General features: G+C 44.9%; 4 protein-coding genes across 4 annotated transcripts; 3 read left to right on the top strand and 1 right to left on the bottom strand.

The window, feature by feature from the left end:
• The first annotated feature begins 19,015 nt into the window (after positions 1–19,015).
• Positions 19,016–20,822, top strand: LOC133895258 (uncharacterized). The gene is made up of 2 exons (XM_062335418.1): positions 19,016–20,299; positions 20,799–20,822. The coding sequence occupies exons 1-2, from the start codon at positions 19,016–19,018 to the stop codon at positions 20,820–20,822; spliced, it is 1,308 nt and encodes a 435-aa protein (XP_062191402.1).
• A 14,615-nt stretch (positions 20,823–35,437) lies between these two features.
• On the top strand, positions 35,438–37,857 carry LOC133894847 (AP2-like ethylene-responsive transcription factor At2g41710). The gene is made up of 6 exons (XM_062335023.1): positions 35,438–35,705; positions 35,799–35,899; positions 36,201–36,289; positions 36,403–36,527; positions 36,624–36,700; positions 37,146–37,857. Exons 1-6 carry the CDS (start codon positions 35,560–35,562, stop codon positions 37,817–37,819), a joined length of 1,212 nt encoding a protein of 403 aa, XP_062191007.1. The 5' UTR covers positions 35,438–35,559; the 3' UTR covers positions 37,820–37,857.
• Positions 37,858–40,891: 3,034 nt separating this feature from the next.
• Positions 40,892–49,938, top strand: LOC133896250 (histone-lysine N-methyltransferase ASHR3-like). The gene is made up of 10 exons (XM_062336824.1): positions 40,892–41,416; positions 43,791–43,916; positions 44,394–44,510; positions 46,362–46,479; positions 46,606–46,702; positions 46,975–47,068; positions 47,358–47,436; positions 48,736–48,907; positions 49,058–49,138; positions 49,778–49,938. The coding sequence occupies exons 1-10, from the start codon at positions 41,018–41,020 to the stop codon at positions 49,845–49,847; spliced, it is 1,353 nt and encodes a 450-aa protein (XP_062192808.1). The 5' UTR covers positions 40,892–41,017; the 3' UTR covers positions 49,848–49,938.
• An 8,052-nt stretch (positions 49,939–57,990) lies between these two features.
• LOC133896505 (probable LRR receptor-like serine/threonine-protein kinase At2g23950) lies at positions 57,991–63,670 on the bottom strand. The gene is made up of 11 exons (XM_062337136.1): positions 63,443–63,670; positions 63,183–63,315; positions 62,988–63,059; positions 62,699–62,842; positions 62,523–62,594; positions 62,334–62,393; positions 62,073–62,188; positions 61,598–61,756; positions 61,105–61,467; positions 59,194–59,585; positions 57,991–58,586 (listed from the first exon to the last, which is right to left on the bottom strand). The coding sequence occupies exons 1-11, from the start codon at positions 63,636–63,638 to the stop codon at positions 58,212–58,214; spliced, it is 2,082 nt and encodes a 693-aa protein (XP_062193120.1). The 5' UTR covers positions 63,639–63,670; the 3' UTR covers positions 57,991–58,211.
• Between the last annotated feature and the right edge of the window lie 7,375 nt (positions 63,671–71,045).

Here is a 71,045-nt window from a genome sequence, read left to right as displayed (position 1 = left end):
AAAATCGACAAATAGAATCTTCGTTTCCCTCTACTATGCCACAACGCATCAAGCCCTTTTGAAGCTCACCATAATAATCCTGCACAGATTTATCTCCCTGTTCTAAGCGCATCAATTTCTTACGCAGGTCTCTATGATAAGATGGGGGAACAAATCTATCACGCATAGTAACCTTAAGCTCTTCCCATGTATGAGGTGTGGCACCATCTGCAGCTAAACCAGTCCACCAAATAATAGCAAAATCTTTAAACTCACTAGTGGCTTGTCTAACTCTATGTTGTTCAGGTACTTGGTGGGAACTAAATTTTTGCTCTACTGTCATCTCCCAATCAAGATATCCCTCAGCATCATAATGTCCCGAAAAAGACGGTATAGTAAATTTAACCTTACCATAAGGATCTTCAGGAGCTCAATTATACATACCTCGATGGTGGTGGTGATGTGGAACGCCACCCATACCTGTGGTGTTAATGCGAAGACGACGCCGTAATCTGTTTTGCAATGTCGCCGTTGGATCAACATTAACATCGTCATCATACAACTCATCACCGGTGTTGCTTCCATTCACATCTTCGTTGTGCACAGGACGGTTTTCCAACGCATTTACCCTGTCGGTGAGCTCAGATAACCGTTTGTCCACCCGCTCAACCGCGTTTGCGAGTTTCATCTCAATTATCGCTTCAGTGACAGCCTTGATGACTGTCTCCTTCATCTCCTTCTGAGCATTGTCTACAACAGCTTGTAGCTGCTCTTAGCTGACACACTCCTTGAAGTCCTTTGGCGTTTTATCTCCTTCAACTGACATTGTGAAAAAAAAACAACAACAAACAGTGAAGGTTATCCCTAATAATCGTACTACAAAGGTGGAGTGGTGCCTCTCAATCAAGATCAGCAAAGGTAGACACCTTACCAAGCTCTTACCAGGGTTCTTACCAGCAAAGCAAAGGATACCTGGAAGGCGTGCGAGCGATTGCAGGGATGCAAACCAGTGCTGTTCAGAAGAATCTGTGGAGCTTGGAAGGCACACAAAGAGAACAAATATGTATATGTGGAACACAAATCAGAGACAGATAGTAATGCTGAATTATAGTCCCAAGTACTTGTTCTCGTTGCTGGCCTAAAGTGTTGCAAGTACCAAGTATGTGTGATAAACAAGGTGGAGAAACAAGTATGATGGATAGCAAGAGCAACAGAAACAAAGAACTAAACAGCACACGCTAACACAGCTCACTTTGCCCTTCTCTATGTGCTCCTCTAGATATTGTTCCTCTTTTGCCCCTCTCTTTTTTCTATTTTTTTGGACTGTCGTTGTTTTTTGGGAAAATTCGACTTTTTCTTTTTATTTTTTTGATATTTTTTTATCACTTAGGAGCACACAAGAGGGAACCACAGAAAATTTGAGCTTAAACAAGTGAAAGACGTGGCCTGTAGAATTTTCTGAAGTTCAGCCGGAAAATGAGAAAAATATTTGGAAATTGAAAACTCAAACTTCGGAGGCGAATTCGGGAATTCTGATTTCGCCGAACCCGGCAAAGCCGGGGACGAACGGATCCGAAACGCCGTTTCGATGCGAAAAACTATGTGACTTTTCTGAAAACGGAGTTCGTACGCGAAAGTTATGCCCGATTTAAGAAATGACTCCGAATTAGAGGACAAAACGGGAAGAAAGTGGGGAAAATATGCGACGGAGGCTAGGGTTTGATGGAAACGGTGGGGAAAAACACACGAACTGGACTCTAACACGACCTAACCAGCAACAAGACCTTGACCAGGACACAAACTCAACACGACGAACTCTGAAACTGAAATATGCAAAAGCTAAAGGCGCGGAAGGGTTGTAGGACAGGAAAAAAAAATGATATGGCAGTGGACTATGGAACGAAGGCGAAAACACTCGAAACTAAGGGTAGATATGAACCTGACGGTATACCTGAAGCTCTGAATACCACTTAATATGAACAAGGGTTCCCGATCTTCCGAAAGGTTCTGGTAACTCTTGATTTGGTGAAAACGAGACACAAGTCGATCCGGCTTCCGAACAACACGATCCGAAACCCCGCAATCGCAGCACCACGTCTCCTTTGGTTATCAACCGGCGTTGCATGGTTGACCTCGCCAAGAAGGCTAAAATCCTTGCCTGCGAATCGAAGAACACAAGCAAGAACAAGGAAGAATGCAACCAAATTGCAGATGAATGATTAATCTCACGAGTTGGGGTCTCACAAACCGACGAAACGGCGAAACTGTTCTTGACAGAATAATCTAAGCAAAACCCAACCCTAATTAGGGCGGCGGCTACTGTATATAAAGGATTAGGGTCGGCCAAGGACCCCTGGACGCGTCCCTAATGGACTCCAACACGATACATGGCCCAACGGACCAAAAACGGTGACGCAGCACCGGGACAGATTCTGGACGCTGACTTGTTTCGACGTTTTCCGTTGACTCAGAAGGAATTTGGACCTCAAACCAACGCCATTGGTTTCCTTATGAAATTATCTTTCCAACCATATGTGAATCGTCGAAAACGGAGTCCGGATGCGTCCTGGGCGTCCGTTTTACTGCTCGCTGGTCCTGGAGGTCGAGGCTGATTCGGACTCGAGTTGGACTGGACCTCCTGCTGTTGTTGGACGTCCTAGCTGCTCCTCCACGCCTCCAAGCCTTCCTCTATGTGTCTCCTTGTCCTCTCTATGATTCCTAAGCAACACATAATCATTAGGTAGTAATCTATTCTCAAAATTATATAAAGAGTTGCTTAGGAACGAGCTCACCTCTAAATTTAATTGTCGTGCGCGAGCCCTTGTGATTGGACCTTGAAAGTTCAATGGAGGATCATTGTATGTATCCGAGGGAGTGATGTCCTCATCAGGGCATGTCAAATTGCCAGGACTGCTGGAGCCACTATCCATTCCATCCCAAGCCTGGACCATGGTGAGTCTAGATTGCCTTGAAGCTTACCTAAAACTGGCAATTGCGATGTGATTCTGGTGGTTATTGACAGGTTCACTAAGTATGGGCATTTCATCCCTTTAGCCCATCCTTACATAGCACTTCAGGTAGCTCAACTTTATTTCAATGATGTCTACAAACTTCATGGGTTGCCTCAAGCTATCATCTCTGATCTTGATCAGGAATTCACTAGTGATCTATGGCAAGACTTGTTCAAGCTTACAGACACACAACTCCTAACGAGCTCTTCATACCATCCCTAAATGGATGGGCAAACCGAGCGTCTCAACCAGTGTCTCGGGGCTTTTCTGCGTTGTACGTTCCACTCCTATCCTCGCAGTTGGAGCAAATGGCTTCCATCGACAAAGTACTGGTATAATACTTTATACAATTCATCTCTTGGGCATGCACCCTTTGAAGTATTGTATGGGCATACACCTTATCATTTTGGCATCACCAATTCGCAAGGTTGTATCGTGCCGGATTTGGAAGCTTGGTTGAAAGAGCGCAATCTTCTCACTCGTCTGATTAAGCAACAATTGATGCAGACTCGGCAGCGCATGAAGCATCAGGCTGACACTAAGTGCACTGAGTGCGAATTCCATGAGGGGGTTCTCGTGCATCTGAAGTTTCAACCTCATGTTTAGAGCTCCGTGGCTACGCATAGCAATCACAAGCTATCCTTCCATTTCTATGGGCCTTTCACTGTTCTGAAGCATGTGGGTCGAGTGGCATACAAACTCGATCTTCCAGCGACCAGTCAGATTCATCCCATGGTACATGGCTCGTAGATCAAGCGTCATGTCCCTCCCCAAACACAGGTCAGCACCGATCTTTCATCTGTCTGTACTGATCCTTTGCAAGTGCTTCTTCTAGTTTGCATCGTGAGCAATGAGATGGTGTCGCGCGGTGGCACTACTGCTCGTCATGTTCTGACTCAGTGGAGCTCTCTGCCTCCTCACATGATGACTTGGGAGGACAAAGATGATTTGCGTCACCAATTTTCGGGTCCGCCGGCTTGGGGACAAGCCGCCTAATAAGGGGCGGGGAATGTCATAGACCGGGCGAAGGTTGGCGGCAAGCACGGGAGTTGGATTAGTGATTGAGATGTGTATGCGTGATGGGCTACTGAAGCCGTGTTTGAGTCGTGGGCTGTTGATCCGTGTTTGAGTTGTGTTTTTGTTGGCCCATGGGCACGCGTTGTGGGTTTATAACCTGGCGATGTAACGGAGACATCATCGATGAAATGAGATAGAACTGTCCCGTCCAGTTCTTCTTCATGTCTCCTCTTCACTCGCCTCTCCGACCACCTCTCTCTCTATTACGATCGCTCCGACGGCCAAGACAACCATTGGGAACATTACAATGTTGTGTTGGTTAATTTGTTCCAGAGAAAATACTGTAAACATGGGGGCCATTTTAGATAGATGTTGCAGTCATATTCTAAGCCATCATGCTTGTCACTCTGCCAGGCCTGTGATGCATACAATGCAAAATACAGCAATACTTAATTTATTATGCCAGGATGATTAATCACGATAACGACCTCCCTTGTGGATTCTCACATACATAAGCCAAAGCATTGAGTTGCATTTGTCCCTATGACTGCCAACCAGAGGAAACTTTGGTGACTCGTAAAATGGTAGATCTGTTCTGAGGAGAAAAATACACAAGTTTGTTCCAAGGAAAGCATGATGAAGGATGTGGCACATGCAATTGTGGTATATGTAATGGGGGTGTTCAAGCTACCCAAGTGGTGCTAGAAGATCTCACAAAGTTGATCCAAAATTTCTGGTGGGGCGTGGAGCACTCAAAACAAAAAATTCATTGGATTGTGTGGGATAAGCTAACTAGATCGAAGAACAAGGGAGGCATGAGCTTTAGAGATTAAGCTGTTCAACCAACCTTGTTAGCTCGTCAAGCGTGGCGGCTTATCCAAATGCGACACGGTCTTTGTGCACATGTGCTAAAGACATGATATTATTCAAAGTGTCCAACTATATTTCAGTCAAGTGAAAAAACGATTGGTTTTAGTCGACAACTCTCCACCGTCTGATCATGATCCAAGCGTTCAACCACCGAACCTCCCGATGCGCTCGATCTCTCTCACGCGCGATAGCTCGCTCCCTTGCCTACCCCCCCTTGCTCCCATCCCTGGCGCCGTCCCCACCACCGGGTCAGCCTCCGTCACCCCCGCCGCGCTAGCCGAGGTGAATGTGATGCCCCCGCCTCCTTCGTCTGGCCTGCCTACCTCCCCTGAACCCATTTCTAAGTCTAACAATCATGAATACCCGTTGGAAACCCCTCCTCCCCTAACCCTGACAGCCCTAACTTCATCGACTAAAATCTCTCTTGATTTTAGTCGATTGAGGTGGAGTAAATACATTATTCAAATGGTTGTTTGGGAAATATTGTAATGCCTCTTCATCCTGGCGTGCCATCGAATATGGTCTGGACCCTCTAAAACAAGGTTTGATTTGGAGTGTTGGAAATGGAAAATTGATTAGAATCTAAAGAAACCCTTGGGTACCAAGATGTACTTAACGCAGGGTCGTAAGCACACAAGGAAACTGCAGAGTTAAACATGCTTTAGCTCTCCCGGATGAGAATGACGCATGGGATGTGCAAAAACTTAATCGGATTCACTTGCCAATTGATGTTAAAGAAATTGTCAGTGAAGAAGCTAGAGCCACACCCATTTGCCAACCTCATATTCCTTGTCGTGGTGGTTGGCATCATAGTGGCGCTTTTGTGGTATTGCTGGGCTTGTTCCAAACAACCGTGAACGTCGGCGAAGAACTCGTCGCAGTCCGTAAGCAACCGATCCACCGCTAGAAGATGAGCAGCGCCGTCTCCATAAGAGCGAAGTGATGGTGGTGGCCGGCCATAGACAATCTCGAATGGTGTTATCTACATTGAGGTCTGATACGAGGTGTTGTAAGCAAAATCTACCCACGACAACCAGCGAAGCCATTCATGAGGACGGTCCCCAGTCAAGCACCTCAGATACATGGTGATTATTTTGTTCACCACTTCAGGCTAGCCATCAGTTTGCGGATGAAACGCGATGCTGAGATTTACCTTGACGTCAGCCAATCAAAAGAGCTTGCTCCAAAACCCACTAGTGAACACCGAGTCTCTGTCGTTGACGATGGAGACTGGCATTCCATGGAGAAGCACAATCCCGCCAAAGAACTCACACGCCACTGATTGAGCCGTGTAACGATGGTCGAGGGCTAGGAAGTGCGCCATCTTGGAGAACTTATCGATGACGGTGAGAATCACCGACCTGCGTGCACGTGCAGTAGCCTTCGACGAAGTCCATGGAGATATCGGACCACACCATCGTGGGCACGTCGAGCGGCTGAAGGAGTCCAACAGGGTGGAGTTGCTCGGTTTTGTTCTTTTGGCAAGTAGTGCAGGAGCGCACATAGTCTTGCACCACAGTGCGTGCATTGGGCACATGGAAGTCAGCGCGAAGGCGATGGAGCGTCTTTTGAACACCCTCGTGCCCCATGTTGTACTGCTTGCCTGCTTTGATGCGACCTGGATCGGTTGTAGCTCTGTTGTCGTCGACACCTCTTGGCGGAGGATGTCAAAGATCGTGAAGTGGGTGGCAGACAATGCCATGGAAGATGACTGATCCTCCGTGTCGTGCCGTGACAGCGCATCTGCTACCACGTTGCTGACACCCGGCTTGTACTCCACATGGAAGTCGAAGCCGAGGAGCTTGCTAACCCATTGATGATGCGGCACTATCGAAAGGCATTGATCAAGTAAAATTTTTAAACTGTAATGATCCGTTCATACCAAAAAATGTTGCCCCCCATAGATAAGGCCTCCAGTAGCTCACTGCCTGCACAAGGCCAATGAGCTCACGCTCATAGGCCGCAAGCTTGGCATGATGACTAGCAATTTGTCAACTGAAGAAGGCAATGGTGCTAGTGCCTTGGTGGAGGACGATGCCAAGACCGTGACCCGACGCGTCGCACTCCACGACGAACTCGGTGCTAAAGTTTGGGAGCTGTAACACATATGCAGATGTCAGTGCTGTCTTGAGGGTCTAGAATGCCTGTGTCGCGGCGCCGGTCCAAGCGAAAGCCTCCTTCTTGAGGAGTTTGGTCAGGGGTGTGGCAATCCCACCGAATCTGCGGTAATACCCCGCTAGCCAGAGGAAGGCACACACCGCGCACACCGAACAGAGCGTCAACCACTCTTGCACAGCTCCCACCTTTTCTGCATCCATGGACACATTGACTGCTGAAACGACATGGCCCAGGTAAGCCACTGTGTCCTCACCAAAGGAACACTTGCTGCACTTGAGGAAGAGACGGTGTTGGCAGAGTATTTGGAAGACGGTGCGCACGTTCTAGAGGTGCTTCGCCCAAGAGTTGTTGTACACCAGTATGTCATCAAAGAAGATGAGGACGAAACGTCGCAGGAACAGCCAGATGACCTCGTTCATTAGCGCCTGGAACGTGGTTGGCGCGTTAGAGAGGCTGAAGGGCGTGTGGTGTGATTGATGGCATCGTGTACCTGTTGATCGATGCTACTCTCGGTGGTGGTCGACATGGGCGTGGCGGGTGAGTATGGTGCATTGGATCCTGATACCAAAGATGTCATAGGCCCTATGCTAGCGGTAGAGAGGGAGCACAGGCAGTAGTCGTGGGAGATGGGAGGTTGTGGCCCTGGACCTCGTCGGCATGGCTATTGAGCCATGATCGGCTACCGAACTGGCGAGGCAAGAATAAGAGAAGAGGAGGGGGGAAACTAGGAGATTGATTATGGTTGCTTTATTCCAATAGTCGTACTCCTTTTATAGATGAAGGGAGGCACTAACAAACTTAACAAATTGTCTATCAAATCCAAATCCTAACAACAATGGATCAACCAAGCTTATCCCTTAAACAAAGTGCAAGCAGCTCAGTAGGTGTAATACCGGATTTTTTTTAGAGAGAAAAAAAGAGAGAGATTTGACCAAAAATTTGACTATTTGATCCGTTGCTCGTATGGACGATCGGAGACCGTGGTTGCGTTCATCTCGTCGAGATGAACCCATTTTGCTATTCATATGTCCGTTCTGGGCACTTTGAGACCCGTAGCGAACCCAATAAATTTAGACCGTTCGTTGTTTTAAAAATAAAAAATAAAAAAAGGGATAAGTATCGGATGGATCGGTCCTCAACCCGATCCATCTAGACACTTCGAGAGTGCTGTGTTTCTCTCTTTCTCTCTCGCGTCTCTCTCTCTCTCCCTTCGCCGAGCGCTGCTACCGCCGCCGGCCGCCATCGCTCCCGCCCCTGCTGTCACCGTGCTCTGCGACTGCGCGTCGTGCTGCTGCCACTCCCGGAGCCGTGCGCCGAGCCACCGCTGCCGCGCCTGCATGCCGCTGCCACGGCCACGCGCCGTCGTGCTGCCGTGCAGGCAAGCGAGCCGGCCGCCGTGCCTCTGTGCTAGCAGCTGAGAGAAAAAGCAAACAGAGCAGCGCGGGAGAGAAGCCAGGAAAGAGAAGGGGAAAAGGAGAAAAGAACAGAAAAGAAAAGGAAAGAGAAAAAAGAAAGAAGAAGAAAAAAGGGGAAAAAGAAGAAAAATGGAAAAGTTGGAAATTTCGTAATTTCGTCGGATTCATCGTCAATCCTTCGAAGGTGATTTCTCGATAATTTCTGGATATTTGTGGTTGGATTAAATCAAATCAATCAATTCCTGTCGTATTATTTCATGTGATCAATAGTCTGTTTCGTTTCGATAATTGTTATTGATTCGAAGATACGATATCCGAGTCGAAGTATTCTATTTGTTCATCGGAGCAAAGGCTAATTAGTGAGAGCTTTGGTTCGACTCTGAATTGGAAATAGTATATCATTTCATGTGATACAGTTTTCTGTATAGTTTTCCGAAATATAGGCGTACCGATGGCGTGGACGTTATTCTTTTTCGGTAATTGGCTTAGGTGCTTTTGGCGTATTAGCGTGTGTCCTCTTCTATTTCGTCGTTGTGGCATCTTTGTATTAATGGTGTGTTTGTTCAGGTGATGCGACCTCACGTCACGACTAGTGCCCGGCTTCATCGTCGGTAAAGGCAAGTGATTGTAGTGAATGGCTACGCTTTAACCTCTTATTGGATTGCCTACATTCCTTAATTACAATGCATTCATCTAATCTGAATAACTGATTATGAGATGGTTACTATGTTGTTTACGTTTCCAGAAGTTTACTCGATGATTGATTTATGAAGTGCAGTAAGCACGATATGCCATTATGCAGTTGTTCATTATTGTTTAATGCAATGTTTTATTTCAAAGTCTCAAGCATATTTTGGGAGTTATGATAGTATGCTTGAAGCACGTCATACATATACATCTCATGCATTGGAAGTTTGTCGTCGTCTTCTGGGCGCAACCGTACCGGTACAATACCGTATGTTACCCGAGGAGGGGTACGGTGCACACCCTTACGTTACCCGAGGAGGGGTAAGGGTGAGGAGAGCATGTCATGTGCATGGTTATGTCTTCTTATGAAATTCAATGGGTTATTCGCATCAAATCTTATTTCCTTTAGTTAGCTTGTATATAGATATATATGCGGCTCTGAAGGCTTATACCAACCAAATGTTAAAATGATTAATGTTATCGTTGGACTTGCTTAGTCATAATTGATTCTCCTAGTGTTGGCGGTCTGTTTCATTACTAGTTTCTATTTAGAATTGTTAGCACATTCATTTGTGGCTAAATAGCTTTTTGTAAAGTACCTTTCACTTGCTGAGATTTTCGAGTCTCACCCGTGTTTTCTTTCCAGGTTCCTTTTGAGGTGTCAATCGCTTGCGGGATGGGTAGCTACACGTCACCTGCACGTTCACCTTCTCTCTTGGGCTAAACTTGATGCCCCGTTAGATTTTATCTTTTGCCCTGTAATGTATATAGCGAGTTTGATGGTAGTTCAGTTGTTTGGTCGAGGCTTGTACCTCATTTGCTAGGATCTTTATCTTGCTAGTGTGATATTCTATATCTGTTCTGTTTGGTTTGCTGTTGCCTGTTATACCTCCACTTTCAGGGGAGGTGCTGCTGAATTTTTCCCTCGGCTTTCGGCAGATTTTGTAGGTTGGCCTAAGTGACCCTCCGGGCTTGTTTTGGTCCCCGGGGGGTTACAGTTGGTATCAGAGCCTAGGCTTTAGGTCCTAGGTAATTAAATTCTAAAACTGACACACATGCACCTGTAGGATGGGGTTGGTTATATTTTCATCGCTTGCGCCTGTTTATTTATGTTTGTATGCTGATTTGTTTCTTAAGTGTTGTTGTTGAATGCTGAGTTTTGGGTGTGGTTTGTAGATGCCGCCAAAGGTTCGTGGTCGTCGATCTGGTCGTGGAGGGCAGGGAGGACGTGGTCGCACTGCGGCGCCAGGGGGTGGCGATGCGCGGTCGGTGGCTGAGTTGTCCGTGCCAGAGGGAGGAGGTCAGGTGGACCTGGTTGCTGCCATTAGAGAGATGCAAGAGGTGGTGATGAGGACGCTTGAGCAAGGCCAGGGTCAGGCTGCGGGTGCTGGTCGCACCGCTATGGCGCCCAGGACTGCCGCTGCTAGACGTGGCAATGGCATGATGCTGCGAGACTGGGTCGGGTTGAAGCTTGACAGCTTCGATGGGTCTGGCAGTCCAATCCAGGCAGCGGATTGGTTGGCCTATATGGTGAAGCAAATTGAGGCTTTTGAGGTGGGGATGCAGGACAGTGTGCGTTTTGTGACTCAGCTGCTGAAGGGAGAGGCTCAGATTTGGTGGGATAGTGTGTTGGCTTTCAGGTCCGTGGTATTGGACAGTCCTTCTTGGGAGGAGTTTGCTCGCCAGTACGAGAGACGGTTCTACCCTACCGCTTTCCTCGACAAGATGCATATCAAGTTGGAACAGTTCACTCAGGACAGGAGGTCAGTGACAGAGTATGAGGTTGGCTTCAACCAGATTGTTCGGTTCGTGCCCCATGTGGCACACGATGAGGCGGAGAAGGCTCGACGCTTCCGGCAAGGGCTTCGCCCTGCCATTCGCCACACACTTGGTGCCTTCCCTATCACTGATTTTCGTTCGATGGTGGAGCAGGCACTTGGTGTAGAGTTGCAGTTTAGCTACATTGATGATCTCCGTAAGACTTCCAGTGGAGACCAGTACAGAGGCCCTATGGAGAAAGGGGGCCATTCTAGTGGCCCTATGCAGAGGAGGGGGAAAGGCCATCGTTACCAGCCCTACCGTGGCAGCTCTGGGCCGTCGCGTGCTCCAGGAGGGAGTGTGCCTCAAACCCGCCCCTTTGCCAAGCCTGGCATGGGCATGGTCTGTTTCCGTTGTGGTGATCCGCATCGTCGCAGCGAGTGCACTTGGTGTGGGAGGTGCTCTTTGTGTGGTCTGGAGAACCACAAGGACGTGGTGTGTAGGAAGAACCCCAACTCCAAGCTGCGTTGGGAGCCCGCATCGTCCTCAGCTGGAGGGCAGCGCTCTGGGGGCTCGGTCCAGATGCTAGCTGCACCTCCTACCCCGCAGTGTCTACCGGCGCCTTCTTCAACTCTGTCGTCTGCCCCTACACCTCCACACGGGGTTTACTGGGTACCCCAGTTTTTCCCACCACCGGGCCCGGTGCCACCGCAGTGGGGTTCCGCACCGACACGTTCGGGTGCGGGGACTTCTTCGTCACAGGCTGCTCCTGGGGTCTACGCTGCGCCCGTAGTTGGGGGTGTGGACCACGGTGACGTGGTGACAGGTATCATTTCAGTTGATTCTGTTGATGCTAGTGCTTTGTTCGACTCTGGCGCTAGTTTCTCGTTTGTCTCTGTGGGCTTTGCTGGTCGTGCTGGTCTTCTTGTGCAGGAAATTGATCAGGCCGTGGTGGTTAACTCACCGCGTGGCCTTATCTCTAGTTGCAAGGTCTATCCAGGCTGCTTGTATCCTTAGCTGATGAGGAGTTCGTTGTGAATCTGGTGGTGATTCCCTTGGAGCCATTCGATGTCATTCTTGGCATGGACTGGCTATCTCAGTACCGGGCAGTGATCGATTGTTCATGGAAGACCATCACCTTACAGACGCCATCTGGACGAGAGGTGATCTTTCAGGGGAGTGCTATCCAGCACACTCTCTCGTTCCTGTGCCAAATGTTTCCAGATCGTAAGATGTTAAAATCTGGGATTCTTTGGTCGTTCGTTGATGGTGCAGAAGCAGAGGTGCACTTGGAGAATATTCCAGTTGTTTGTCAGTACCCTGATATTTTTCCCAATGAACTTCCAGGATTGCCACCTGAGCGGGAAGCAATGTGTCGCATTGAGCTAGTCCCTAGTGCGAGGCCGATCTATAAGACCCCGTATCGGATGGCTCCAGTTGAGCAAGTGGAGTTGAAGAAGCAGCTAGATGAGCTCCTGGCTAAGGGCTTTGTTAGGCCGAGCACATCTCCTTGGGCTGCTCCGGTCTTGTTTGTGGAAAAGAAGGATGGCACCAAGAGGCTTTGTGTGGACTATCGGGCACTTAATCAAGTCACCATTAAGAACAAATATCATATGCCTCGCATTGAGGTTCTCTTTGATCAGTTGAAAGGTGCTAAGGTATTCTCGAAAATTGATCTGCAGTCGGGTTACCATCAATTGCGGATCAGAGAGGAGGATATTGAGAAGACGGCTTTCAGCACGAGGTATGGACATTTCGAGTTTGTAGTTATGTCCTTTGGACTAACGAATGCTCCTGCTGCTTTTATGGAGGCAATGAACAGGATGTTTCATGAGTACCTTGATGTCTTCGTGGTGGTTTTCATCGATGATATCCTTGTCTATTCGAAGACTAAGGAGGAGCACGCTGTGCATCTTGGCTTGGTATTAGATACTCTTCGGAAGAACCAGTTTTATGCAAAACTCAAGAAGTGTGCCTTTTGGTTATCCGAAGTGGGTTTCCTTGGGCATGTCATCAATGAGAATGGTATCACCGTTGACCCAAAGAATGTTGCATCAGTGGTCAAATGGCGGAGGCCGATCAATGTGACTGAGGTCAGAAGTTTCCTTGGTCTCGCAGGCTATTATCGGTGTTTCGTGCAAGATTTCTCCATCATTGCTAAGCCAATGACCAGGCTCACTCAGAAGGGGATCCCTTTTACTTGGACTGATGAGTGTGAGGCATGCTTCCAGATGTTAAAGAATAAGTTGGTTAATGCGCCTATTCTTTCTTTGCCCGTGAGTGGCAAGCGCTACACCGTGTACACAGATGCTTCCCGGATTGGTTTGGGTTGTGTGCTGATGCAGGAGGGCCGTGTCATCGCTTATGCTTCCAGGCAGTTGAAGTCCCATCAGCAGAATTATCCCACTCATGATCTTGAATTAGCTGCGGTTGTCTTTGCATTGAAAACTTGGAGGCACTACCTTTATGGGGAGTCGTGCGACATTTTTACCGATCATAAGAGTCTCAAGTACATCTTCACTCAGCGAGAGCTGAATTTGAGGCAACGTAGATGGCTAGAGTTGATAAAGGATTATGATTTGGCGATTCAGTACCATCCAGGCAAGGCTAATGTGGTGGCTGATGCTTTAAGCAGGACAGGTGTCCCTAGGACGGTGATGTCTTTGATCTCAGAGTTTGAGCGGATGCATATATCTTTTTGTTCTGTCGGTGTTGCGCAAGAGGAGACACAAATGATCATTCAGACTGCCATACCCGAGCATGTTCGTGAGGCTCACCAGCATGATCAGCTCCTTTCTAATGTAAAGAAGAGGATCTCCGAGGGCCGGTCCCGTGAATTCAGTTTAGACGAGGATGGTGTAGTTCGTTTCAGAGGCCGTCTTTGTGTGCCCCAGAAGTCCGAGGTGAAGGCAGATATCCTTCATGAGGCTCACCGTACGCCATACTCTGTGCATCCGGGTGAGACTAAGATGAACCGTGATCTGAAGCAGCTCTTTTGGTGGAAGCGTATGAGGGTTGACATTGCTAAGTATGTTGCTTCTTGTGGTGTGTGCCAGCAGGTGAAGGCTGAGCATAAGCGGCCTGCCGGTTTGTTGCAGCCTTTACCAGTTCCCGAGTGGAAATGGGAGTGTGTCGCAATGGACTTTGTGATTGGCTTGCCTCGCTCTCCTCGTGGTCGAGACGCTATATGGGTTGTTGTGGACAGGCTTACTAAGTCCGCACACTTTATTCCCATAAAGACGACTAACTCTGCGCAGGATTTGGCTCCCTTGTATATTAGGGAAGTGGTTAGATTGCATGGAGTGCTGAAGTCAATTGTTTCGGATCGGGACTCCAAGTTTGTATCTCACTTTTGGCAGAGCTTGCAGAGTGCTTTGGGCACGAAGCTCACTCTTAGCACAGCTTTCCACCCTCAGACGGACGGTCAGTCAGAGCGGACAATCCAGACACTAGAGGATATGTTGCGTGCCTGCGTTTTGTCTTGGAAGGGCAGTTGGGAGGACCATCTAGCTTTAGTTGAGTTTGCTTACAATAACAGCTTTCAAGCAAGTATCAAGATGGCTCTTTTCGAGGCTTTATATGGTCGAAAGTGTGTTTCTTCTCTTTGTTGGAATGCAGTGGGCGAGAAATCTTTGCTTGGTCCAGACTTTGTTCAGCAGACCTCAGAAAAGGTGCAGGAGATTCGCCAGAATCTGTTGGCTGCTCAGAGCCGACAGAAGAGCTATGCTGATATTAGACGTCGTGATCTGGAGTTTGCTGTTGGAGATCTCGTACTTCTCAGGGTATCGCCGACCAGGGGCATTGTTCGCTTTGGTACCACCGGGAAGCTCAACCCGCGGTACATTGGTCCATTTCCGATTGTGACTCGTGTTGGTAGTTTGGCCTATCGTCTGGAGTTGCCGAACTCGATGAGGGGAGTGCATAATGTGTTTCATGTTTCTATGCTACGAAAATATCTCCGTGACCCTGAGCATAAGATCGATTTGGAGTCTATCACGGTGGAACAGGATCTCACCGTGGAGTGTCATCCGGTGTGCATCTTGGACTCATCTGAGCGAGTCATGCAGAGGAGGACCATCAAGTATGTGAAGGTCCTTTGGTCTAATCAGACTAAACGTGAGGCAACATGGGAACTTGAGGATCAAGTACGAAAGAAGTATCCCGAGCTCTTCGGAGCTAGTGAGTATTGTTGCTTATCATCGTTTATGTTTTGTTGCCCTCTCTTATCGTAGAATCGGAGCGGTAGAATTCGGGGACGAATTCCTTTAAGGGGGGGAGAATGTAATACCGGATTTTTTTTTAGAGAGAAAAAAAGAGAGAGATTTGACCAAAAATTTGACTTTTTGATCCGTTGCTCGTATGGACGATCGGAAACCGTGGTTGCGTTCATCTCGTCGAGACGAACCCATTTTGCTATTCATATGTCCATTCCGGGCACTTTGAGACCCGTGGCGAACCCAATAAATTTAGATCGTTCGTTGTTTTAAAATAAAAAATAAAAAAAGGGATAAGTATCGGATGGATCGGTCCTCAACCCGATCCATCCAGACACTTCGAGAGTGCTGTGTTTCTCTCTTTCTCTCTCGCATCTCTCTCTCTCTCTCCCTTCGCCGAGCGCTGTTGCCGCCGCCGGTCGCCGTCGCTCCCACCCCTGCTGTCGCCGTGCTCTGCGGCTGCGCGTCGCGCTGCTGCCGCTCCCGGAGCAGTGTGCCGGGCCGCCGCTACCGCGCCTGCATGCCGCTGCCGCGGCCACGGGCCGTCGTGCTGCCGTGCAGGCAAGCGAGCCGGCCGCCGTGCCTCTGTGCTAGCAGCTGAGAGAAAAAGCAAACAGAGCAGCGCGGGAGAGAAGCCAGGAAAGAGAAGGGAAAAAGGAGAAAAGAAAAGAAAAGAAAAGGAAAGAGAAAAAAGAAAGAAGAAAAAAAAGGGGAAAAAGAAGAAAAATGGAAAAGTTGGAAATTTCGTAATTTCGTCGGATTCGTCGTCAATCCTTCGAAGGTGATTTCTCGATAATTTCTGGACATTTGTGGTTGGATTAAATCAAATCAATCAATTCCTGTCGTATTATTTCATGTGATCAATAGTCTGTTTCGTTTCGATAATTGTTATTGATTCGAAGATACGATATCCGAGTCGAAGTATTCTTTTCGTTCATCGGAGCAAAGTCTAATTAGTGAGAGCTTTGGTTCGACTCTGAATTGGAAATAGTATATCATTTCATGTGATACAGTTTTCTGTATAGTTTTCCGAAATATAGGCGTACCGATGGCGTGGACGTTATTCTTTTTCGGTAATTGGCTTAGGTGCTTTTGGCGTATTAGCGTGTGTCCTCTTCTATTTCGTCGTTGTGGCATCTTTGTATTAATGGTGTGTTTGTTCAGGTGATGCGACCTCACGTCACGACTAGTGCCCGGCTTCATCATCAGTAAAGGCAAGTGATTGTAGTGAATGGCTACGCTTTAACCTCTTATTGGATTGCCTACATTCCTTAATTACAATTCATTCAGCTAATCTGAATAACTGATTATGAGATGGTTACTATGTTGTTTACGTTTCCAGAAGTTTACTCGATGATTGATTTATGAAGTGCAGTAAGCACAATATGCCATTATGCAGTTGTTCATTATTGTTTAATGCAATGTTTTATTTCGACGTCTCAAGCATATTTCGGGAGTTATGATAGTATGCTTGAAGCACGTCATACATATACATCTCATGCATTGGAAGTTTGTCGTCGTCTTCTGGGCGCAACCGTACCGGTACAATACCGTATGTTACCCGAGGAGGGGTACGGTGCACACCCTTACGTTACCCGAGGAGGGGTAAGGGTGAGGAGAGCATGTCATGTGCATGGTTATGTCTTCTTATGAAATTCAATGGGTTATTCGCATCAAATCTTATTTCCTTTAGTTAGCTTGTATATAGATATATATGCGGCTCTGAAGGCTTATACCAACCAAATGTTAAAATGATTAATGTTATCGTTGGACTTGCTTAGTCATAATTGATTCTCCTAGTGTTGGCGGTCTGTTTCATTACTAGTTTCTATTTAGAATTGTTAGCACATTCATTTGTGGCTAAATAGCTTTTTGTAAAGTACCTTTCACTTGCTGAGATTTTTGAATCTCACCCGTGTTTTCTTCCCAGGTTCCTTTTGAGGTGTCAATCGCTTGCGGGATGGGTAGCTACACGTCGCCTGCACGTTCACCTTCTCTCTTGGGCTAAACTTGATGCCCCGTTAGATTTTATCTTTTGCCCTGCAATGTATATAGCGAGTTTGATGGTAGTTCAGTTGTTTGGTCGAGGCTTGTACCTCGTTTGCTAGGATCTTTATCTTGCTAGTGTGATATTCTATATTTGTTCTGTTTGGTTTGCTGTTACCTGTTATACCTCCACTTTCAGGGGAGGTGCTGCTGAATTTTTTCCTTGGCTTTCGGCAGATTTTGTAGGTTGGCCTAAGTGACCCCCCGGGCTTGTTTTGGTCCCCGGGGTGTTACAGTAGGCCCTGGCGTCTACTTCTGCTCAGCCATGACGCCGCCTAGGTTCGTCCCACCATGACACTCCGGTACACAATAAGACTGATAATAGTGGAGACAGATAGCACCAGAGTGATCCACCTGGCCACGGTTCGAGAAGAGGACAGATCAAACCTTGCCCATATAGTCAAGGAGGTAAAGCTTTTGCTCACCGGAGAAAGGATTTTGGAGTTCACAAAAGCAGATGGAAGTCAGAACAAAGGTTAGTCATGAGTTAGTGAGTCATGCTCAGATCCATGGTACTACTATTCTCTGGATAGGGCAGGTGACAACATTGTAACACGTCAAATTCATGACGATTGTATAACCTCTGATTTTGATTAATATATTCCTTTCTCCGAAAAAAAAAGATTCCAGGTAGAGATTGTCCTTCAGATAACCTCCAGTTCCACATCCCAAAAATAAATCACACCTTCCTGTCTTTCCCTCTCTAAAGAGGAGGCAGTCAATGTTTTCTCCTATAAATAGGTATTGTCCTGATCACCTCCAAGTTCTTACTCCCATGCAGGAAGGGATGGCAGAGCCATTGGAGCTTAGCTACGAAGCATCTTTGGCTCATTGATGTCAATCTTAGTGAGTTTTCTGTAACTAGTTTCAATTTGTTCGTGCCTTTTCCAAGTTACGCCCAATCATTAGAAATGTTGAGCAGATCTCAAACATTTGTACTTAATTGTTGTCAGAAAATCTCTTAACATCTGTTGTTCATGCCTTACTAATCAATGCTGACTGAAAATTTTCATACAGATTGGATGTGAATGTGTGCTCAGTTTAAGATATTTTGATTTACTGCTCCAATATGCTACATTATTTTGGCATTTACCTCTTCGCATCTAACCAAACTATCTCTTGTTTATGATATGCTCATTATGTTCTAAGATTATAAGCAGTCATAAAACGCATTTACCTCAATCGATAACCCTTTAATCTATTATCTTTGTTTTTAATGTTCCTCTGAACGACTGGATCTTTGTTCTTAGTAGCACCATATATCATTTCATTTCTTTCCTCTATATTTGCCTCCTTAAAAGATATTGATTGGGCGTTTGTAAATTATTGTTGGCACATTCATGGAACAGCAATTGGTTCCATGGCATAAGATTCTTTACCCCCATCTTATCTCAACCAGTTTCAGAGTCAATTCTAGATCTCACATTATATTTGTGCGTTGGTGTCCAGGCTAAAAGGATAGATGATTCTGTGAGAGAAGAAAACATAGGCCTATAGATTCTAATCCTTGTGGTAAGAAATTCTGCCTTCTCTATTTGTTGTTTCAACGTAATTAGCTGTTTTTTAATTCAATATAAAGATTTTATTTACTACATTTGAATGGAATATGAATATAACATGCTATAAACATCATCTCTTTGACTGCTTGTCATGGAAGCATAAAATTTAGAAAAAAGAAAATTCAAACTGGTTTCTAATCAGCACATTATTTTGTAAATTATGTGTATTACCGAAATACCTGCATGCAAAATACTAAGTGAAGTTTTATAGCTTGCTGGTGTACATCATTCAGAACACTAAGTGAAGTTTTGTTAAACAGCACTGGTTGAACAGATGAATTCAGACTTTCAATTTAAGGCAAATAACAAACTTTGAATACCAACCAGGGCCTACAACCAAGATGGCAGAAAATGACACTATTCAGTTGCATAGAGCAATATTTGCCCAGTATATTGTGATGAAGAAGTTATTCATGGAGCTAGAAGAGGAAAGAGAAGCTTCAGCAACCGCTGCAAGCGCGGCCATGTCAATGATTCAGAAGCTTCAGAAAGAGAAGGATGCAGAGAGGATGGAAGCATGGCAGTACAAGAGAATAGCTGAGGAAAAGATGAACCACACTGACAGAGCTCTGGAGATTATAAAGGAGGTGATGGAGCGGAAGGAATTGGAGATATCTTATCTGAGGAACCAGTTGCAGGTGTATAAACACAAGCTATTGGATGTTGGTATTAATGTTTGTGATATTGCAGATGAGACAATAGCTAGTAATATACCTTTGTCTGAAAACAAGACCGTGGAGAATCTGTCTCATAACATCAAAAGGAATTTCTCTTTGCCAACTTTACAGTTAAATAAACTATTTGCTGATATGGACATCAACAAAACAGACGGAGTGGTACAATCAGCAAGGAGCAGGCTAGATGGTCACATATACAATCTGAGTGATAATGTGTGGGAACAAGTTTCAAGAGACAGTAAGGCTTTAGAGCCCAAGAAAAGCTTGTCAACAGATATGAACAGTACAGAAAAGCGTGGAGAAGAACTGAATTCTCCAAGCAGTGGCACTTTACATCACTCACACCCATTGGATGAGTCCTCGTGCTGTTCCTCGTTCTCTATGGTGAGTCATCAGACAGATATAGGCAGTGAAAGAGTAGTACAGGTCCGGAAAGACGTGGAAGATACACTACATCATGATGAACTCAAGGATTTTTGTTTGGGTACTAAAATGGATGAAATAACAGTTCATCCTACAAGTGATGTTGACACACTCCAAATTCCAGAAAGAAGCAAGACGGAAACAGGTTCCTTATGCACTGAAAATGACATGATGACAGAGGAATCGGAATTGTCTCCCACAATGGTTCCTAAAGAGCGAGGGTCACATACTCTATCCAGGTTTTCTGCAACAAGAAAAGTTGGATCCATGAATAATGTTGACAGACATGCTCGTCTAAGCACTGGGAATTATACACCACGAGCTGGTGTTGAGAGAACTAGATCAAAGCTGAAGCGGGTGCAAAGCGAAAAAATGGTTGAGTTAATTGACCCTAGGACAAGCAAGGAACAGATCATAATGCTGAAGGAGGTATACGAGCAGCTCAGCATGGTAGAATCACATATGAGACCTTCTGATTCTCAGGAGAGCCCTCGAAATGACGCGTCGCTAGATTCTGTTATGGAGGTGCTTGCTTTTCTACCTTTTAAGTATACATTTATGGACCTTTTTGCTGAGCTTTTTGAGAAAACATTATATTACTCAATTGCAGTATCATAATTACAGTTTCTATCATTACATGAACCAAATGATTCATTATTGCTTGAATATCATAATCAGCAGTAAACATAACAATTGCCATGATTGTTTTGACGGTACGGTCTTGAATTATCTGCAGTGATCCCTGCCCTGCTCTGCACTACTTTCCACAAAGTGTAGACTTCCGCCCAAACTGCTGCTAATTTTTGCCCACACCATAGAAAGCCAAATGATTCTAGAGTATGTTAGTATCTGCTAAAAAGTACATGTTTATGTTGCGCAGTCGTTTTTTCATCTGTTTGCGCCCATGCAGAACAGGAAATCAAAGAAACACAGGAGAATTTTCTTTCTACGCACTGCCACCAACTGTTCTCTTTTTTCCCCGTACGGAGCTTACCTTTTCTGATAATGTAAAACTTTTCAACAGGCGGCTCTGTCCTTCTCCATTTAGCCCGGTCAGGCTTGTGCCACCCGAAGCATGTCTTGAGGCCACCTCCAGTAATTCAAGTGTTGTAAAATGGTAGCGCAAGGTCGCATACTTCACGTTTTCAAGGCAGTGCAAAACAAAGACAAGCCTCTTCGGTTTAGATATCTCCTGCATCAACGCAATACAGTGAAAACTGGGGAGTTTAGTGTGGGCTCGGTTCATATGGTTTGTAATCTAACGCTATCCGAAACGTGTTTACTCAACCAGCAGTCATTTGGTCTTGCACTCTAAGCATTTGTTGTAAGGTTATTGAGCGCAGACAGAGGCCTACTGGTCTGTTCACCGTGCTTGTTACGTATATACATGAAGCCAAGAAGATGAAGGCGGGGCCGACAAGCGCACAAGGAGGGTATTCTGCAAGCAACATTTGCTGTATTGAGTATTCATGCGCACAGCGGCATCCCTGGCTCGTATATGCAAGTCTTTCTTGACGACCAGGTGAATCTCAAGTCTTGACAAATCAGAGCATCTGTAGAGATGCCCAAAAAATTCTCCCAGATACTACCGTACATTACGATTTCATCCCGGCAGCATTTCCAAATGAACATGCTTGAACCTTCTATGTGCACTCATGGAATGTTGGGATCAGATTTGTTTGATCCAGAAGTTCTTTCAGCAGGTCTTGTGACCTTGTCACTGCCTGAAAGGCATCATCGATGCAATCCAAAAGCTCAATAATGGAGATAGCATTTTGAAGCATAAATCAGCAAGCTGGAATATTGCTACGAGCTTGGAAAAGTTTGTCTTCGACCATTTCAGTCCTCTTCTGGCCTGCTGCTGGATTTGCCTGCAACATCCAGCTGGCCCTTGAATTGTACAGGTACATTCCAAGATGCTCATTTCGATCGGTGATTCATGTGGTGACGTGGACATATGCAAATCTATTATTTTATTATTTAAGGGTTAACTAGCAGGGGTGCTCGTGCGTTGCCACGGTAAAAATCTAACAAAGCAGCAACCAGGAATCCTACGGCAAAACTCAATATTGCTACGAAACACTAAATGCATGTGTAAAATAGTCCGTGTAGCAGCGGAGTCACAGAAGAATTCAATTCAACTCCGAGCACTTCCATTCAATTTCATGAGTTGCTACCACATATTGGTCTAAAAAAGTGGCTACCACATTATACCAATGTGCCAGAATAGTAAAATATCATTTAACTGTGTTTGAGAAAAAAAAAGATAGGATTTGATTGTACTTTGATTATCTTTGCTTGCCATATGTTCTTGGAGATGATACGTAAAATTACTTGATTTCAACATTATACACATATCAAAGCTGCCACCAAGAATAATACGATAGGTAAAAAAAAAAGGTAAACCCATCGATCACTCAATGATTGAATTCTTGTTCAGGTATCTTCAAATCAATGCTTCTTCTACCTACTCGGGGAAACAAATATTTAACCTTAGCGGAATGCATGTGTGTTGCTACGGAATCTTGAATTTCGCATCAAATATTTTCATTGTTGGTGAATCATTCTAGTGTTTCATCCTTTGAGTTCTTTGTAGTTAAAAACCATAGGTAAAAAAGGAAGACCGAAACATATAAAATTAACAATTTCATCCTCGTTGGCTGGTATGCCAATTAGTTGGTGTTTGGTACTACTCTCGGCATAGCTATGCAAAGACGTCATCTTTGCAGCACAGTGGATTCACATTTGATCAAATAAAAGATGTGGCATTGAGTAAGACTATAAGATTACATGATAAATAACCATTGACTAGGATGGAATTTTGATGCAAATAGTAATCAAGTAAAGAAAAATCCAAAAGAGGTTTTAGTTGAAGTTGGGAGTTCCATAGTGGAAGCATACAAATACAACAGAAATCCTAATAAAACCATCCATTGTAAAATCAAAAGTTATACATTTATCATCCGAGTGTCCATAGACTGAGTCATCAGCTATTTCACTTCTGGCTCTAACTCACCCTTATTTGAGTGTGCTTGTGAAGCTACAACTTCATAAACATTACATCATAGCTTTTCTTCTCACACAATCATAAAAAAAATTGCAAAAGAAATTTTGACTTAAATTCAGATTTGTTTGCTCTAGTGTACACAGTGATGCATGGGCCCCACATAAGCATCTACGAGAAAATTATTTTCTCTACCCCAAGTCACTTTACCCCCCCCCCCATGCCCTCTAGCTCCCTTGTCCTCAGGAACTCCTCCCTTGTACCACCACCGCTGTCCAATCCACCACCTAAAATGGGTTGCCACCCAATTTGCCACCTAAAATGGGTTGATGGCCCCCCAAGTGGCGCCTATATCCGGTGGAGCAGCTCCCTATCATGGCGACAAGGAGCTTGATTATGGTGGCACAACTCCCTCTGCTAACGAGCCATCTGCCCTGCTGCTCACGCTCCACCTCCGCCACGGCCGAGTCGACGAGCGATTAGGGAAGAGGAGCGGCAAGGGAGAGCAGGTGGAGTGGAGAGGAGCATTACATTTCCAGGGTGAGCCACGCATGAGGGGATGGCGAGTAGATGAAGGGAGGTAGTCTCTGTGGTAACCGGGGTTTCATCTTTGGGAATGCTAGCGATGCTCATCCTGATCAAGGTCATTTGTTCTGGTCGCCTCAAGCACATAGGCTTGGAGTCCTTTATTTGTCGAGTAGGACGGCGGGAGGATAGAGAAATGGGGTGGGAACTAGGAAGCAGTGCTATGTGATATGTGGATGGGCCCACATGTCAGCATGAAAGGGGAGGGACGGACAACCATTATGACCACCAACTCGCGTTTTTAAAGTAGTGAAGAAATAACGCTTTAAAGAATGTTAATCAATTCACAAAATGGATGGTGTCACTTGTATTGTTCGTAACAAAATTCAAGGTCAAATTACTGAATACAAATTTCAACGAGCTAGTTACTTTTCCCGCAGCTGTTCTGTGTCCTTCCAAAGACACAGGAGTTGAGAGCAGATGAAGTGCATCGGCAAGTGTTTGAACAGCATCTGGGAATATATCAAGATGGAACAACTTGAAAGATTGAACGGCGGCTGATGGTTTGTTACTTGATAGATTTAGTCATCAATAAATAAACAACACAAAAGGTTGATAGGAAACTGCACACAAACTGAAAAAAAGAAGGTTCATTGCAAAGAAGATAACAGTTTATCCTGGGCATTTATAGTAATGCAAAAAGAAGTTGATAGATAATAGCATGCATACTGTTTATAAATGATGTGATGCAGAGAAACTACTTTGTCTGAATAAGCTTGATAACAAACACAATGCCTATGGTCAATTCATGATTTGCTAGAAGACCCTAACCCAACAGCTTAAAAAATAAGGTTGTTTGGGAGACTCTGAAATGATCATATGACCATGATTGTAAGCATTGCTTCGGACTTTAATATGCTAAATTTGGTTCCCAATAGAGATAAATCAAGATATATGATCACTAAAGGGACCAGCTGAACACCTAGCAATATGTACTGGTCCAGATCTTGCTACTAGTAGACTTGATGAGATCAAAAGGCTCAACAGAAAAGAATGATTAGTCGATTGCTATACTCAATTAGCAGCTACAACAGCCACATTATCAGCACCCACAACTCAATAATTTTTACTTCCACACAAGAAAAAAAGATTCCTAAGAGAAGCACCAGCAATCGCTTACCTTGGACGAGCAGATGTTCCAGCTGGCACATCTAGAGTAAAATGTCTGAGAACAGTATGAAACATGGTAGGATTAAGTGGTTTTGCGGCAACAATAGAAGCCTTCTCGTTTTTTTTATTGACTCATCAAGCACATCAAATTGCAAGATGAACTCAACAAATGCACTCAAAGTTGGGTAGCCAACCTAAAATGAAAGAACCTCTCAGAACAAAGGCAATGAAATAAGCACCGAAATTGCATCGAAATGACTTGGTTAAGTAGCAGTAAACATGGCCAAGTGGACTGGGCCAAATGGGTCGGCATGAGGCACGACCATTTTGGCCCGACCTAGGCACGGCACGGCACGACGGCTAACGGGCCAAGCCGGCATGGCACGATGACTTGGACCATGCCTGGGTCGAAGCCGCGGCACGACCCGTTTAACTGTTCATATTTTTAGTATTTTATATAATTTGTTTAGATCTAATACCATATAGGATATATGGTGCAATAGTAGTGTGTTTGACTCTCAAGTAGAAGGTCGGGTGTTCGATTCCGAGTGAAAGCAAGTTTTTGTGATTTTTTTCTAATTTTCCTCGGGCTGACGGGCCAAAAAAAAATCATCAGGCCTACCGTGCCGCAGGCCGGCATGGCACGGCCTGGTCTTAAATGGGCTGTGCCTAGGCTGGAGTCGCGGCACGTGGGCTGGCATAGCACGGCCCGTTTAGCTAACGGGCCGTGCCGGGCTAGGCCGCCTATTTGGCCATCTCTGAGTAGCAGTACCTTAGGTATACTTTGATTCCTCAGGTCTTGTAACAGGTAGATAAAAGGTGACCATGAAAGCAGTGCCTGCAAGGTTGCATTTAGGAAGCAAATATTTCCTATATTCTTCAAACCATGAGGAAGCAAGGGCATGTTTTTAGAGGCTTTCTTATTGAAGCTTATGGCTACTGAAATCTTATCTGCTAGCTGATCAACGGATTGGATTGAATTTGATTCCATAAAAATTAAAGGAAAGCGAGATCTTTGATTCCGGTGGTCAAATTCATCCTGGACGCGGTGGAGAAGGGGAGGCTGTAGTAGCTGAAAGCATCTCGGTGTTGATAGAGGTGAGGGAGTTCACCTTCACGATGAGGGACTCGCCAAGGTTGTACTTGTGCGGGTAGCTCCCTGGGAAGTAGAAGCCACAGGCACCTAGCGCGGAGAGGAGCGTGACTGCCGCGACGACAACGGTGATAAAGAGGAGTGCGCGGAGGCGGGCCATGGTTGGATCTAGATCAGGGGCTTCAACTTCTAGGTGGACGGGAGGGTAGAAGCCGCTGGCACCCAGCGTGAAGAAGAGCGCTGCCACCGCGACGATGACGACGACAAAGAGGAGAGCACCGAGGCAAGCCATGGTTGGATATGGATTGGGGCTTCAACTTCTAGGTGGATATGGGGGACGGTGGTGCTCGAGGTGGTGGCAGAGCTCCAGCAAGCTCCCCGCCGAAGAAGGGGGAGGGGGTGTTGGTGGCAGCGGAGTAGATCTGGGGGTGTCGGCACCGACAAGATCGAATGGGGAGCGGCGGAGTGGATTTATTGGTCGGCTAGAAAAATTGCAAGTGAGATTAGTAGCGTGAAGGAGGGTCAAACACAGACGTTCTCGTGTGAAACCGCAGCGTGCCCACGCATGGACCTGCTAGACGGTTGGGGCCATTGCCCATGAATGCTGTTGGATGGAAGTTGTGCAGCAGATCTAACGTCATTAAATTGATTTGGGTATATAATTGTTGGATGAGAAATAATTATGAGAAACTCGCGCTTTATATTAAGGGTTAAAAAGGAGCCACTGCTCTCAATGTCACAAAATTATCAGTTTAATCAGAAAAAAAATATCTAGACAACTCATTATTATGAACATCTCAATATTAAGATTAAACCAAAGAGCTCATGTCAAATACGATTAATAAATAGCTAAATTCGAAATTAAAAATTATAGAAAATTAGCAGTTCGATTTCCATACAACTTAGGAAGCAAATTATCTAAATAAAGAATACAAATAAAATAAAATAACTAATAATTGAAATTGGGGTTAGAATAAAAAAATAAGGATCCATATCAAATATAATCTTAGAAAAAAATCAAATTATTATAAAAACCAAATACCTAAATAAAGAGTCTATGTAAAGTACAATTAATCAAAAGTTATCGTGACAAAATATTGCAGCGAGTTTAGCCATACTATTAACCTGAGTCACTCGCTAGTTGCATTAAAAGAGAATTGGTTCATATTTTCCCTAAAAAAAGACGTTTTTGAAAAAAAGAAGAAGAAAAAAAGACAAGTGAAGTTGTTGGACTTGGATTAGTCACATGGTAATTTAATTGAGGCTGACGATCATATACATGGACTTTTCCTGATGAGATCACCTAAAAGCTTCCAGAAAAATTCCATCAGGTACTTGGCTCAAGTCAATTTGCGCAGTTCGCCTACTGGTGATGGAATTTGACTGCAGTGTTCTGTGTTGGGTGTTAGATATATAAGTTTAGCCTAATATGTTTTTTGAAAATTCTAAATAAATTTTAAAGACTCAACAAGGGAAGTTAACTGTATATCTTTTAGTCCCACCTTACTAAGTGGACGTGAATTAAAACCAACTTATAAAAAATTATCTCCTTCACCTACTTAGCATGTATGAATAAGAGGATAAGGAGAAACACACAAGCGCGCTCGCCTCGCCTCGCCTCGTCAGGCCAGGCCGTGGCGGTCATTGTCACAAAGCATATACATAATTAGGTTTTTGCCTATTTTCTCTTTGCTGCATCGTCGCGCATAGTCTATTTCATCCCGCTGCACCAGCGTGCATCGACGAACCGAGCGCTCAACGCGACTGCTCATGATCTACTTCATCTACGATATCATCGTCTGCTACATTATCATTATAGGGGCTTTTTTATCTCATACTGCTGTCAGGTACGTACACTATGATCTATTATATATTAGATACCTTATCAGAATTTTTCTCGGAAAGCTAGTCAAAGCTTATCGGAATCCTACCCGAGTCTAGTCGAGCTCATTGGAGCTAATTGGGAATCTAGTTGAAATTAGTTATTTGTATCCGTTCTTATTCTTGTTATATTAGAAATTAAATGTGAAAGTGCTACTTTTTCAACAACGGGTACAAAAGATGGTTATATACAACGCCTCATGTCACTGGCCGGTGACACGAGCAACCGCCAACTGCGAACTAGGAAGATCTTCTCCAGGTCAGCTGCCCATGGCATGCTGTATGGTCATAATCTTTCTGGGATATCAATTGCATCATGGTTGCAGAACGTAGGGATGTGTCTCCGTGCCATCAAGAATATAATGATTCGGGTGACGGGACTCATCTAGAGGCTTTTGCTAATGTGCTAAAATCAGGATCAATCTTACCAATTGCTTTAACCAAGCAACTGAACGACTAGATACTAAGATACATGTCTTTATGTTAGGCGTCGATAATAAGATAATTTGTATGCCTGTTTATGTAGTATTGTGGGAACTTTTAGGCCGCTCAAGGCGAAGCATATGCCTTTAATCTCACTGGTTGCTAAAACTATATCTAGATATTCCTTGTGTTAGAAAACCTTAATTGATCAAGTCAAACCCACAACATCTGATCACTTGTTGCGGTACATTACAAGTACGTTTGTGCTATCTGGTACCTGAAATTGGAACTGGTCCAGGAATGCATGTTTCGATGTCAAGATCTGTCGGCTAAACCGAATTACTCCAGCTATACAGTTGAGATCATTGCTTGCAGTTTCTGCAAACCTGATTGAATTTTGTTGGTGCAAGTTAGGGGTTACTGAATACAACTGATTATTACTTCTGACGGCAAAAATCTGTTGGGGGTTGATCGAACCTGTCCTAAAGTTGTGGCCATGCTGCTCTCAGAAGGAAAGGATAGCTGCATATTTATCATCTTATTCTTTGGAACATTATGGGGATTTTGGAAAAAGAATCTTTGTTCTTTCCCTCTCTTTTTTTTTTTTTTTTTTTTTTTTGCATTTCCAGCAAATGACTAAAGGTCTGAACTGTCTGAAGCAAGTAGAAGAATAAACTAAGAATGAATGAAGGTGAAAGATCTTGACCATGAGAAAGAGATGACTAAAAGGAGAAATAGACCGTCCAAACCTGAAACATGGCATTTCTTGTCTATTTCTGCCTTCCAGGTCCAGTGAGGCTGGCTATAGGTTAGTGATATCACTATTTTTCCGATGAGCCCTTGGTCAACTCCTGTTGAACAGCACTTTGAAAAAAGTTCGCCAAGCTCTCACGCAAAGATTGCCAAACTCTTTAAAAAAATGCTAGCAGCTATGGGGTTCGCTTGAGGAGGTCGGCTTGCGTTTGAGCCCGGGCAGGTGTGGTAATCAAATCAATGGCACCCTCTACCTAAAGTGCAAAGCGCTCGGTTACACACACTATTTTTTTTTTTTATCTTCATCACTTTTGTATCACCGAAAACAAAAGGTGCATGGCCCTTAAGGATGTGCAGGATTAACCAATGCAATTAGTCATCACATTCAGAAATGAGCTTCTTTCAGATAGCACGGGAAGTGACAAATATATTCTGTCAAAACAAAAAAGGTTGACAAATTTATGAACTCAGTCAGAAAACCGGTGCTAGAACTGGAACTGCTCACGTCGCTGGTGTGCGTGAAAAATGAGAATTCGGCGTGCAGTTATCTGCTTGACCCTGAGCAGTAATTGGTCTCGCTCTGTTGCTTGAGAAGTAACGTGTAGGATCGAGAGTGACGATTAAAGAGTAATAAATAGACGTCTCAATAAATTTCTTACGAAATTGATGGACTTCTCATATTCGATCATACAACGTACCTCTAAAAGAGAATCACAACAGAACGCAATATAAATATGCAGCGAAAAAATACACCTATCCAGAAAGTTCAGAGACTCTAAAGATGGGACCGAAGAGTCCGGAGATTGGACCGGAGTATCCGGAGATTTTCAGAAAGATCAAAAACCAAACTTGAAGATTCAGCAAAAGGTGGGTCTCATGGTTGGAATCGAATACTAAGTTCCTCAGCAAACCAATCTATAACTCATCCCTACATAAAGATTGAATCTTGAAAAGAGATCACTTAAGGATCAAGAGATCAACACGGGTAAAGATCTTCAAGATGATGATCTAAAGGTAAGAGAATTCAAGACCCTAAAGGAAAGGAAATTTAAGATCCTATTACATATACATGTGTATGTGAATTTTGTGTTTTTAGCATCAAGAAGAACAACCTCACAAGGTGTTAAAATTTTAGCTCAAAAAAAAAGGAAAATCAACACTGAAAAGAAAAAAACTTGCACACAAAGCTAGGGAACCAATAAAGAGAAACTAGAATGAGGAGAATTCAAATATATGTAACAAAATAAACTTCATTGCTCAAAGAGATCAACCCTATTTTTGACGGATTACAAATATTTTTCTCTTAAAACTCTCACCTATTATATAGGCTAAGCACTCATCCTTCTCTCCTCTAAAACACTAGCACAATACTCTTATATGAGTGGCACAAGAGGCTCAAATGGCTGGTTTAAGCTCTCTCTAGCCCTATCTCTCTATTTATAGGCCTAAAAAAATTGACTCCTAAGTTTCTTAGCTTTTTCCCAAAATACCCCTCTTATGTAGTACACTCCTACCTACCACCGAGGATATTTTAATCTATTTTTTCTCCATTCACAACTTAGCTTTGTCTCGATGCAAGCTTCACGATGATGTTACGTACTCCTACAGTCCTCCCATGGTTTTAAGGTCAAACCGTGAAACCCTCTGCATACTTCTTAAAGCGTGACACGCCACTTGCTTACACATCAAGCAAGCACTCTAATGTCAACGCGTGTACTCTGTATTGCGATCATAACCGCCGACAAGTCTCTCTCACTCCCGATTCCTCGGATCGCCTTGTCACTTGCATTGGCATCCCTTTTGTTTAACTTTGTCAATACGCCATCTCATCCATCTTTCAAGCCTTGCTTGACATTCTTCTTGTTCTTTGCTTATGATTCATCCTCCTCTGAGCTCTCCTCCTCACTGAAAGAGGTGTCGATATCTCTGATAGCTACCACGAATGCCCTAGAAGCCGTCTTAATCGCCTTCTTGGCCATCTTGTTATGCTTCTTCTTGAAAAATAGCTTCATGTTCTTCTTCTTGTGCTTGTTGTAGTCGTGTTCGCCGTCCTCCCTCTTCCTGAGCTTGGGGCAGTCCGCCTTAAAGTGGGTAGTGTCACCACACTCAAAGCAGGTACGAGAACCACCCCTCCTCTGGTCTCGGCGATTATTGCAGAAGCGGGTAAACTTCTTCACAATCAGCACAGGATCCTCATCATCCAGCGCATCCACTTGCTCCTCTATGACAAAAGCCAAGGAAGACAAAACAAATCCACTCGATAAAGTGTTAGCACAAGAAAAGCCAGCTATAAACTGATTGCCACCACAAGGTCCGAAAACCAACGTCATGTTCTAAGACAGGGCATTTCCAAGACCGATCAGAGTCGCCTTGGCTATCTCGGTAGACTTGAGCTTGTTGAAGAGCTCATCACAAATCAAAGTGTCTTAACTTAGAGACTCTTCAATGCTCAAGATATTCACTTCCCATATGCTACGGTCAAGAGCATAAAGATGCTTAATCACTCTCTCGTGGTCAGAATAGGGCAAAACATCAGTTGATTGAAAATTGCTAACAATCTCATCAAAATAAGCAAACATTGCATCTAAAGACTCACCGGGGCCTTAACACAAACATTTGTTATTCTTAGTTGTATGTGCTTTGGCGTCTGGCCTTAATATGATTAGTGCATTTATGAAAAACACTCAGAGTATTCTAGATCTCACAGGCAGTACGGAGGTGTTGGACCCTGTCAAACTCCTTCTAACTCAGGGTAGTGAATAAAAATATTTCTGACCTTATTGTTAGCCTTATATTGTTCGATTTGAACCTGAGTCGTGCGAACAGTAGGGATCTCGTAGTTGGAATCAATTACTTCCTATATTGCACTTTCTTGGCTTACAAGATAAACCTCCATGTGCACCTTCCAGTACGAAAAATCACAGCCATCAAACAACAAAATCTTCTCATTTATCTCCATATCGCCTACGAATCACAAAGTCGGTTAAGGTCAATAAGTGATCAAACCGTCTCTGATACCAATTGTAGGATCGCGAGTGGAGACTAAAGAAGGGTAAATAGGCATCTCAATAAATTTATTGCGAAATTGATAGTCTTCAACTATTCAAACGCACCTCTAAAAGAGAATCATAATAGATCACAATACAAATACGCAACAGAAAGACTACACCTGTCTAGAAAGTCTGGAGACTCCGGAGATAGGATCGGAGAGTCCGGAGTTTTTGGAGAGTTTGGAGATTGGACCGGAGAGTCTGGAGATTCCGAGAAAGATCAAAAACTAAACTTGAAGATTCAACAAAAAGTGGGTCTTGTATTTAGAATTGAACAATAGGTTTCACAACAAACCAATTCGTGACTCATCCCCACATAAAGGTTGAATCTTGAGAAAATATCACTCTAGGTTCAAGACATGAACACCGGGTGAAGAAGATCTTCAAGATGATGGTCTAAAGGTAAGGGAATTCAAGACTCTATCATATATGCATATGTATGTGAATTTTATGCCTTTAGCATCAAGAAAAACAATCTCCCAATGTGTTAAAATTTCAGCTCAAAAAGAAAAACGAAAATCAACACTAAAAAGAAAAAAAACTTGCACACAAGGTAAGGAAACCGATAGAGTGAAGCTAGAAGAAGGGGAATTCAAGCATATGTAATAAAATAAACTTTATTACTTAAAGAGGTCCACCCTATTTTAAGCGGATTACAAAGATTTTTCTCTCAAAACTCCCACCTATAACATGAGCTAAGCACTCAGCCTCCTCTCCTTTAAAAACCTAGCATAATACTCTCATATGGGTGACATAAGAGGCTCAAATGGGTAGTTTAAGGATCTCTCTAGCCCTACCCCTCTATGTATAGGTCTAGAAAATTTGACTCCTACACTCTTACCCAACACCGAGGATATTTTGGTCTATTTTTTTCTCCATTCATCGGACGGATACGACGCCTTCACGACTTAACTTTGTCTCAATGTAAGCTTCACGATGGTGCCATGTACTCCTCCATTCCTCTCACGGGTTTAAGATCAAACCGTGAAACTCTTTGCACGTTTTTCAAAGCATGACCCACAATTTACTTACGCATCAAGCAAGCGCTCTAATATCAACGCGTGTACTCCATCTTACAATTCTGACCGTCGCCAAGTCTCTCCCACTCCTGATCTCTCAGGCTATCTTGTCACTTGCACCGGTATCCCTTTCGCTTGACTTTGGCAACACGTCGTCTTCATCCATCTTCCAAGCCTTGCTTGACCTCCATGTGTACCGCTTGGATCACCCTTGACTCCGCCTGACCTCCTTGATCATCTGCACCAAGCACGCTACTTGGCCCCGATCATCCGTCGTCGACCGCCAAGTTGCATACATCACCTACACACCATGAGACAAGCAAACACATATCTCTAACTCCATCTGCACTTTAGTCTATAATGAAAATGCTCAACTGAAAACTCAAACAACTCATAGCACATTTCAATCGAAATTCAAATTTTGCTCAACTGCGGACTCTCCGAAGAAAAGAGCGGACACTCCACAAAAATGCAGACTCTCCGAACATTCTAGTTCACTTCAAAACTGCAGACTATCCGAAGAATTTTGCAGACTCTCTACAACTCTCCGAGAAAATGTGTGGACTCTCTGACAAAATGTACTGACTCTTCGCACATCCCAGTTCACTTCAAAACTGTGGACTATTCGAATAATTTTACGGACTCTCCGCACAACTTAGATAAACCAAATTAACAACCTTATCAATCAATCATCATATATAAATTAAAGTACATTTTAACTTTGTTTCTCACAATGAGTCAGTCTGAAGCAACGGCGGATCCACGGAGGGAGGCTAGGGGGCTGCACCTCCGTTGGAAAGTAGGGATGGAGGAGAACGAGATGGGAGAAGATGAAGAAGAAGAGGGAGAGGAGGTGGAGAGGAGGAGAAAGAAGAAAACCTCTCCTACATTTGGAGTCTGCGCCCTCCACTGATCGGAAGGGTGATGGGAATTTTGATATCTGAAAGACTGAAACAAGCATGCCATTTTTCTGTTAGCCACGGGCCTTCCATTTTGGACTCGGTGACCAGCGTGCGTGGTGAAATACAAGATTTGACTTCATCAGCCAACGTTCAGTAGTGGGTCAAGTCCTACATCAGGCTGATTCGGCATACTGGCTGCAGAATCAAGCATTGGTTTACGGTTTAGTTTAAATTAAAGATGATTTGATCAACATAAATTTTCCCAAACCTGGAACTTTTTCTGTGCATCCCGGCTTTAGATTGCGACATTGTTTTACGCACCTGAAGTCAAACTTGGAGCAAATGGTTCGTGTTCGCACGCATAGGCTGTACGAAAAGAGCTTCGTCGTTCAGAGTTTAGTAGTGCTAATACAGGCACTTTGGGACTTCTGATTTCAGCGACCTGGCATGCATGTAGAGGGCAGGGTTCAATTTACCGATAATCGGTTGAAATTCATGTTTACCGAGTTTATCGCTATAGTCCGGTTTCAGAAACTAAACTGTAACTGAATTTAAATTTAAAATTTTTGAAAAAATAAAAAATTCAAAAAATCTTAAACAAAATTTAGAGACAATTCGAAGACCTTTTGTAAAAAAATTCAAAAATAATGTCATTTGCATCATATTCTATAGGGATGACGTTTGAAAAAAATGAAAAAAGTTGAAACGTGCAGCTCAGTTATTAACTCATGTTAAGGAAAAGCTTAACATACAAACACATATTTTTTTATGTAGAAAGTATCTTAAGAGGATATTTAAAATTGATTTCACTTTATTTAGAGTTTTATTAATTTCTCCATAATTTTTACAACGTTCACAAGCATAAAGTGAATATGTTAATAAACAATATTGTAATTAACTTTTTCATTTCTACCATTATTTTTCCTACATAAATAATAGTATAAATAAACTAATAAAAGTGGTTTCACTAATTTTGGAGGTGTGATTGGTCAGTTATGAATTAATCTAGTTACAATACATTTACATAATCATGCATGTTACAATAACTAATTCATGATTTCATGTATTTTTAAAAGACATAGGATCATGTAAGAAGACTAACAAAATTAGTTTCATGATTTTTGGATTAGCAAAGAGTAAACTATACATTTAACTTGGTTTAACAAATATATTTTCTCACATCAAATTTTTAACTTTTTTATGAGTATAAATACTTTTATCATGTATATCATGTTACAAGGAAACCAACAAATTGGTTTCACTTGATTTGAAGTTTAGATGAAGTAGTTATTGATTTTACAAGATTGAACCAATTTTTAGGTTTTTTTTGTTGAACTTCATTGAAAATCGAGAAAACAGCTTGATAAATTGAGAAAACTGAGCGATTACCGATAAAATCGAGCGGTTACTGACAAGGCAAAAAATTTGAGAAAACCGCTTGATAAATCGAGAAAATCGCTCGGTAACCGATCGAACCGAACGGAGAATCTGATATTTTTTGTTTAAATTTCAAATTTTAGCAAATAAATTTTGTGCAAATTTCAATCAAATTTCGAACGATTATCACGATAACCGGGTATTTTCGGTTACCGCTCGGAAGCTGTTACCGTTTGAAAAACGGTAAATTGAACCTGGCAAAGGGTGAGAGGGCGTGAAGAAAATTAATGAGATGGCGCGGGATCTGCAACGAGATTTGGGTGCAATGCCATGCCTCGACAGATAAGTAGGAAGCAGCCGGCCAATCACAGCACCAGCAATCCAGAGAGAGAAAGATCGAAGTGAATAACCAAGAAAAGAGAACAGCAGCAGGTGGCTCTCTCTCGCTCGCTCGCTCGCCCGCCTAGACTGCGCGTCTTTTAAAGGTCCCTCGTACTGCCATCTTTGGCCAGCTTAATCGGTCAGATTGCTCTCTCCAGTCTCCACCACCCCGACACCTCTCCCTCTCTCTGCTCTCTAGTCTCTACAATGGCAAGGCCCCGCAAGAACGCCACAACTGTCGACGATTCCCACACCGCCGGCGCCCGCGCGAGGCCGAAGCTGAAGCGGACGCGGAAGAGAGGGCCGCGGGAGAGCCCCTCCCGGCGCAGCTCCGCGTACCGCGGCGTCACACGGTGATCAGTCGCTCATCTTACCGGCAGAATGATAGGCCAATCTGAACCATGACCAATCGCTCATCGTTCTGCTTGTTGATCACTTGGCCGCAGGCACCGGTGGACGGGGCGTTTCGAGGCGCACCTGTGGGACAAGGACACATGCAACGAGTCGCAGACCAAGAAAGGCAAGCAAGGTAAGGGGGGAAAAACTAGTTCTTGATGAAACGAATATAAAAAGTTGAGTAAATTTCCTTCACAAATTTCTTCTTCAAAACAAGGTCTCGGATGAGTTGCGACTGACCTCTCTTCTGCTTCCGTGTGTTTTGCTTCTTCTGCGATCTCGGATTGGCGCGCGCGCGCGCATGCAGTTTATCTCGGTGAGCAAAGAGCTTCTCCATCCTAACACGAAACGAACAGCTCGTGGAGTCTTGGCATGCGCTGGTTAGTTATCAGTTATCTGGCGTGGGGTTTTCGCTCACCCTTTCCCGTGTGTTTCTTCCCTCGGCACTGCAGGCGCGTACGACGACGAGGACGCGGCGGCGCGCGCTCACGACCTGGCGGCGTTGAAGTACTGGGGGCCCGGCACCGTCCTCAACTTCCCGGTACGGTACCCCTTCGATCACCGTCCTCAACCGGGACTCTCTTGCTTGGAAAGTTGGAATTGCTTGCCCTACGTTGTGATGAGATGATCATCTCGTGTCGGAATTGGTTGCAGTTGTGCAGCTACGACGAGGAGCTGAAAGAAATGGAAGGGCAGCCCAGGGAGGAGTACATTGGATCGCTACGGAGGAAGAGCAGCGGGTTCTCGAGAGGGGTGTCCAAGTACAGAGGCGTTGCAAGGTTCGGTACATGCATGACAGCCTCCAAGTTAATTTGTAATGTTCACAGCCGACGAGAAATCACCAACTGATTCAGAGATTATGTTTCTTTCTGCAGGCATCATCACAACGGGAGATGGGAGGCTCGGATCGGGCGCGTGTTGGGCAACAAGTACCTCTACCTGGGTACTTACAGTAAGTCTCTTCTCCCTGATGAGAACGAACATATTCTTGTCATCTGACTCAGCACGAGCTATCCAAAAGGCAGCCATCTGGTGTCGTTATTTGATAGGTGGTTTTCGTCCTGTGAACAATAGAGGAAACAATAAATAACTTTGTTTTTGAGGGAGAAAAATGAAGAACTTGAGATGCTCCTTTCCACACATTCTGAAACTTTGTTGGTGTGTTGATTTTAGAGAAGAACTACTAAGCATGCACTAGTGCTGAAAATGGAAAATATTCGTAAAAGAATTAAACTAAAGAATGATAACTACACTCTTAGGTCCGTTTAGCTGCTATGCTTTTGTCACGTTCTAGCGATTGCGCCATCTGAAGTTCAACCGAGTGCTGAGATCTGTAAAAGAAACAAAATTTTCGTACCGAGTTATTACCATCTCATTTGCACGATTCTACGAGACAGCAACGCAAGAGGAGGCAGCGGTGGCGTACGACATCGCCGCGATCGAGCACCGCGGCCTCAACGCCGTCACCAACTTCAACATCAGCCACTACATCAAGCACTGGCACCAGCACCGCCGCGGCCTAGGCGACGACGGCCTCGACATGGACGCCACCCAGTTCATCCCAATCCAACTACTACCAGACGACCTGGCGGAGCGCCCGGCCACCACCGGTCTCGACGATACCATGGGCGCTGCCGCATTCCACGACAGCGAGCTCTACCATCAACAGCATCAAACCGCCGATCGCTTGGGCGCGCAGCGTTCTGATCAGGCGAGACCGCCGGCTCACGCGGTGCCCACGTCGTCGTCGGCGCTCGACCTGCTGCTGCATTCGCCCAAGTTCGAGGAGATGATGGATCAGGTCTCGGCGGTGGCGTTCGAGAGCAACAGCAGCTCGCCGTCGCTGTCTTCGTCTTCGTTCTCGCCTTCGCCTTTGCTGATGCCATCGCTGCAACGGCAACCTGAATTTAATGGTGGCGCGCCGGCACGGTGCAGCTTTCCGGACGACGTGCAGACGTTCTTTGGGTGGGAGGATGGCATGAGCTACGCCTACGCCGAGGTTGACACGTTCCTATTTGGGGACCTGGGCGCTTACGCGGCGCCCATGTTTCAGTGCGAGCTTGATGTTTGATCTGAATCTGACTCTCTATTACTAAGAGTCTACTATATATCGTGGCTTTGTCAATTTTTAAGCTCTGTATCTCTCGTTTTTAATAGACGTCGTAGAAATACATGCATGTGACGATATGAGTGTGTGCATATGTCTACGAGTTGTACTCCTATTTCTAAAAAAAACACTCTATTAGCATATATTTATAATTCAACAAATATACATGTAAGATTTTTATATCTTCAAATTAAATATTTTAAAATTTATTGATAGTCCAACTTTTAGACATCAAGCGTGTATTTTTAACCCAAGTAAGTAGTAAAACAAATTTTCATCACATTAGAACACGGGTGAATTTACACTTAAAAAAATTACTAACGCCTGTGCTTTCATTCGAGATGATTGAATTTTTTTATATTGAACAGAAAAATAGAAAGAAAAAAAAGATCACTTTGCATTAATATATCAAAACCAAGCTTTTCTCAAAGGAGCAAATGAATCCTCGTGGCAGACATGCAAGTCAACCTTCATCGTCCCAAGCATTCTGGACCGTTCGATCAGAAATCATCGCATGAAGATGACAACATTGGCGTCTCCGGTTCAGCATTTCCTATCCAGGGCACACCCGCTTTCTTTTTTTTTCCCGAAAAAGGAAATATTGACGTGAAGCTTTGGATTGGTCAGTGCGGGTAAAGCGGTAGGAGTTGGTTTTGGATTTTTCAAACTCGCAAACCGAATCATGATGTTGATTCACAATTAATGCAACATAATAAGATTCATATTGGATATAATACTCAGCTATTGAAATATATTGTTCTAAAAAAAGTATATATAACTGTTGAACATGTTTTTATAAATATTGAAGTAGGTTTCACAGATTATTGAACCAACTCTATAGGTTATTAGGTGCATATAGGCTAAATCACATAAGAAATATTGAACATTATTTTATAAATACTGAATTATGTTTCACGGACGTTGAATTAACTCTTTTCAGTCGTTGAGTGCATATGAAAGACAAAAATATATACCCCATGAGTTAATTAGAAGGATTGTATACAATACATAAAGAAAAAAAAAATTGCCACCACTCATGGCCCAGACCTTTTTTTTAAGGAAAAAGTCAATTTTACCTCCCTTAACTATTGCCTGAGTCCATTTTCCCTCTCAACCGCAAAACCAGTTACATAGGCTCCTTTAACAATTAAAACCGTTTGTTTTTCCTCCCTAAGTAGGTTTGGACAGTGGTTTTATTCGATGTTGATCACACGTGGTAATAGCCCTACATGTTATATGACAGCTAGCTCTACTATTCGCGAAACCCACCTGTCATTCTCTTCATCGGGGTCGTGGGGCCCACTTTTTGGTCACACTGAGCAAGAGCACAGCCACGGCGGCTCTGGCCGCGCTCCCCAGTGGTCGACGTGGTCGGTGAGCTGCACTGGAAGCTGCAGCACACGAAGGTGAACTTGGATGGGGGCTCTGTTGTAGATGGGCGTGGCCGGAGTTGGTCAGCGGCGAAGAATGACCGCAGTTACACTTGGTCCTTCAAAGAGCACTGTGTCAACAGCAAACTAGGTCGTGGCCTAGCTAGTTGAGGGTAGTAGCAGCTTCATTGCGATTTAGCAAATTTGCTCGTGGGCTCCCGCCCAATGGGCACGACAGGGGCACGGCCAGCAACGGTGAGGCGGCTCGACGAAGCTAGGGCACTTGGCAAAGGGCCAACCAGCATCGAGCTTGAGCCAAACTGGTGTGGGAATCAGCATCCATAGGTCGAGGGGGACGTCACAATAGTGCCAATTGGCCTAGAGAGATGTTGGTTTGGATCGACAGCTTGGCGCTCCTTGGTGGTGGCAATGGAGACCGGCGGTGAGGAGATCGCCTATGATGGATTGTACAAGGGCGGATCCAAAAACAATGAGCAGTCAGGGAGCAGCATGAGAAGATGAGGAAGTTGGTAACCGACGTAATCGAGCCCAAGCTCACTGTTGTGAAGGATTTGTTGGTGCGCTGGAGCTCGGCCCAAGACCAGAGGTGGAGAAGAAGGCCCCGAGATCGGCTTCTTTGGTGGGGAGGCAAGGACCTAGTGGCTATGACAACACCAGGAACTCCTGGCACACCTTCCTACCGCGGTTTCTTCGACGGGGTGTGGCCAAGGGTGGTAGCAGCTTGAGCTCCTTCCCATTGACCGTCGCTCTGCTCGGCCGTGGAGCAAATAGGGAAAAATGGCGACGGCGAACCGGTGGCTGGAGCGGTGCTCTCCAAAGGACCGAGTGCCACTGCCGCCATTCTTCGCCACCAACTAACTCCGGCCACGTCCATCTACAGCAGAGCCCCCATCCGAGTTCACCTTCGTGCGCTACAGCTTCCCATGCAGCTCACCGGCCACACCAGCCACTGGTGAGAGCGGCCAAAGCTGCCGTGGCTGTGCTCTTTCTCTATGCGACCGAAAAGCGAGCCCCACGACTTTGGTGAAGAGGATGACATGTGGCTCCCTTGAACAGTAGAGATAGCTGTCATATAACATGCGGGGCCATTGCCACATGTGATCCATATCGAACAAACCACCATCCAAATCAGCTCAGGGAGGAAAAACAAATGGGTTTAATTATTAAAGCGGCCTGTGTAACTGGTTTTACGGTTAAGGGGAGAAAATAGTCTCGAGCAAAAGTTTTAGAGGCAAAATAGATGTTTCCCTTTTTGGGACAGATGCTACAGTATATATCCGTCTTAATGCAAAAAACGGACGCCCACCATGTGGGGGCTCCCGCACAGTACAACATGGGAATTTTTATTTTTATATTTTTAAATAAAAATTGTAAATCTATGCTTTTCGTTTTGAAAAATTACAGATTTAGACTTCTAATGCCCATCTATTAGTAATAATCGCTCTTCCAATAAGCGATATGAGTCTAGATCTATAATTTTTTTAAAATATAGTATTTACAAATTTTGTTTAAAAACATAAAAATAAAAAGTAGTAAACCGCCGAGGCCCATTTATGCACACCCGAACGGGCCCATAAATAAAGCAAACTAACCAACCGAGCAACCCCGCAACCGCATTCCCCTCTTCTTCTTCCCGCCTCCCCCTTCACCACTCCCCACTCCGCTCCCCTCTCCAACCGCTCCGCTCAAATCCCCAAACCCCCACTTGCCGCACAGCACCACGAAGCCCTGAGCCCTAACTGCCTCGCCTCTCCTCGCCGTCGCTGCGGCGATGGGGGCCCCTCCGGCAGCCACCACCTCCGCCTCCTCCGTGCCCCCGGGTCCACGCCGCCGCCGCTCCACCCACCTGATCGGGCCCCGACGGCGGGACCACCAGGATCGGCCCCCATGCACGCCCTCGTCCGCGCCAGCTCCACCGCCAGAGTCCGAGGCGGAGGCGCCTCCCTCCGGCGTGGAGACTCGCCGCCGATCGGCCCGGGTCCACCTCCGCATCCGCGGCCTCCCCTCGGCGGCGTCCTCCGCGCCCAGGCGGCGGCACAGGTCCCCCGAGGCGGCCCCGCGCAAATCGATCGAGGCGAAAGCGGAGGAGTGGGGGAGGGAGAAGGCGGCGTTGGGTGCACCCAAGGAGGAGTGCGTCCTACCCTTCCTCCAGAAGGGCGCTCCCAGGATGGTACGTGACTCGACGAGGCTAACCATTTCGTAGCACTTCCGTTTATTTTCTAGGGTTCGTACGCGAGCTTACTTTTGACCTCCTGTAGCGTTTATCGTGTGAACGTATCGGAATTGGTCCAATAACCTATGCAATATTCGAAATTCTAAAAAAAAACTATGCTAGATTTGCCTCCTTGCTGTTTTGGTGCCCCTTTTTCTCCCGAGAATGCTGTTTTGGTGTTTCGATTTGGTCAAGTAATGCTGAGTTTTGGTAATGTGGGATGGTGTTTCGATTTGATCACGTAACCAGAGAATTGTTATTGCCAAATTAGAGTCCAATGTCATATACGAACGCTGGGACTAGATGTTTCTTTGTTCTTGCAATATACGGATGCGTTTGGTGTGAAAGAATGGGTCTCGATTGATGTGATCTTGCTAAGATATGAAATGGGATCTCACAGGAGATACCTCATTTGATTTTACTTGGGGTCTCCAGCGACATCTTGTGTTCCCGTCAAAGTGAAACATAGGGAAATACTTCACTTGGTCATAATAATAATTGGTAATCTACCTCTGTTTACACTTATGATCTATGCAATCACTTTGAATTCAGAGAAGGTTTCTTCTTCCATTTCCTGCTAGCTTCGTGGCATATAATAAACTAGACTGCTCTTTGATTCTTCTATATGGAATCAGGTCCTGCCAAGGACTTCGTACCATAGCACGAATGTGCTGGTTGTGCATTTGCAACCACATAGAGTAATTCTTGTTGATGTTATCTAAGTATCTGTCGCAACTGTACTGAATTGTTTTGAGAAAGATAAATTAAAGATTGCTGTAAGTCCATTATAAAGTAACACTAGGTTTCTTAATGCTTCAGGAATCAGGAGCCTAGTGGAGCTTAACAGTGTATATATATATTTTTTGAACGCAAAAACAGTGAGGGAAGCCCTCACTGCCAGCTTTTATTAAACAACCATGGAAACGAAAAAATATATGTACATAACAGTTTATAATTCGTACCATTTGTAACATCATTGTACATTGTGCTTATTCTATTTTGGGTATCCATAAAGTACTTTTTGATGATATTTTCTTGCATGACAGACCAACCAATATAACATTTATTGGAATTGTTCTTAACACCACCGTATACGGTTGACTTGTGATATGCATATAATTTGCAACATGGCACATTCAGGAATTTGGCTATTACAAGACTATATGTTTGGCTATATAGAAACAGATGGCACGATTGCAGGGGGACGACAGTCTGCTGGAAGAAAACTTGGTATCCGAGCCAAAATGGGAGGGTTTCGAAACGACATTGAGTGTCATTATAGGCCTCTACATTATTATATCATTTTCATAACTTTTACATTGGAGAGGAATATCCTTGGAATAGACAAATTCGGATATTAGAAAGTTAGTAGAAGTGGGGATTTAACAAAATGGTCCGACAGGGATAAATCAGCAGATTAAGGATTAACTGTCTATAGGAGCACCACTCCCATGCCAATAGGAATTGAGAGTGGAACTCCATTTTGGTAGCACAGTTGGACCAATGGCACCAATTGCATTTCCAAGCAATCTCGATAGATTAAGGTCGAGGGGATTGCTATTGACTAAAGCATAAGTGGAAACGGAAAAATAATGGTATAATTCAAGTATTCCCTACAGATAGAGAACAGAGAATATTTTTAGAAACATGACACATTGAGTTAATGGTTAACTCTTCTGTATTTAGAATCCATATGGAATAGTTTAGCTCCCGCAAAGAATGAGAGTTTAATGTGGTCAGTATGCAAGTAGTGAGTGTTGGTCTATAGGCTACTTGAAGAAACTGGATTATATTGAACCGAGCAGATTTCCCTACTGATTCCTCCCTTGAGAAAACACTGACGTGCAATTCTGGAATGTTCTCCGGACAATAATGGTTTGAAAAACCATATATGTATTGCTGAGTGTGCGATCATCCAAGTGTGACATAACTGACATAAGAAGGCAGCAATAGTAGAGTCTGAATAGACAACTCTGGAGGCATTTCTTATCTTCATGGTTTGTAGGTCTGGTTGCTGATAGATAAAAGAAGATAGACTACTGCATAAATCTTGTCATAGAAGATAATAATTACATCAAGGAAATCAGGGTATGTACATACTCTGGTCGATAATGGAAGAAATAATAGAAGAAAAGTTAGTCAATAAATGAAGAAATGATGTCAAGAATATATTTTTACCGCATTCTGGTCTACTTGAAAGGCTTCTGCACAAAAGTTACTTGTGTTTCACACAATATTGCTCCGTTATTGGTCTGGTCTTATGAAGTAGAAAAGGTACTATTATGCTCTACTGATTTACTAAAAAAAGAATCTTCAAATCATTTGGATTCAGGTTGAGTGCCTGATTTGCTCGAAGTGTATTCTGCCTGATGAAAGGATTGAATGTACAGTAAATCACTGTGAAGTAACCTTGCACAAGGCTTGTTCTGAAAAAACTGATGGATGCTGCCCTCGGCATGTAAGTTATCTGAAACCAAGCTGCAGGTCTAAAATTTCAATACATAACCTTGCGGTTTTCACTGTGTTGTTTTTACTGAGTGTTTTCAGGATTTATAGCTGAGTTGCGTTGACTTTTTAGTCCAATAGTAACATGTTTTGTTCTCTTTTTGTTGATCTTTGAAACTATTGAGTAGTGCTGGTAGGTACTACGGCAGGGGATGCTTGTTGCATTTGCCATGCCTTATTAAAATTTAGTGGTATTATTAAAAAGGGTAATGTAAGACAACTCAATTTTGCTTTAATGAAAATGGCATTGGGTGTTTTTTGCTGACAAAAATCAGGATGTACTAGGGATGCCTATTTGTGCATCTGATTACATTTTTCCCCTGAGAATATTGTGCATCTGATAGTAAATATTTATTTATTCTCGTATATTAGTTTTAGAGAATTTTTAATAATTGACAATAGCGTCTCCTATTTCTTTTTAACTGCACAGATATGCTTTTACTGCAAAAGGAGGATATCTAGGCACCGTGTGCAACTCACAATGCCTGCATGTACTGAATGTTCACTAAAGCAGAATAGGATGATTGATTCTGAAGATCTATCAAGGGTAATGATCTGTTGGGTGCTGGAATTATTATTCACAAGTGGTACTGTAGCACATGGTCAGATAAGATTAGTTAGATTAGTTGTTAGAGATAAGTTAGTAGTTTAAATCAGACAAGAGTTAGAGATAAGTTAGAGTTGAATTTGAATTAGGACTATATAGGCCGGCTATATATACATGCGTCAGCCGTTATTAATCGATCAATCAAGAATGAGAAATCAATCTAATTCACAGTCTCCTTAATTTATAGTCTAATCCCTCCCCTAACAGCTTCATCCAGCCATTACCTTAACATTTGGTGTCAGAGATGTCAAGTTCCAAATCTGGACACCATCGTCGACATCAAGCCACCAGCGCTACAACCACGTTGCCACCAATGATCATCATCGACGTCAACCATAGCGTGGTTGCTGCTGCTCCAAACAAGGGGACCTAGTGCTCTCACGTGAAGGGATGTGGACACTATAACTATTCATCAACATGGAGATTTCAGGGGTTGCAACCATAGCTGCCACCACAGCTCGAGGACAAGCTGTCTTGCAAAAAGGGTGAATTTGTTAGGTGCTGGAAGTTCACGTGCGGTACTGTGTTCATGCGTTTGGATAAGATTAGTTAGATTGGTTGTTAGAGATAAGTTGGTAGTTTAAATCATATTATTATTAGAGATAAGTTAGAGTTGGATTTGAATTATGACTCTATTAGGAGTCTGTAGGTCGGCTAGCCGGCTATATATACACGGCGCCAACCGTGATTAATCAATCAATCAAGAATGAGAAATCAATATATTTCCTAGTCCCCTTCTCCTATGTTTTTTTTATAATTCTAAATCTCCTCAATCCATAGTTTAATTCCTCCCCTAGTAGCCGACGCCGCCCAGCTATCCTCCTGGCGGGTGTTTACCCTAACATATGCCATGCTTCATCACTTCATGCACCTTATTTTAGCTTGGTAGTTAGTTACTTATATATACACTTAGCATCTTCAGTGCCTACAAAATATAGAAGAATGAATTATCCAGTGAGTCCTAGATAGCAGCAACTGAGAACTACAGTTTGCTCCTGGATAATATAAAATAAGATTTGTCAACTAGAAACCTGTTAGGCTATACGTATATGTTTTCCTTTAATGTAAATGTTGTTACAACAGCTGGATATTGGCTAGATTGTTTTGCAAATTGCTTGCGATTTCAGAAATGCAAGTATATCATCATTGTAGAGGAGTTACTCGTCACAAAATCGCTTGTCTTTAAAATATATTTAGTGAAAGTTATTGGCTATTGGCAAGATTTTTCCTTGAAATCATCAATATGGCTTCCCAACTTGTACATGTGGGTACATGTACTATCAGCACCATCAAATATGCTTTGGGATTGATTGAAGCTTTCAAACCGCAAAAAAAAAAAAAAAAAAAAAAAACCCGATTGCATCTTCTAATCATTTCAATTTCCTTGCATATAAATCTTGATATAGTCTGTGGGGCTTAGATAGTTGTGTAATTTGTATACCTACATGTACTTCTTTAATTTTGCCATGTCTCGTTAACTTCTTTGTAAATTTGTCAGCTTAGATGAGGCTGGATTTAATTCACAGTAACTGTTTTATACTCTTTGGTTTTTGTTTTCCTCGCTGGCAATGAAAATCTTCTATTAGAAGCTAATTTCAAAAAGTGAGGTTATTATGGAGATCGCATATGTGCCTTGCTTTATATCTGAGATGATTTGTTTTGCGGCAAACTGACAAAATATCAGAGGAAAAACAAAACAGCATTTGAAGTCGTTTCTAGTTTGGAATTTGATGATTTTGTTTTAAAATTTTATTTGATGTATATTCTTATTGAGAACTGATCCGTTTATAGGAAGTATTCCGGCGTTTACCTCTCCCATACACTGACCAAGAGTTCAATATTAACCATATTAATAAAGAGGGTTTGGAAAATGAGAGAGAACCACCTCCATATGTACATTTGAAGCGCAGTATCCTTTCTTAATTGTAACTTTAATCCTCACAATTCTATCTAGTGTAAAAAGAGTTCATATTTATCCATTCGCATGTTGTAACTTCGAATACTTATGCAATTGGCATTTCCTTAATGAACTAAGATGTTTATATTGTCAAGAACAAACGTGACAGCGATGCCGTTGAAGGTGGATGCACCGATTGTGACCATGACTCAACCTGTAAAAGTTGTTCCTGCAGGTACAAGCCGCCCCTCCCATTTCTTGTGCCCAAGTTTGCCAGATGTTCGCCTATTGTTTTACCTGTACCGTCAAGTCTTTTGACCAACTCTGTTTCATCAAACACGCGTATCACTAGAGACTGGACGGATTTGTACACTCCAATTGGTCCCTTTCTTATGCCTGCTAGAATATTTGTATTTTTCTTCTAGAAACTGCTGTGTGTACTTGTTCATTAGATAAAATGCAAGTGCATTTCTTCCATGAACTGCAAATTTAATACTATTATTGTAGGTCTGTATTGATTAGCTGCTCTCAGGCTTGTCATTGCTCAGTTAAGTGCTCCAACAAACCATTTCGCAGAGAGAAAAAAATTGAGATCGTTAAGGTAAGGCTTGCTGTCACTACTTCGTTTGGTGTCCCCAAAAAGGAAGTCGACTCAGATTGTGCTTTTTATAATGCTAATGTGTTCCTTTATTTATTGACTGTTGTTTCTACTTCAATTGCTAAGAATTATTTTCATTCCTATTAGGAATGTCATGTCTAAATATGAGCATCAGGTCTCCAACAATATAAGTTGTCTTGTTTATTTAGCACATCTTGGTTCAGGTTGGCAATTTACATATTCTCAGATATTTTTTAGTAGCAAATAACTGCCTGATGGTCTAATTCTGTAGACACAGCATTGCGGATGGGGTGTTGTTGCACTGGAATCCATTGAGAAAGATGATTTTGTGATAGAGTTTGTTGGAGAAGGTATTGGAGCTCTTCTGTGGTCTGCTTAACCATTTAATTTTCATTCAATCCTCTATTTATTGGCTGTTCCCTATGTTCTTGTGGACTTAATTATAGCACTATTTACATGTGAAATTTCTTTCACGCCAGACATGTCAATAGGTGTTTCTTTTCCATACCTGTCAACTTTCATGATTAAAATATTCCATAGGTGCTTGTTTTAACTGTCTACTGGTTTTTGTTTTCAAGATGTACTATTGCTGTATTAGTTTTTAGATTAACTGAATAAATATGGGTCAATTTTAGCTTAGTCTCTAATTTACATATGGCCATATGCAAATATTTATTTTCACACATCAGTGTACCATAATTTAATATCCCAACGTATTACACATACCTTAAGCCAATGTTCATAGTGCTAGCACAGTTTATATTTTTAATATTTAGATTATATACTACATCTGATCCCAAATATAAGTCTATTAGTACATCGGCACGATCTCCAATACGACACTTTGACTAATAATAGCTATAAAATATATTATTTCAAACAGAAAGAGTTATATATTATGAAAGTATTTTTATGATGAATTTAGTAACATCAAACTTATGTTGCCAATCTATATGATTTTTTAGCTATTGATGGTCAAATAGACTTATATTTGGGATCGGATGTAGTAGTAGACTACTAGAACGTACATCTGTATATTGTAAAGTACACCATAAATTTAGCCACCTACCATGTTAATGAATATCATTACGGCTTTGATGTTCAACTTTTTTTAGCACCGATTATGGAAACTGCATTATGTGTCATCCATCTATTCTTTCTGCTGCGGTTTTCTTCATATTGTGACAATCTCCTGAATTTATGAATGACATATTTGGATATATTGCATGGAAGCTTCCTTTTATAGTATCAAAACTGCCTCATGTTCCCAGAAAAAATACTTCTTTTATGCGGCTCTTGTGATTTAGTACTTCCTAGTGATTTTCTCTCGGAGGATGCTCATGTTCTCTAGTGATTTACGATGATACAATTCTGACCTGAATGTATTTCACACTATGATTTACCAAAAAAAATCCTGAACATGATGCTGTTAACTTGCGTACCTTCCCTGTATGTTGAAATCAAAAGCTAGTTTTTCTTTTCAATGAATAATTGAAGCAGCATACTTTAACCATCTTGCTCATTTGAAAATGTAGTGGTATTCACGACAAGGCTTGGTTTGTGCTCAGGAGTGTACTTTCTTTTTTATTACATATTTATTCCAAATCATGCATCATTTTTAAAATTTTGTCCTTAATATCTCGCTCCAGTTATAGATGATGTAACATGCGAAGAAAGGCTTCAGGTCATGAGACAACGTGGAGATCAGAATTTTTACATGTGTAAAGTCAGCAAGGACTTTGTAATTGATGCAACGTTCAGGGGAAATGCTTGCCGCTTTCTTAACCACAGCTGCCAACCTAACTGTCGGTTGGAGAAATGGTAAGAATGCCATCTTATTTACACATCTTTTTATATGCTATACTGGCTTTTGCTATACTAATTCAGTAATTTGTTTTGGGTTCTTTCGTAGCCGGTACTAAATTTTCTTTAAAATATACGGTTTAAGTGAATTGTTTGTCGTTTTGCTAGGCAAGTTAACGGCAAGACAAGATTAGGTGTGTTTGTTTCACAACCTATAAAAGCAGGGATGCCCTTGACCTACAACTACAGGTACTTCAGAATTACTCTTAATCAACCTCAAGGTTGCTGATATTTTTTCCAACACCAGATCTTTGAACGAATGAATGGCTAGCATTTTTTTGGCACATGAGGGATCTCTTGTTCCTTACATTATTCAATATGCTACTCTTCAAGTCCGTATTTCAAGAATTATAACCTCAGTCAACATATTATTTATAGACATAAAAACATATATGGTGACATATATTCAAGTAGCATGATGGTGGCGTTTCTATTTATGAGCAGACTTACTCTACTGCTACTTTTAATAAATAAATATAGCAATCATACAGAACACCTGAATTACACACGAAGCCTGACTGAATCCCACTGTCTTTAGTGGATTTACCTGGAAACTTCTAGAACTATTGTTAATCCATACTGTTGTTATAGTTCTGGATCCTTGCTGCTATTTTACAAAAAAAATTAACTTCCAATTATTTTTTGACAACATCCTGTTAAAATCCAATTATTTGTTGACAACATCACTTGAAGGCTGAGGCCACAACTACTTCCCAGGCAGAGTTCCCATATTTCTTCAGTTGAAAACTTCCTGTTAAAATCGACTGAAGATTAGTAATCTTGAGAAAATAGTTCATGATGTATGAACATTTCCACTTTATTTTGTAGATTCTGTACTTATTTCGGACCAGAGAAGAAATGTTTCTGTGGGGCTCCAAACTGCCAAGGGAAATTGTGACCAAGGAACATGTACAGTGTCAGAGCGATATATAACAGAAGGGACCAAAGCAATGAGAAAACCATCAGCTTACATTAGCAAAGAATAACAATCACGAACGGTATTAATGTCCACCAGTACGATGTATCAGTCTCTGATATTGGCACAGTATAACATGATATAGATATAATCAGCTAGGAGATTTTGTATTCGGTTTAAATAGTTAGTTGGATTATAATCGAGACTCTTCAGTTTTTTTTTTTTTTTTTGACGAACGAGAATGAAGCTGCTCATTCATTACCATTAGAAGAAACAAAGAAAAAAAACCCGGGAAGATCCGGCATGAAGTGAAATAAAGCACAACACCACAGACAAGGAGGCTCACCAAGACCGTCTAAACTGAACAACACACCAAAACATTGTCCTACTATTAACAGAGCCCAGCGCGTGTCATTGTTGCTAAGCCCGTTGCTATATGACAAAACAACTCTGACTTCACCACGGTGGGCCTCAACCTTCGCATCGATATTGCTTCACCTCATGCGCACGATCCCCAAAGAACAAGCCGGCTTCGTATCATCGTTGTCAAGCTCATCGCGCGCCTGTGACACAGCATCTTCGACTTCACCTAAGCATGATCGTTCGTCGTGACCCGTTGGGAAGCGCAACTCCAAGGAGACAAAAACCTCGTCATTTGATTCGAACGGACCACCGTCTCCTGCTGCGAGGCCTGCAGACCCCAAGGCGTCGATAAAACACCACAGCTAGACGAAAGCTTCGACTTCACCAGAAGGTGTCATCGTTGCCACCAATTTGCACCAACATCGACAAACATCCAACACTGAAAAATAACTTCAAAGCAACATCTCCGAGGAGGACATGACGTCAAAGATGCCACCGTCGCCTAACCCAGCAAGCCAGATATGGGTTTTCACCTGGAGAACCCTCAAGAAGGGTGTGCCAAGCAGGGGCACCTTGGCAGTGCCTCAAATGAGGGGAACAACTTCCAAGGGCGTCGTCGTTGCCTGAAGGCTTTCTCCCAGAGCCCCCCACCTCCCCATAGCACGTGTTGTATGCACGCTAGTCATTGGCGTCGCCAGTCGCTCACTCTGGGATGCCCTGGTCCTTAGCACACGAATCTAGGCCGCAGCCGCCACCCATCCACCTCCTCCATGCCGTCTGGCCGCCACGCGTGACCATCTCCTCCGGTGCCATCTGGTGCGCGCAACTGCTACCTACGCCTGTCCGATGCCCATACGTGGCCGCCGTCGCCTAGCTCGATTGCCACCACCTAGATCCAGTCATCCCCAAGCGGCCGGTTGCCACCCAGATCGACGCCATTGCGCGCGGATCCAAGCTGTAACTACCCACGGGGCAACGTCGAACTCCACCATCATAGGCTGACCTTCGAGACCACAGGCGTGCTAGGGCGACTCCTCGGTCGCATGGAGCCGCCCTCTTCTTGGACCACAACCTAGAGCCCCTCCTGCCAGGAAATCTTAGCTCTAGGCCAGCGTCACGCAGCAAATCCGGCAACACGCCACGCGGATCTGCACTCACCTCACACAGATTTGGCACCGCCGTGTCGCAGGCCACCTCCCGGCAAGGACCGGCTGAAGGACCTCCACACACGAACTGTGAACAGGATGTAGCCCCATCGTTGCCATCCTTGCAGCTGCACGGGCTTCCAGCAGCATGCTCAGGCGGCGGCGAGGTGGAGGGGAGGAGGGGGAGGGTGGCGGCGCACGACGGTTTGGGGTGCCACCCAAGTCGCCCTTGGAGCGACACAGGGGCTCGCTTGTTTGTGTCGTATTGCGGTTTGAGACTCTTTAGTTGGCTAATTATATATAGGTTGCAATAGTTGTTTATTAGGGCAAGCAAGAAATAAACAAAGTAAAGATTAGACCTGGCTAGGTGGGGTGATCTAGTTATCCCAGTTACCGTTCTTCAATATTTGGTATCACAAGTCATGTTCCTGTGCCTATCTCTAACGCCACTGCTGCTCTACCAGCCTAACACACCCTTCACACCGCTGCCGCCCTACTGATGCATCGCCACCACCTCCCTCCTGCTGCACCATGCTATTGCCGCCCTCCTGCTGCACCACACTGCCATCAACTTTCTGCGCCATCATCGCCACTACTGCCGCTATTGTTCCATTTTCCCCTGTAGCATTCGCTGCTCTACTCCATGCCATTAGCAACCGTCACTCCACCATCACTACTTTGCGTCGTCGCTGCTCACATAGCCAGCCTGCACCCTCATCATGGGTGATGATGCTTACACCATAAAGCTTCTCGACAAGATGATGGAGAAACTTTGACACAAGTTGAAGCAATCGAGGCTCGTAAGGATGAATGCGAGAAGAATTTTAGCACCTCAGATTTAGCTTCTTCCGCCACCTCAGGTCCTTTCAAGGGCAAATCAGGAAGCTCAGATGATAATCAGTTCAATATGTATGAGATCCACGCCAACAATCGTCGTTGATGAAACTGAAGGAGTAGGGTGCATCCCGTTCCAATGCGGTGGCATGTTGCCACCACCTACCTCAATGGTCACATTAGCACAAGTCGCTTCGCCGTTACCAGTGCCGGTTGAAGCGCTACCAACTGCTCTGGTGGCCACACACCTAGAGCCTTCTATAGTGCTACCAACTCTTGCCATCACATGCATGATACTGTTAGAGCCTCGAGCATTGTCACTCTTAATTCAGTTGTCCTTAGCTACTCCAATGGTGCTTATGCTGAGAAATAAGGATGATATCGCCTCCATCCTTCACAATGTGAGCATGTTCAAGAACTACAAGGAACCTTACAAGAACAGCAAACTTTCATGGGTTGCAACCATGTCCACCACCGCAGCTCGAGAACGAGTTGTTTCATGGCAAGGAGGGAATGATATGAGCACAGTATAACATGAGATCTAGTTAGGAGATAGGTTACCTTTTTAATTAGGAGATAGGTTTGATAATTTAGGATTTGATTTGTTTAGAGATAGAATTAGTTAGGAAATAGAGTTGTATTCAGTTTAAATAATTAGTTGGATTAGGATTGTGACTCTTTAGTTGATCGGATATATATAGTTGGTAATAGTTATGTATTTGGGTAAGCAAGAAACAAACAAAGTAAAGAGAAAAGCCTGCTAAACGGAGCTATCTTGTTATCCCAGTTACCATACTTCAATAGTCTCATAAACATAGAGTTTGTTAGCTACCATCGTTTCTTCAGATTTAAGATATAGTCGGTGTTAACTATTATTCTTCTAGGTGTGCAGATTTTTCTCTATAAATATAGAATAAATTCATCGTTATTAGGAATATGCCAACTGCCTAACTAGTTTTCCCCCAAAAAAAGATGTATCATAGTTAAATATATGTGCTTCTCGTCATGGGTTCTGGTCCCTGTGGACTCTGTTTTGCCTGAATTTGTTCCCTGGAGGAAACTCAGTTTCAGTGCATGTTACAGTTGGGAGGAAATACCCCAGCCTGTAGACATTACTAAAGGGTCGCCATAAAGAGCTCCTCTGGAGCCCAAGGGCTCCGAATCCTTAGCCGAAGGTCTAGCTTTCGAAGATTGTGAACCACTCCGGCTATTGCCTCTCGAGACAGGGGAAGTAGCTGGTCTCCGGAAGGGATTGTTGGGGATCTCCTTTAAGGACCCCTGTCGCCCTTGGCCCGTTAGCCTATGCCTGTGAATCTCAGGTCCTCTAAGGCCTCTCGAGTCTCCAGGCTTCGGAACTCTCCAGAGCCCCAACCTCCCAGAGCCCTAGTCCTCTGGAGCCTGGGCAAGCTCTTTGAAGCCCGGGGAGTGGGTCATCAAGCCTTGGAGAAACAACCAAAAGGGGCCCACAAGCCATCCTCCGCTTGCAAGTGATCGGTATTTAATGCCGATCAAGTGGTAGACATCCTGACATTCCAGTGCAAGTGGAGGTCATCCTGACATTCATAACAGTGTGGCACCATGTCGCAATTAACGATCGATCAAGTATCGCACCCTCTGGGTCATCTACACCATTGTATTTGCTATAGTAGATAATATCTTCTAGTTAGGGGTAAATGTATTTTGCCTGAACCCATACTATGTAATTCGACTAGCCCCAAGTTCCTATAGCATGGCGGTAACTCACATTACTATCTCTGTAAGAGCATATTTGTATACTTACACCCCAAATGATACTATAAATATAGACCCATAGCCATCAGACCAGGGGCCAATCTCTTGGTGATAAACACATCGGTATTTCTTTCTCTCCACTTCTTCTCTAAGCTTGAGTCTCCTCTCTAGAGAAGGCTCTCACCACACTTATTCGTGGAAGACATTTTCTTGCACCATCAGCTTGCAACCGCTGCCGGGCTCCAAATGACCCAGCCTCCGGAGCCTCATCGCAGTTAAAGGCTGAGGGAGTCGCAAACTGCCTCCCTCGATCGAGCCATCGACGTCACCTCTGGCAACCGTTGCTGGGCTTCGGATGGCCCTGCATCCAGAGCCTCACCATGGTTAAAGGGTGAAGAGGGGTCGCAAACTACCTCCCTCTACCTAGCCATCGGCGTCACCTTTGGCAACCGACGCTGGGTTTTGGATGGCCTTGCCTTCAGAGCCTCGCCACAATTAAGGGTCGAGGGGGTAGCAAATTGCCTTCACCGGCCTAGCGATCGACATCACCTCCAGCAACCACCACCGGGCTCTGGATGGCTCTGTCTCTGGAGCCTCGCCGCGGTTAGAGCTCGAGGGGGTTGCAAACTGCCTCCCTTTGCCTAGCCATCGGTGTCACCTCCGGCAACCACCGCTGGGCTCTGGATGGCCTTGCCTCTGGAGCCTTACCGCAGTTAAGGGCCGAGGGGGTTGCAAATTACCTCCCTCGATTGAGCCATCGGTGTCACCTCTGGCGGCCACCATCGGGTTCTGCATGGCCCTGCCTCCGGAGCCTCGTCGTGGTTAAGCGCCGAGGGGGTCACAAACTACCTCCCTCGGACGAGCCATCGGCGTCACATTCGACAACTGCTGCCATGTTCTGAATGGCACTGCCTCCGCAACCTCGCCGTTGTTACGGGCCAAGGGTGTCACAAACTGCCTCCTTCAGTCGAGCCATCGATGTCACCTCCGACAACCACCGTCAGGCTCCAGATGGCTCTGCCTCTAGAGCCTCGTCACAGTTAAGGACCGAGCAGGTGATAAACTGTCTCCCTCGGCCTAGCCATCGGCGCCACCGCGGGTAACCGCTGCTAGGTTGCGGATGGCCCCGCCTTCGGAGCCTCGCTACCGCTAAGGGGTCACGGACTGCCTCCTTGGGCCGTATCTATTGCCCGACTCTGAATGAATCACTTTGAGTTGGAAGTTTAGAACAAACTCAGAAAGAAGTTTGTACCGGTATCGAACAGAAGAATGTTCGTATCATGTTGGAACCTAGCAGCAGCCAGGGTTGAGGGGGTTGTAAACTGCCTCCCTCGGCCTTAATCATCGGCTTTGCCTCCATCCATCGCCACTAGGCTCCGATACCACCTCACCTCCGTTAAAGAACTCATCTCATGCCCACACAAGCGGTTGCCCACTCTACCACTAGGAACGACAAGGTCCATATCCTCTGCCAAAGGCGTCGGGATCCAAACCCCCCGCACATCGATAGCACATGCCGCTGTCGTGTTTAAGCCTAAACCTGTGCGAGGCTTTGTCACTCTAGTTGCACCTTGTACCCTACGGCCATACCCGCCATCACACCCTCTGACAGCAAGAAACCGTAGCGTGCGAAGGTGGGGAGGGTCGGGAATGGTGAGGCATGGAAGCTTGGGTGCACACAAAAACACAAAAGGCTACATGTCCAGAGGATTGCCATACATTTCGATCAAACAAAAAATAATGAGCGGGTCCAAGGATTTAGTTATCTTCTTAATAACTTGTACATCTAAAAGATGCTTACAAAGGAAGCATCAACAAACCAGTGACAAACAAAGAAACAAACAATCTAGTTATCTTCTTAATAACTTGTGCATCCAAAAGACGCTTACAAAAGAAAACACTGACAAACCCTGAGAGAGCAAACCAGGGGAAAAAGAGTACAAGGAGACTATCAAGGAAACCACAAGTCCTAGTAGCGGCACATGAAGCGGTGCATGCGCTTCATCTGCGATCTACCGCTACAGAGGCTGATGCAGTAACCTGCCCCTAAGCTGTCAGAGGATGAGGTCGAAGACGAGGATGAAGAGAACTCCTCTGCGACCTTCTTTCCCTCCTCCTTGACCTTTTTTCTACCTGCTTGGGATGACTTCTTATCCGCTTTCGCCTTCTCCTCCTCGTCGATCCCCTTCTCCCAAAGATCCCAGTCGACCTCTCCTTCATCATCAGAGATATCGACAATCTCGACAGGAGCGCCCGATCAGACTAGAGATTGAGACAAAGCGACCAGGGGGGGTGGCTCCCTCTGCAAGGATGGAAGCACGATGGCCGCCGGCTCCAACCTTGCAAGCATGCCCATGGGACCGCTCTACCCTGGAGGCACCACAGCAGGTGGAACCAGCAATGACATCAAAGGCGACGAGCCAATCGAAGCCATTGTCATCTCCGATGATGAGGAGGAAGAGCACACCATACTCAAGCCAAGAAGAGGCGCTCCCTTACACAACAGTGAAGGATTAACTAGGTGAATCCCTGGCTTTTATAGCTGGGCCAATTGCTTAAGCACGCTAGGGGAGGAAAATGGAGTCATCACAGGTGTCGTTTCGCGGCACTTCCAATTACTCCTATAGGGGCCCATGGCCACGCCCTGGGTTGATCAATGGCCTCGCCTGTTGCTAATTCACCCACGCCATCGGCAGCGGCGGTGACGGAAGCTGATTCCGCCTGACGGGTGGCAGCAGCTGAGATCGCCGACGTGGCGGTAGGGTTCTCGGAGGCCGTGTGGCCCCCTGGCAGGGAGCCAACTCTGTCGCGGACGCCAGAACGAGTCATGATGTCCTTGGGGTACGGCAAGGAGGGTTCATCGGCGATGGAGGCTGGGAGTGCTGGGACCGGTGGGCGCGGGCACGATAGCAATGGAGAAAAAGAGCAAAATGCCAAATAAGGATGTTGCTTGGCCAAAACTCCTGCTTTATTGACATGGGGAGGAATTGTTACACCCTCGGGGCGTGGGCTCACGTCCCATCCCGTCCCTCATCCCACTATCATAGGGAAATGAAACTGCTCTCCACGATCCTCAACACCGAGGCGTTACATGTCCCACTACCACCTGGCAAGGTATAATTGTACCAGCAACCGCAGGACGCATTTAATGCCCTCTCTCGCAGGTGACTTTAGACATTTGGCTCGACCGTTGGGTTGGCCCTTCGCAACGACTCAAAGCAACCGGAGGACCGTAGGCCACCCAGCAATGGAGCCAAGGATCGCCGGAGGCCCTGCTCCGAAAACCGCAGGGCTAGTCCTCCACTGGCCACCCTCGCGAGGGACTGCTGTTGGGAGTCGCCATCAAGGATCCCCGATGCCCTAGGTTCTACCAGGCAAGGTCTAAGGGCCACCCAGCTTCAGAGCTCCTCCAAAGCCTAGCTCCAGACTCTCTACAGAGGCTGCTGACTCCTGGAGCCTTGGAGAAGCGACTGGCCCACCCCAAAAAGATCAGCCAGAAAGGGGCCCACCAATCGCCATCTATTTTTCACGAAGTGATAGGCATTTAATGCTAGTCTAATCAGTGGCTGACCTGACACTCTGACAGGGCCGACGCCACAGACGGCGACCAACCAGGCATTGTGGCCACTTGTCGCCACTGTTATTGTTACGATTAGATGATGTCATCAGAGTAAAGTTGAAGATTTACCTAAGCCTGAGCTATGTTTTACTAGGCTGACCCTAGGTCCTGATTGTATAGTGATAACTTATATCCTTACTTAGGGGTATGCTTATACACTTACGCTCTAAAAGACTATAAATACTAATCATAGGCGCACGAAGTCAGGGGCAGATTTTTCATGACTCTAGATATTTTTTCTCTCTCCACTTCTTCTCCTAGCTTGAACCATTTCAGTAAATTGACTCTCGTCGCAGTTGTTCGTGGAAGACATATTTTTTTCTCCAAACAGGTTGCTCTACATCAGGACCGGCACACCAAAGGACTGCAATGGTGCATGTGCCTGTGTGGCTGTGTCCCCAATTCAACACGAAAAAGAGCAGCACCAGCAAAAGAAAAGGAGCCTGTGAAAAGCAGCAAAAGAGAAGCCATCCTTTTTCTTTACATCTTTATAGGGAAAAGGAACGCTCGATCAGAAACTACACACTGTGGTCTGAACTCTAAAGCACCTATTAACTTTAATAGCTAGCAACAAATCCAATCCTCTCCCTCCCTGTAAAATTTTCAACTGAAGTTTCATGCTATGAGCTTGTTCTTTCTGACAGCTCCAATCTGCTACCTTGGTCCTGACAGCTCCATCTCCTCCACCATGTCGATGGACCGCGCCTCGTCGCTGCTGAGGCTGCTGTCGTTCTCGTGGTAGTAGTCGTTGAAGAACACCGACCCGTTGGAGTCGTTGCGGTGGTCGTGGCCGAGCGCGTCGTGGAGCGGCGGCGGCGCCGGCCGGTTCGTGGCCTCCCATTTCTCGGCAAGGCCGTCGCCTTCCAGCATCCTGATCACCTCGGACATCTTCGGCCGGTGCGACGGCTGGAACTGGGTGCAGAGGAGCGCAACCTGCACCATCTCGGCCACCTCGATCCTGTCGTAGTGAGGACCCAGGTCTTGGTCGACCAGCAGTTCCAGCATTTTCTCTTGGTGCACCTTCCTCACCTTTTGATAAACAAAATGAAAAAATTAAACGCTTTACTCGTAACCATATGCATCGATCAATGCTTCAGCTGATTTACACATAGGAAAGGACAAGGTGCAAGTTCTTTCAAAAAAACTTGTTTGCATGGTTAAACTATAACATCCAGAATTCAGAACTTGTATGCTAAGTAAAATACACAATTAAAGGAACAGTTGCAGCTGGAAGGCTCAGATGATCAGCATTTACGGCGTATCAGATGATTAGATCTAGCTCAGGAGCATGTTTTATTGCAAGTATGTCAAGGTTGGTACTTTCCATTGCTTCCTACAGTATTGGAGGGAACATGGATCGGGGGACCGGAGCTTGGTTCAGTTATTGCATTTTCAGGTCAACCTGAAGCATGTGTTGCATCAGATGCACTCCTCAGTACTAGTTGCTAATGAATGCACATGGCCGTGTTCTGAAGAATGAATCTTTCCTAACAGATCAGCAAGCTTATCGAAGACGACATGCATTAACTAGTTTTTAGTGGTCGGTAGCATGAATGTATGATGCACTCAACGGAAACAGCTAGCTGAAAAAGATTGGAAGAAGGAAGAGTCGGGCGCTTGCTAGGCTTATACGTACCCAATCCAGCATGACGCCCTTCTGGTTCTGCATGACCCTGGAGCCCTTGCCGACCTCGAGCGCGCGCTGGCCCGTGACGAGCTCCAGCAGCAGGATCCCGAAGCCGAACACGTCGGTCTTCTCCGACGACTGCCCCGTGGAGAGGTACTCGGGCGCGATGTGGCCCACGGTGCCGCGCACCGCCGTGGTGACATGCGAGTCGCCGTGATCCAGCAGCTTGGCGAGCCCGAAGTCGCCCACGACGGCCTCGTGGTGCTCGTCGAGCAGCACGTTGGCGGCCTTGACGTCGCGGTGGATGATCTTGGGGTTGCACTGCTCGTGCAGGTACAGCAGTCCCCGCGCCGCGCCCACCGCGATCCGCTTCCGCGTCGCCCAGTCCAGCGGCGGCTTCCCTGCACGCGATGCATGCATCCATTCGTAAAATGATACGCGAGTACACACATGTGTTCGATACTTCAAGGCGTAATCCTGCCTCGGATCTACTGGCCAGTGCTGACCTCTGCGTGTACACAGTATACGTACGGGGCAAGACATACGCGCCCGCCCCACGCTAGTAAATGAATCGTCTGTTTATATGGACCAGATGCTACACAAATGGTTCTTCGCATGAAAAGAAAGAGTCAAAAATAAAAAAGATCTGCCCATCTCCCTCAGTAAGTAGAATTATTTTCTACTCTGAAAGCTCTCAGCATGCTCAGTCCCCCACTGACGGAATGCTGACGTCCGGCCTCCGGCGAGCACCAGTAAGTAATTAACAGACTGTTAGCTGAATAATGTAGTTTGCAACCAGTGACCAGACAGACAGGCACACGGGCTCGTAGTTCGTGCTGCGCAGGGCTAGCTAGGTCCCTGCCGGAACAAAAGAAGAAACAGACATGCCCTGTGCCCCAACCTGGGCCACCACGCCCCCGGCCCAACCCTTCCCCAAAGAAAAAACACTAGTGGTAGAATTACAGCCTAACCCTGATCACCTGAGCCATCAATTAACATCGATCACCCCAGCAGGCTCTCCCAGTTTAGAACAGACCTGCATGCGTTCGAGCAAAACTGAAGCTAGAGGGCTGACAACCTTCCTTAAACGCACGCCAAAACAGCTGCAGCGGGCAGCGGCAGGCCTAGCTGCCGGCCGCACCGGCGGCAGGGCTCGTTGCTAATGCCAGCCACTGCCCGTGCGAAACCGACCATACATTCACATCACACCTCGGCGCGGACGAAACCAAGGCGCAGATCGATCAAGCGAGAATGAAACGCGCGCGTGCCGGGTGCCAGTGCCGAGCTCGTGCGACGGCGGCCAAATTACAGCGCCCGGCCGTGCGCTGCGCGCTCAACCGGGTGTTCTGGACGTGCCTAGCCGCAGAGCCCGAGACGGCTTCTGGTACGGGGATACGCCCATAACAACGACGCAGGCCTGTTGCGTGCGTCACCGGTCCAGCCGTGGCAGATGGATGCTACCATACGACGATAAATACACGCTGCCGCCGCGGCTGGCCGGCCGGGCTGGCTGGCTCGTGGCTACCGCCAGTGCCAGTACGTGCTGGCTTGTGCTTCGTGTCGCGCTGCGGCAGCGATGGCATGCACCGGGATGCGGACAAAACGCGAGTGCGGTGGTCGCTGGCCTCTGCTCGGCTCTGCCCTCGTGGTCCCCGCGCGCCAGCGCCAAAAACAGGGGATGCGCGACCACGCCTGATTGCTGCCTGCCGCAGAGGCCCAGGGCTCCTCCTCATGACTGTTGCATGCAATCCCCCTTGCGGGCCCCGCACAGGACCAAATCTCGTAGCACGAACTGATGCAGTTTTAAGTACTAGTACCGTGCTAAACGCCTTGTCATTTGTCAATTTACTACTCCTACGTCTACCGATCGATACAGCAGTACATGAACAGCAGTGAACTAGTTGTAAGAGTGCGGCGTACCTCGCAGCCGCGACGCGACGCTGCCGTTGGGCATGTACGGGTACACGAGGATCCGCTCGCCGGAGGCCGCGCAGAAGCCGGTGAGGCGGAGCAGGTGGCGGTGCACGGCGAGGCTGATCATCTCCACCTCGGTGCGGAACTGCGCCTCCCCGGACGCGCTGGGGTCCTTGAGCCGCTTCACGGCCACCGTCGTTCCGTCGGGGAGCCGCCCGCGGTACACGTTCCCGAACCCGCCCTTCCCCAGGATGTTCTTGGAGCTGAACCCGTCCGTCGCCGCCTGCAGCTCCCCCAGCCCGAACTGGCGAAGGTTCCCCAGCCGCGCCACCACCCCGCCGCCACCGTCCTCCATATCACAGCCCCTCTCTGCAATCCAAACAGCATCCATCCACAGGCATTTAACAGTTAGTATTACAGACCGGTCGTTTTCACGAACGTTACGTTACTGTCAGAAACGTTGGTTTTTCAGTGGTGACGGGGACGTCGCAGTGCGTACCGAGGATGCCAAGAAAGGAGGGGCCCGAGTGCCGGCGCTTTCGCCTCCAGAGGAAACAGGACACGGCGAAGAGCACAAGGGAGGAGCCGCCCAGACTTGTCCCTACGCCGATCGGCAGCCGCGCACCAGACTTTGACCTCCCCGCTGCCGCCCCTGTCCCTGCACGCACATACGCGCAAACAAATCAAACTCTGATCCCCAGGAGCGGAGCTCGCGTCGCGCGCGCGGGGGGCATGATCAGATGCCCCATGCCACGCCACGCCACGCCACGCCATTAGCTACTATTAGACGCGCGCACGCCGCAAGAGACGGCGCCCTGTTTCGGCAACACGATGTCTCCTCGACCGCTACACGGCGAAGAAAGAGGGCAGAGCAGAGCAGCAGCGACGCATGCATGCACGCCACGCACTCCGAGAAAACGAGAAAAGCAGAGATCACGACTAGACAGGAGGATGAGTGATAGAAGAGTGCTCACTGCTGCTGCTCGGAGTGGATTCCAGTGGGAAGGGTATGGTGACCGGTGCGAGTGCGGCGGCGCACTCCCCTGCGCCCTCCGCGCTGCTCCCGCATATCATCGGGTTGCCCACGATGCTGCATGCGCGCACGAATATTAAACAGCTTTGTTGGCATTATATTCGATGCTAGAGTACAATGCAAGATCTTTTTATCCTTAACCAAGAGATCGAGCAGCTAGTGCGGAATAGAATAAGACGATCGAGTTGGAGCGCATACTTACTTGAAGGTTCTTGTGGGGAAGAGAGGAACGGGGCCAGTGAGGTTGTTGTAGGACAAGTCCCTGGGAACGAACAGCCACCGACCAACCGCATCGAGTCACGGATTCAATTCGATTTAAAGGGCAAGGGAGCCAAAGCAAAAGGTAGAACTGAGGAAGGTGATGGCTTTGACAAGACGTGTTCGTACGTACAGGAAGGATAGCTGCGGGATCTTGGCCAGCGATGCGGGGAACGGCCCGGACAAGCTGTTGTTGTTTAGCCTCCTGCGGCAACACAGAACAGGACGAGGAGCAGCATGAGTAACCGGGACAGCACGAGAACGAAATGGTATGGGATGTTTCATGGTTGTTTGGGGAGGCTCACGCACAGGTATCGGAGGGTGGAGAGGCGGCCCAGCGTGTCGGGCACGCGGCCTGAGAAGCGGTTGTTGGAGAGGTCCAGCGTCTGGAGCCGCGGCAGCGCGCCCAGCTCCGGCGGCAGCCGGCCCGTGATGTTGTTGTTCTGCAGCAGCCTGAAACAAAGTGAAAAAAAAGCATTGTCCTCGTCAGACACGCTGATTTGTATTTCTTTGGACCAAGAACACAAGATGGATGGACGGATTAATTGACATCTCTAGACAAGCCAAACAAGAATCGTTGTTTGCTATATTTACTCACACTTGCTCAAGGTGCGTGAGGTTGGCGATCCTTCCGGACAGAGTCCCCGACAAGCCCTGGCTCGGCGCTCCCCTGAAACGCGAAATCAATGCGCTCGTGTCGTTAATGGCCGGCCACTATAGTATCGGTTTCTTCTCAAGGCTCTAAGGCACTGATGAGAGGAGAGGTACATGGGCGGCGAAGGCGAGAGCTTACAGGCCGACGACAAGGTTCTGGGCGGAGCAGGTGATCATGGCCCAGCTGCAGGGGTCGACGGAGTCTTGATCCCAGTTGCTCAGCACGCCGTGCGGGTCGACCAGCCCCTGCCTGATGGCGATCAGCGCCTCCACTGCACGCAAATTAAGTTCTCAAAATGAAACGACGCACATGCACATTAGCCAGAAGTGACAAGAACTGTCAGCACGGCGTGGTTCTTATGGGTGTTCGCAGTTGCACGGCACGCGTGGAGTACGTACCTTCGGCGTTGAGGGGCTCGGAGGAAAAGGCGAGGGGCGGCGCCGAGGAGAGGAGGAGGAGCAGGATGACGGGGAGGAGCAGGAGGGAGGATGCCATCGGAATAGTGAGAGGAATGATAGGGCTGAGAGGCGCCCGAGGGGGAAGGAGAAAGAAAAGTGAGAGCGAGGGGGCAGGGGGAGGCAGGTAGCAGGTCATAGAGTGGAGTGGCCTTTGCTTTTTCTCGTGTCATGAAACGAAAGGAAAGAAAGGCTGCTGTGGGGCGATGTGATGCGGGGTGGTGGTCTGCATGACATTCAGTCATTCCCATGCGGCCATGGCACATCTTTGGTGACAGCGAAATGATCATGCGTGGCACTGTTATGGAAGCTGACGGATGGGGGCCGGAGATGGGTCTATGGGACCGGCGTGCAGTGGATGTGTGGTTTTCGGAAAAAAAGCTGTTTTCTTTCTGGGGTGTTGCATCGAGTGAGGTATAACGTTCGGTCCCTCCAACAATAAGACATTAAGATCTTCAGGATGTATATAACTATTTGTTAAAAAATATATATTATTGGTGTAAGAAAATATATTTCATAAACGAATGTGGTGAGAGTCTTCTATAAAGAAGAGACTCAAGTTTGGAGAAAAAGTAGAGATGAAGTAATACCGATGTATTCATCATCAAGAGATTCCTTCTTAGTCTGATAGCTATGGATATGTATTTATAGTGTTATTTAGGGTGTAAGTATACAGATATACTCTAATAGAGATAACCATGTAAGTTACCGTCATACTCCAGGGACTTGGGGCTAGTTAAATTACACAGTTTGTGTTCAGACAGAATATATTTACCCCTAACTAAAAGATATTATCTACTATGATAAATACAGTGGTGTGGGTAGCCCAAAGGGTGTGATACTCGGCCAGTCGTTAATTGTGGCATGGCGCCACACTGTCCTAAATATCAGGATAACCTCCACTTGCACTGCGATGTCAGGATGACCACCACTTATACCGACATTAAATATCAGTCACTTCCTTGCAGGCGGAGGATGGCTTGTGGGGCCCCTCTGGCTGATTTTTCTTCAAGACTTGATGACCCACTCCTTGAGTTTCGGAGAGCTTGCCTAGGCTCCGGAGGACCAGGGCGCCGAGAGGCTAGGGCATAGGCTGACGAGGCTAAAGACATCGGGACTCCTTAAAGACGGCCCCCACAATCCCTTCCAGAGACTAACAACTTCCCATGTCTCGAGAGGTAGTGATCAGAAGGGTTCATGGTCTTCGGAAGCTAGAATTCTGGCTACCGGAGGAGCACTTGATGGTGACCTTTTAGTAATGTCTATATGCTAGGATATTCCCCCAACAAGCATTTAAATTTGTGTCTAAGATGATTTAAACTTGAGTTGTCTAGCTATATATCCATACCCTTAACCAACCGAAGTAGGCTCGATTCCTAAGTGCTTAAGACTTATAGTACTGCAATGCTAGAAGAGAGTGGTTGGGTTAATCGTGGCAATCAAGCCTAGTTGATCCCTGCCTTAAGGATATATCCATTCAGTCAAGCTAGTTTCTAGTACATAACTTAGTATTTGTGATGAGTAATTGATATTGTGTGGTTTAGAATTTGAGTTGAAATGCGGGTTTTTGGATTGTATGGGCATGTCTATTTGTTGCAACATATGATTTTGTATGAATTGCCATATGATACATGTAGGTATATGTAGGTGCATGTAATATATGGAGATGGTTATGTGGCTAACTGGAGTTGATGAAAAGTGATGGATGTTATACTGTGGAATTGAAGGTATGTTTCTCATGATGTGTAGGTCAATGGAATCAACATGACTGTCAACGGTGAGAAGAATAGGGACTAATTGAGGATGCTTAAGGTCGGACGATTGGGATGTCAGGTGATGTCATGGGTGATCCACATAATATACATGGAGAGGTCAGTACTGGATGATAGATCAAGACGACAGGCTGACCAAGTCAAAGACGAAAGGAGTGGGTGCAAGTGATGAGGTTGTCCGTGGGAGTGGAAGTGGGAGAGACTTGTCGATGTGGAAGTGTCAAGATCGGGAAGACTTGCTTCAGGTGGAAGATAGCGGGAAGTCATGTTTTGAGAAGTGTGCATGACAGTTGGTAATTTGGCCTCAAAACCATAGACAATGGATAGTGGTGCAAATGGCACCGTCATGAAGCTTGCGTTGAGGCCAAGCTATGTTGTGAAGGTTTCAATGGTGTTCGAGCAAAGGAAAAGGAGTTGGACGAAAACACCCTAATGGAAGGGTATGTTTGTGTTGATGCAAAGGCATTTTGGGGATGTAAAAACATCCAAGAGAATAAGGTGAGGGGCATGTTGTACCCTAATTTGGCGGCTCATCGACCCTACACCCTTTGAGGCCTCCATTTTGTGGTGTGGAGTTAGAGTTTGGGAGGGGTGATGGGGAAGAGAAAGAGATAAAGAAAGGAGATGACTCTTTGTAGATAAGCTTGTTGCCATCCTAGGCTTGGAGTGTGCCAATGAGTAGCTGTAAACATGCAATATATAGCTAAATTCGTCTATCCATATGCCCCATGTATTGCTTGTTCATCTCTTTGTTCTTGAGTTGATTTCTTGAGTTTTTTCCTCCCTCTTCTTGTTTGTAGTTGAAACCTCATTATCCACATGGTGTAAGTGGTGTGAAATATTCTAAATTCTCCGATCCACCCATCCATCCAACCAAGTTTGGGTCTTGGTCAAGAAATTGCAAGATTTTCCCGGTTTTAGCATCTTTTGGAGTTTTTCATTTTCCTTCTTGTGTTGCGATTTTGGATGAGTTCTTGTGAGTCACCAAGATGCTAGGACGTGTAAGATTACTTCCTGAATGATCTTGGATCAATCCATATCATTAACACAACAAATTTGGAGTTTTTGCACTTGTCCATCTCTCACCTCAGTTTCACCAAAAGGTGTAAACTTGATGATGATTTATTAATCATTTTGGATGTATCTTTTTACTAATGATTTTCTATGTCTAGATGTACCTCTGGTACAAATTTTATTAGATTTGGAGGTCAATTTTATTGATTTCCCCCTTTTTTAGATCTCTAGCTTGAGAGGGTTTTGGATCTATTTTCTGCGTGAAGTGTTAGGGGTTAGATTGTCGGAACAGCTGTCAGACCGGAACGTCAAGAAGACAAGGATTTCAAATCTCTCTGTTCCCTTCACAGTTGGACCGGACCAACCTAAAAGTCAGACCACTAAGTCCCAGCGGTCAGGCTACCAAGCTTTATCGATCAGTCCACTGGAGCTCAATGTGTTGAGATTTAATTGTTTATCTTGTGTTCTTGGTTTTGCTTTGCATCAAAGAATTTCTAGCTTAGTTCCTAGGTTCAGTTGCTAAACTGTGAGTACGTGAACTTGGCTATGATAAAAAGAGACGCATTAGGTGATAATTAGGAAATGCATCCAAAATTTAGTGAGACTTTTATTTGCCATTTCTAGTCGCCTTGCTCAGTGCTTCGGATATTCTCCAGATAAAAAGTCAGATTCGATTGTCGGTTTATATCTAGCTGCCAGGCAACCGGGAAAAATGCAGAGAATATCTCTATTTCTCAATATCATTTGAGCTCGAACGGACGAACACTATACGAGTTAGTACTACATGCATGCTAGGCTTGGATAGTTGGACTCCATCGAAGAGAGGATCAAGCACACCTAGACTGTGGGGCAAAGAGACTGGGAGGGAAGAACTACCATATAGTCGACGAATCCATGCTAGATTCATAAGTTGTCACAGAGTGAAGAGTAAAGGTTGTGTTCAATCAAAAGATGCCAGAACCCATCCTGATTCCCACAAGACAACAACTACTACAATGCCAATCTCAGCGCCTCTGCTTCTTCCAGCTTCAAGTATGCACTGTCAGCACTAACTCCCCCCCCCCCCCCCATTCTGGTAGAGATCAATTGGTCTCCTCATCGGAGGGGACAATGGAATTCAAAATCAGTGTGGTGTTGGTAGAGAACAGGTCCAGGGTGTTGGTGCAGAATTTGGCAATCCCATGCAGCACAAATTTGTCCTGGATAACTATCACTTTTCGTAGCAACAAGCGACTTATTTACGAGCAAACAAGCAAAGAATTTTGACCAGAAACCTTGAGGATCGTTGCCCATACGATTTACAAACAAATCGACAAAGAACTACCACCCAAATCACGGGAACTTGAAGTACCAACGAAAAACTACTCTAAAAGTACCCTAATGTGCAGGAAAGTAAAAAAAAACAAAATTAGACACAATAGTTGTGATTAACTGAGTTATTGTTACAATCGGCCTCCACCCTCAACTATTTATAAGGGAGACGTGGTCTTGGTCCTAGGGAATCAAAGTAGAACTCTATTCCAACCCTAAACACGCTCTGTTTGTCCAAAAACGTGAAAAGAATCCGAATAGATCTATGAATCCAACTCGAGTTGGACTCAGACTAAAAACTGGATGATCCGGTGAGAACAAATTTTTGATCACCAGACTATTGCAATATATATGAATTTTCGGATCTTTAGACCCGACAGGTAAAATCGTCTTCCAAACTAAATCTCTTGCTTGAAATGATTTTTCTTTACTTTCTTATTGTAAGCTCTAGCTACCCTCAATTTATCATTTTCAATTTCTCTCAAAGCTCTAAACCTTTCATCATTGAGGTCATCTATTCTACCTAACATAGCATTATAATAATCCATGGCTGACAAATCATTTTGTTGTGCTACTCTCAATACTCCAAGATTTACCTCAAGGAGAAAAACGGCTTCTTGTCCATATACCAACTCATAAGGAGTAACTTTAGTAGCACTATGTGTAGATATGCGATGAGTCCACAACGCTTCACTCAAAATCTCATACCATCTTTTTGGATGTTCTTCTATTTTTCTTCTATATGAGCTTAATTAAAGTTTTATTGCTTGACTCGGCCTATCCATTGACATGAGCATAATCTGGTGAGGAATTCAGAAGCTTAATTCTAAATGATTAGGCAAACTCATGCACTTGATGAGAAATAAAAGAAGGCTCTTGATCGGTAGTTAAAGTTTACAGAATACCGAATTTATAAATAATATGTTCTAAAATAAATTTGATTACCTCTTTATGCATCATATTCTTCAAAGTAACGGCCTCATCACACTTTCTAAAATAATATGTAGCAACTAAAATAAAGCAGTGACCTTTGAAAGATAAATGATGAATTTGGTCGATGAAATCCAAAGCCTAGCCTTGAAATGGCCATGGTTTGATAATAGGATTCAACATAGAAGCAAAAGCTAATTGTATATCACCAAACTTTTAGCATGCTTCACATCCTTTGTAATATCTAGAGCAATCATCAAACATAGTCGATCAATAAAACCTAGCTCTCCTTAACAACCACACCATTTTTTGAGCCGACAGATGCGTACAATAATACCTTCATGTACTTCACCTATAGCAATTTTACTTTGCTCTGAACCTAAAATTTTTAGAAGCAATACATCTATGGTTAGGTGATATAATTCATCATCTAATATCACATATTTTAAAGCTTGTTACCTAATCTTTCTATCTACCGATAAACTAGGATTATTTAAATACTCAATCATCAGCTTTCTCCAATCACTAGGTGTAGGCAAATCTGATTTTTTAAGCAAAGCCTAACTCTCCTCCTGTTGTTCGGCCAAATGGATACTAGCACAACCAACAACGGTTTTTCTAATACAAAGAACATCCTTCTATTGACTCTATAACCAGATGCTTACTGCACTAAATCATTTGCCCTCATATTCTCTTCTCTAGATATGTGAGTGATGGTGAAATAATACAGATTTGTTATGATATCTAAATAGCTATTTAGTGTCCCATCAAAGCATTGAAAAACTTTAGAAACCTCCTACACCACTAATAATGAATCACCAAATGTGTCTATATGTTTTACACCTATAGACACTAAAATTTGCAAACCTAACAAAAGAGCTTTATACTCGGCTTAATTGTTGGTACAAAAGTATACTAAATGAACCGATGTTTCAAAAACATCACCTCTAGGTGAAACTAAAACAATACCGACACCTTGACCTTCTCTACAAGTCGAGCCATCAAAATATAGTTCCCGTGGACACATACTAATAACACTAACCGATGTATCATTATCAGTGCGATGATCAGTAATAAAATCAGCAACAATTTGGTCTTTCATAGATATTAACAGTTCATAAGCCAAATCATATTCAATCAAAGTATACGCCCAATTTCCGATTGTACAACTAAAAATCGGCTTTTGCAACATGTATTTAATATCATCGATTGGACATGCAACCACACAAGTACTAAAACACAAATAATGTCCCAACTTGGTACATGCATAATACAATGACAAACATAATTTTTCAATAAAAATATACCTTATTTCCGCATCTAAGAGACCCCGGCTTAAATAAGTGATCACACATTCTTTCCATTCACTTTCTTATATAAGAACAACACCTATCACCGTCTCTTGTGCAACAACATATAGCCAAAATGAAATATCGGCTTTGGGCGCCATCAATACAGGGGGTGATAACAAATATTCTTTGATCTCATCAAAGGCTTTTTGCTGTTTTACCCCACAAGTAAAATTGGCTTCTTTCTTTAACCGAAGTATAGGAGTAAAAGCACTAACTTTGCCGCATAAGTTAGATATGAACCACCTCAAGTAATTGATTTTTCCTAGCAATTTTTGAACATTTCTCTTTAATTGTGGTGCCCCTAATTTTTTTATAGCTACTATCTTACTGGGATCTATCTCTATGCCTCTCTCATGTATTATGAATCCTAAAAAACTTACCTGTCGATACACCAAAAGCACACTTAAGTGAGTTCATTTTTAAACCATACCGACACATTCTCTCAAAAGCTGAACGCAAATCGGCTAAATGACTATCCGTAGCATCCGATATTGACATCATCAATATAAATTTCTAAAATGACACCAATCAAATCATGAAAAATCAAATTCATAACTCTTTGATAAGTAGTACCGGCATTCTTTAATCCAAATGTCTTGATAACTCACTCAAATAAACAACAAAACCTAGAAAACGAAAAGCCGTTTTAGACATGTCTTCTTTGGACGTAAAGACTAATGACTCTATGACCCAAAGCATCATTAATCAATATATCGGTAATAAGAATAGGATATTCATCTTTAGGAGTCGTTTTATTTAAATCTTTAAATCACTGCATACTCTCAACTTACCGGTATTTTTCTTCTCAACCGGGACGATGTTGGATATCCATTCAGAATACTTATAAGGACGAATAAACCCCGCAGCAAGCAACCAGCTTATTTCTTCTTTGATTCGTCCATACATGTTAGGGTTAAACTTTCTAGCCGGTTGTTTGTGAGATCTAAAACCTGATTTTATAGGAAGCTGATGCTTTACAAGCTCACAGCTAAGTCCTTGCATCTCATGATATTCTCAAGCGAAACAATTGATATATTCCTTGAGCAACGCAACAATTTCATCTTTTTAAACATCATACATGTTTTTGTTCACAAATGTTGGCTTAGAAATAGTAACATCTCCTATATCTACCTCTTCTAATGGGTCAGCCAACAAAAAACCTTGTCT

Source organism: Phragmites australis, chromosome 16 (assembly GCF_958298935.1).
Source record: "Phragmites australis chromosome 16, lpPhrAust1.1, whole genome shotgun sequence".
In the NCBI taxonomy this organism is placed as follows: Eukaryota; Viridiplantae; Streptophyta; class Magnoliopsida; order Poales; family Poaceae; genus Phragmites; species Phragmites australis.
The sequence above is the reverse complement of the archived record's forward strand: the minus strand, read 5'-3'. Positions and strand labels throughout refer to the sequence as shown.

What these genes read in the sequence shown, in the direction of transcription:
- LOC133895258 (XM_062335418.1), top strand. Translation starts at nt 19,016, where the DNA reads ATGGCAGAAAATGACACTATTCAGTTGCATAGAGCAATATTTGCCCAG. An exon ending in CGCTAGATTCTGTTATGGAG is followed by an intron (nt 20,300 to 20,798) that starts GTGCTTGCTTTT and finishes ACTTTTCAACAG; the next exon opens with GCGGCTCTGTCCTTCTCCAT.
- LOC133894847 (XM_062335023.1), top strand. Translation starts at nt 35,560, where the DNA reads ATGGCAAGGCCCCGCAAGAACGCCACAACTGTCGACGATTCCCACACC. An exon ending in AGGTAAGGGGGGAAAAACTA is followed by an intron (nt 35,900 to 36,200) that starts GTTCTTGATGAA and finishes TCGGCACTGCAG; the next exon opens with GCGCGTACGACGACGAGGAC. An exon ending in AAGTACAGAGGCGTTGCAAG is followed by an intron (nt 36,528 to 36,623) that starts GTTCGGTACATG and finishes TTCTTTCTGCAG; the next exon opens with GCATCATCACAACGGGAGAT.
- LOC133896250 (XM_062336824.1), top strand. Translation starts at nt 41,018, where the DNA reads ATGGGGGCCCCTCCGGCAGCCACCACCTCCGCCTCCTCCGTGCCCCCG. An exon ending in GATAGAGTTTGTTGGAGAAG is followed by an intron (nt 47,437 to 48,735) that starts GTATTGGAGCTC and finishes ATCTCGCTCCAG; the next exon opens with TTATAGATGATGTAACATGC. An exon ending in CCCTTGACCTACAACTACAG is followed by an intron (nt 49,139 to 49,777) that starts GTACTTCAGAAT and finishes TTTATTTTGTAG; the next exon opens with ATTCTGTACTTATTTCGGAC.
- LOC133896505 (XM_062337136.1), bottom strand. Translation starts at nt 63,638, where the DNA reads ATGACCTGCTACCTGCCTCCCCCTGCCCCCTCGCTCTCACTTTTCTTT. An exon ending in CGAGCCCCTCAACGCCGAAG is followed by an intron (nt 63,316 to 63,442) that starts GTACGTACTCCA and finishes ATTTGCGTGCAG; the next exon opens with TGGAGGCGCTGATCGCCATC. An exon ending in CTCTCCACCCTCCGATACCT is followed by an intron (nt 62,595 to 62,698) that starts GTGCGTGAGCCT and finishes GTGTTGCCGCAG; the next exon opens with GAGGCTAAACAACAACAGCT.